Here is a 62,308-nt window from a genome sequence, read left to right as displayed (position 1 = left end):
TGGAAGTCATGAATGGAAAGTCATAAGCAAACAAGATCATACTTGACACTGCAGAGGCACTGCCCTCAACTGTTCAAATAAAGCGGTTTCATTACAATAGTGTGCTGTGAAAATGCAGGAAATTCCTGTCAGTGCAGCCTCTATAATCCCCCCTCCGAAAAAAAAACTTTTACTGGAAAGTGAGCAGTTTCAGGAGAGATAAAAGGCTGTGGTATTTGTGCATCCATCTCGGTTTAACTTTCTGTCCCTGTCCTTCACGCTGGACACGTCACATACCTGCTGCTGCTTTCAACACAGCAACAGGTCAAACTTCAAATCAGCAGCCACAGAGCAAACACCACGAGCAAACAGCGAGAAAACAGAGATAGAGAGCGAGCATTCCTGCACAGGAATCCCTGGACTGTGACTCTCCTGAACACTGCAACAGTCACATGTTAGAAAAAACATTTAATACTTTCAAAATGTGACATTTTCAGGACGGTCGACAGACGTGATTGCTCCGCACGGTCAGATATAGAGAATTCTACCTGTGTGTGTTTATTTTTAACTTCACACTTACTGTCTTTGCTCTCCGACAGGCGTGCCACACCTAAACCACCAATTTCCATGGCAACTCTTTTCTACTTTTCGAGCGTTTCCTGACTTCACAAAGTGATGTCACCACCCGCAATTCACACTTGCCTGTTTTGATGCATGTAGAGGGGAAGCTGACCTTAGACACACAGCTCTTTTCCGTCTTCTTATTTCCTGAAAACCTGTGAAACTCTGAGCAGTGATATACAGTCAGTGGTCAAAGCAAAATAAAAAAGGAACAGCCTCAAAACTGTGGCCTGATCTCGAGTAGCACCCCTATGAATGGGTCAAGGGGGGCATGACCTGCCTGATACAATTGCTCAAACCCCTGGCAAAAATAATTGGTGGCTGATATTACTGTCTTTCAGAGGCTGTGGCTAACTTGCAGAACTAGACAATTTAATACATCCATTGGTGATGTTGATCACGTTGGCATAGCTTGTCTGAACGGAGGCTAAGTAGTGCTCCAGAGTTAGGCTAGAATTTTAGCGAGAGAACAACTGCCATGGCCATTTTCAAAGGGGTCCCTTGAACCCTCTTGGCTTGTTCCCACTAAATATTTTGTTCCTTACAATCAATATACATCCTTAAAGAGGCAACAGACAGCATCTTTTCCTAAATATATTACTATGAAAATAATGTGGGTTGCACAGGGTAGTGGCCACAGTAAAATCAGACTATCAGCGTTTACATAGGTTACTTAGTGGCTTTGCAATCTTTGCAATAAGCTTCTGCCATCAGGGGCGAAATTTTGCAGAAAAAATCTGCATCATGTATCGCGAAATTGGTCGGTCAGCCAATCAGGGACTGGAGCTGGTCCTTATGAGGAGTTGGGCATGAGATAGTTGAGTCACGAGCACAATGGCAGACGGACAAAGTTTGGAGACAAGTGAAAAACGGCCTAGAGAAAGCAAACAAGCTCCTCTGTGTGAGGAGGCAAAGAAGAGCAAAAAGGAGAGTGATAAAAGAAGAGGAAAAACAAGAGTAAACCTCAGTCAGGCGTTCAAGAGATGGAGGGAACTCCATGACCAAAGAGGCTTCAAAACCCATGTCCAGCTAGCTTTCTTTCTAATGGATCAGTAAGTAACACGGCTAAATGTTAGCTAGACCAGAGAGGACTGTACTGTACTGGCTGCTAGTTCATTCCTAGCTGGCCAGCATCGCAAATCGCCGCAACCAGGGAGCGGGTAGCAAGTGTTGGTCGGCTGACATCCTGGTTGCCATTCTACGGCAGCCCTCGGACAGTGAGACCCCCCTCCCTTCCTTCTGTTCTCTTCTCACGGAGGCAGCTATTGACAGACATCGCCCAGCTAAGTTACGCCCAGCTAAGTGAACACTGGACTTTGTTTCCCATTCAATTTGAGCTCCATTTGGTCGTTGCGACAGTGCGACACAACTCCACTGACGCTAGGTGGCGCTAAGCTAAAAAAACCCAAATCCTATCTGTTGCCTCTTTAAGTAAAAGCTGTGTATTTGTCTTTTTAAGGAAGACGACGAGTGGGGAGTGTGGGATCTGTGACACTCAGCTGTTGCTGCCATTCAGTGCAGCGCTACACGACCATCTCTGTGAGCTGCTCTCATCCTGCTCTGCCTGGTTAGCATGAGCTAACACAGCAGCAGTGGCTAGCATCCAACGCTGAGCCTTTAAACGATCTCAACAACCTATCACCAACATCGAAATGGCTCAGCTCTGTCATTCAACCCGTCAATAACCACTGGGTAACGTTGGTCATGTGATGCTAAGATGTGTGCGTGTGAGAGAAAGCAACATTTTGCCCGCAGCTGTACAATGAAATGAGGTTTCACCCATTTAAATCAGTCAAATTTGTTGTAAAGTTGCTGTGATTGGACAAGATTGCAAGCTCGTGCAGAACTCACCGAGATCGGCTAAATTTGCTTTAATTGTTGCGACTGCAACATCCTGGAGGTGCTGGATAATGAACTGCCGAACATGTACAGATACATAACACATCAAAACAGGATTGTTGTGAAACTCAGAACTTTGATTTCTAATTTTACAGCTAATATAACTAATTATCTGATGAGCAAAGACTAACACCAGTACATTTAAAGTATCTTATTATACGATTCCTTAACTCTCCATACTGACATTAGCCCCTTTTACACTGCCTCTTCAAGGTAGGAACTTCACGCTCTTATGCCACGACGCTGCTTTGTATAAAATGTACGATTACTGAATGAGGGGACAGTTGTCTCACCTTTGTGCCAGCATTGGAGGCAGTAACAGCGCCGGAACAACTTCTGTATAAACAGGACAGTGGTCGGAAAAGATCATGGGCGACACAGAGTGTTGAGTTTTGACATGTTACTGTATGTGTGTGACTTACTGCCGGGAGATTTAAACAGCAACTTGGTTTATTGATGATATAGAATGATACATCTCGTTGGTTCACTACAGACTTGATGTCCTATTTTGATATATTCTCATTGTAATACCTGTTATTATACTATATTATTATTATTATTATTATATTATACCTAAATACTGCATGACACAATCGAAAGCTTATTACAATCTAAACGAACACAAACCTTTTGTCTTATTTACGCATGGCGTTGTCAACAATCTCCTTTTGTCATGCGCACCTTATGGCACCACACCTGGCATAAATAACTTGAGCCTGTATTCTAACACATAAATGAAATAAATATAAACATAGCCTTCACTTAGTTGACTGCCATATGCCATTTAAAATACACAGAAATGAAACTTAAATAATAGCAGAACCTATATGATGTCGTATCAACACTGAGATTTTTTTGATCAAATATAAATATGTACTTAAGTGGCTTTTACAGATTGTTATTGCCATTGTTATTGTTTAGAAAGCTCTGCCGACGCTGTTCTGTTACAAGTCCCGCCTGTCACGCCTCTTTTTCTTCTGTGATGCTGGCATACTATCTAAACTCACACTCAGGAGCGGCATGATGCTGCTGCTGTTTAGTTCTGTGCAAAAATACAAAGGCAGCGTAAAGAAGGGACTTCCTTGTGGCCCTATGGCACTATCTCTATGTATAAAGGGCAATAGTTTTCAACTCTACAGCAAATTCCTGAAATTCAGTTATGCCTTTTTGTTTTGGTGCAACACCCAAAGATTTATATTGGCCCCATCTGGTCATCACAATAAAAACTTTCTGAGGATGTCACTGCTGATCTCAAGTCAGATGGTGACTCACAGGGCAAAATGCCAGGCTGGCGCAGACCTTTTCGTGAGGCTGTCACCCTAACCTCAGCAGTTACACAAGCATGAAGTAAGACACTGCTCTCATCAAGTTCTCAGTGACCCATATTCACTCTTCTCATGAACAAGTTCTCACCAGAATGTACGTTTTTTTATCATGACGACTATTTGAATGTGTCATTTCCTGAAACTTTTAACAGCACCCTTGTTGAAATACACAGATGTGGAGTTACCCATTACTAATATAGTACTAATGTAGTACTCAGTGTGCTTTACGTTTGATGACTTCCAATCTTCTATGGTTCAAGATTTAGACAATACCTCTCTAATTTGCCTCCTTTGTTTGAAGATGTCAGAAGCCACATGAGGAGTCGGCTCCTGGTCACCAGAGTGATACTTTAAGACCTGCAGCAAAGCGCGGTTTACCTGACAATCACTACTCTGAAACTAGAGCTCTCATCACTTATTCACAGCCGGTGACTCACACATGCACAGTGCAGAGAGCAAACAGGCCGAGGCTCACCTCGCTCTCGCAGTGCGTTTCCAACCGGTCCCTCTTTCAAACTTTCTAACGCCCCTTAAACTCTCACTTCCTCCTCGTACGTGCTCAACTTCTTTTCAGAAGTGAAATATTAGTTTTGCTTGTAACGGTCGCAGATTGAAAAGGCGTCACTTCCGTACTGATCTGGATATATTTTTTTATTATTTCATCAGCATAGCAAAATAAAAAGGGAACAAAAATAAAACAGCAGATTCTATGAACTATTAACAGAGAGTTGGTGTGTGTCTGCAGGACCTGATTAATGATGATGGGTGACATGAAATTAAAAAAAAAGGAGGGTTGCAGTCACTGAAGCACCTACACTGGAGATGGTGGTGGGGGGTTGGGGTTTTCGTAAACACTTGCTGGGGTCCAAAAGTCAGTGACAGAAAATGTTGCACAGCCAGCTAGTTGGTAACCGCCCCCCTTTGCTCCCAAAGTGCAAACTCAGCAGTTGAGAACACCTTCTGCCGTAGTTACTGCCTGGATTTCGGGGCACCTGTAACCCGGGTCCCTTCTAAGGCAGCTGAAACTACAAATACTCAACAGTAATGGAAGCTCTGGGAGAAATAAAAGCGGCAGTAATAAGACTGGTGGAAACAGATTCAGACCCTGAAACAACAAAAATATATATCCATATCACAGTGTGTGTGTGTGAATATCCAGCGTCCACATAGTGTCTTTCAAACAAGCCGCCACATGATGGATGTGATCGCTGCACAGGAAATCACATGCCCTCAATCATCCCAGTACAATCAATTATGACTTCTTTTTTTTTTCATCGAGGTCCTAACATAGTCGTAATACACATTCTTACAAATTACAGAGGCAGTTTGAGCCATGAAACTGATATGCTGATGTAGGCAATGGTGTCTGGACTCTCCCATCCTTTGGATATGTAGCTGATGAGAATACTGAAGGAGAGTCGAGCAGGAGTAGAAAGTACAAGTGTGTCCCAAAAGTCCCGTAAAAGAAATTATATAAAAAACAGAAAGGAAAAGCTCAAAAGTTATTGTATATTTAAACTGATTATACAGAATGTGAACCAAAGCAAAAAGAAAGCTAGCAAAAAAATAAATTGTCTTTTGTTTAAATGAAATCTGGGGTTATATTGAAAAAGAAAAATATAATTGCTACTCTCTTTGATATACACTCAGCAGAGAGGTCAGGGTATTAATTGCTTCAGATTGCATTTTTTTTTCTCAGCTACTTTCAGTCTGGGCTGGTGATGGGACAAACATTAAGATTTGTAGTTTGAGGTAAGCCAGGTCAGGCCCTCGTATAGTCCATCCCCTGATGTCGCACACGAAGGCTGAACGTACCAATTCCTATCTCTGATCCGGGTCAGGCCCAGCTTCTCCTGGATCTCGTGGGGCTTCATGGCATCCAGGATGTCTTGTTTATTGGCGAAGATCAGGATGATGGCGTCCCGCATCTCCCGGTCGTTGATGATCCGGTGGAGCTCCTGCTTGGCCTCGTCGATCCTGTCCCTGTCGGCACAGTCCACCACGAAAATGAGGCCCTGGGTGCCTGTGTAGTAATGTCTCCAGAGCGGCCGGATCTTGTCCTGCCCCCCTACGTCCCACACGTTGAACTTCACATTCTTATAGGTGACGGTCTCCACGTTAAAGCCCACGGTGGGGATGGTGGTGACGGACTGTCCCAGCTTCAGCTTGTACAGGATGGTGGTTTTCCCAGCTGCATCGAGTCCAAGCATCAGTATTCTCATCTCCTTGTTGCCAAAGATCTTTGACAGCACCTTCCCCATCTTGTTTGCATAAATACCTCGTGAGGAGAGAAACACAACTTCTCTTATGAGAGAAAATTAAAACAGTTGCTTTGACTACAACTGAGTTTTACAATGTCAGTGTGCGTGCTGGAAGCCCTCCACGTGATGGCAGCGGTGGGTCAATATTCAGAAAAAGGCGGTGACTTTCAAGTGTGTACAGTTGGATAACAGAGGACTACAATTAGCTGATGATCTGACCTGAGCGGGTGACTGTGAGCGTTCAATGGGAGCAGTGTGTGTGGAGCCCTCGCAGAATTGGGTGGGGATGTGTTTTCATGATCCACTGCCCTCCGATGTAAGAAGGAAAAATTACATCCCCTTGTTTCAAACTAGCCGATGAGCACAGACTTGAAAACCCACATTTCAAGTCTTTCCTCCCCTGTTAAAAAAATCCACTTCCTGTCAGTTGAGCTGGATCTGATTCACAGAGTTTCTTTTTGGTTATTGTTTTGGGTTTTTTACAAAAAGCCTTCTATAAATCAGGCCCTGTCCAAGCCCGGGGTTCCCACTTCCTCCTTGGCTGCCGGCTGTCCACACTTGCCCTCAGCCAGCTCCAGTCGATGGATTTCACAGCACCGTGTTTCTCGTGTCAAACACACCCCGATGTGTGTGAGCTCTCAGTCCGTGTGTGTGCGCACCGGGACATCCAGAGCAAGAGCGCTCAAAAGGTCATTGATTCATCCGACTTTCTTCTCTTCCCCCTGTGACACAAGAGCGGTCCAGAGAAGGGAGGGGTGTTAGTACAGAGGACAACTTTGGATCCGAAAAAATATTCTCCGTGCGCACAGAGGCGCGGAACAAAAGCAAAGAGGACAGAGAGCCGGGCACGTACCTGCGTCTGCGGCGATCATCCCCCGGTCCCCGGGCCGTTTCTCCCCTCTCTGGCCGCTCTCTGGCTCTCTTCCTCCCTCTCTCTCTCTCTCTCCAGCCGTTCAGTCACAGCGGTGGCGGTGCTGTGTTACCGGAAAAGGTGCGGACCCAGATCAGCCGCCACTTCCTCTACACTGCTCACACACACTGCTGCTGCGTTCAGGGGCTCCTCAGAAGCTCCGACATCTGAAGACGCCGAGAAACATCCGATCATGAAAGGGCTGAAGTGCTTTTAAGAACTTTATCCCACACTGCTATGCTCTGCTTTATTGTAACCTACCTATTTATTGTATTATTTCTATCATAATATTATTATAATAATAGTTTCGTACAACACAATGAGTATAACCTAATGATGATGATGATAAAAAATTAAATAACAATAGTAATAATTAGTAGTAGTGGTAGTATTTCTACTTTTGCAGATGATGTGGTTCTGTTGGCATCATCACACCTGATTGTTTCTGTCATAATATTATTATAATAATAGTTTCATACCACACAATTAACAAGTATGACCAAATAATGACGATATGATAACAATAAAAATTAAGTAATGATAAGTAATAATAATCATAATATTATTACAATAATAGCACTGTCGCCTCACAGCAAGAGGGTTCCTGGTTCGATCAGGGGGGAGCCCTTCTGTGTGGAGTTTGCATGTTCTCCCCGTGTCAGCGTGGGTTTCCTCCAGGTGCTCCAGCTTCCTCCCACAGTCCAAAGACATGCAGGTTAATTGGTGACTCTAAATTGTCCGTAGGTGTGAATGTGAGTGTGAATGGTTGTTTGTCTCTATGTGTCAGCCCTGTGATAGTCTGGTGACCTGTCCAGGGTGTCGGCTGGGATAGGCTCCAGCCCCCCCGCAACCCTCAAGAGGATAAGCGGTTACAAAATAGATGAATTATTATTATTAATATTAATATTAATATTTCTGTTTTTGCAGATGATGTGGTTCTGCTGGCTTCATCACACCGTGACCTCCAGCATTTACTGATGCGGTTTGCAGCCGAGATTGCAGCGGTTGGGATGAGAGTCAGCAGCTCCAAGTCTGAGGCCATTGTTCTCTGCTGGAAACAGTGGATTGCCCCCTCTTGGTTGGGAAAGAGTTACTGCCTCAAGTGAGGCAAGTATCAATCAATCAATCAATCAATCAATCAATCAATTTTATTTATAAAGCCCAATATCACAAATCACAAATCACAATTTGCCTCACAGGGCTTTACAGCATACGACATCCTTCTGTCCTTATGACCCTCACAGCTGATCAGGAAAAACTCCCCAAAAAAAACCCTTTAACGGGGAAAAAAAATGGTAGAAACCTCAGGAAGAGCAACTGAGGAGGGATCCCTCTTCCAGGACGAACGGAGAGAGAGAGAGAGAGAGAGAGAGAGATGCAGGACAGACGGTAACTGACAGTAGCTTACAACAACATTAATGAAAGTAATAATATCATAATTAATAATAATATATTAATATCTGGCAGTATACATGTGTGACAATAGTCATATGTGTATAATAACAGTAGAAGTATGACTAATGACTAATGATGGCAGCAGCAGCAGGAGGCATCTGGCAGGACCACGGCAGCAGCACAACCACACACGTCACGCTGTCCAGGCACCGCTGTGATATGAGTTATTCTGAGAGACAGTGGAGCACAAAGGCTCCGGAGAAGAAGCCGAGTTAGTGACATCCAGAATGGCCGAGTTAGCAAGATGCAGTAATAGAATACGAGAGAGAGAGAGAGAGAGAGAGAGAGAGGGAGCCCGGTGTATTATAGGGGGTCCTCCGGCAGACTAGGCCTAAGTCAGCCTAACTAGGGGCTGGTACAGGGCAAGCCTGAGCCAGCCCTAACTATAAGCTTTATCAAAGAGGAAAGTCTTAAGTCTAGTCTTAAATGTGGAGACGGTGTCTGCCTCCCGGACCGTAACAGGAAGATGATTCCACAGGAGAGGAGCCTGATAGCTGAAGGCTCTGGCTCCTGATCTACTTTTGGAGACTTTAGGGACCACGAGTAACCCTGCGTTCTCAGAGCACAGTGTTCTGGTGGGATAATATGGCACTATGAGCTCTCCAAGATATGACGGAGCTTGACCATTTAGAGCTTTATAAGTTAACAGTAGGATTTTAAATTCAATTCTGGATTTTACAGGGAGCCAGTGCAGCGAAGCTAAAACAGGAGAAATATGATCTCGTTTCTTAGTTCCTGTTAGTACACGTGCTGCTGCATTCTGAATTAGCTGGAGAGTTTTTAAGGACTTACTAGAGCTACCTGATAATAGAGAGTCACAGTAATCCAGCCTAGAGGTAACAAAAGCGTGGACCAATTTTTCTCGGGGTCTTGTTCATGAGTGAGGGTAGAATGAAGCATGAGATGGATTGGCAGTTTGGTGTGGCATCCGCGGTGATGCGGGTGCTAAGCCACACTGTTGTGGTGAAGAGGGAGCTGAGCTGAAAGGTACGCCCCAACCCTCACCTATGGTCATGAGCTCTGGGTAGTGACCGAAAGAATGAGATCGTGGATACAAGCAGCCAAAATGAGTTTCCTCTGTAGGGTGTCTGGGCTCAGCCTTAGAGATAGGGTGAGGAGCTCGGAGTAGAGCCGCTGCTCCTTCGTGTCAAAAAGGGGTCAGTTGAGGTGGTTCGGGCATCTGATCAGGATCCTCCTGAGTGCCTCCCGTTAGAGGTGTTCCAGGCACGTCCCACTGGTAGGAGGCCCCGGGGCAGAGCCAGAACATGCTGAAGGGATTATATATATATATCATCTGGCCTGGGAACACCTTGGGGTCTTCCAGGAGGAGCTGGAAAGCGTTGCTGGGGAGAGGGAAGTCTGGGGTGCTTTGCTTGGCCTGCTGCCCCTGCAACCTGGCCCTGGATAAGTGGATGAAAATAGATTGATGGACATTTATTTATAAAAAGTATGGGTATGTGAGAGTATAGGGATGTACAATAATATCGGCATGTCATCAGTATTGGCTGATATCGGCTTTAAAATGAACTATCAGAATCGGCCAACAAGCTTTAATAAATAGACATTACATGCATTGAAAGTGTTGTATTTCATGTCTCCATCTGCTGGTGGGCCGTCATGATAAGAGTATGCATGTATAATATGGTGTTAATTCCACTACAGAAGAGACTTGATGATCACTAAAATTAGGTGGATATATCAATATCGGTATTGGTTATTGGCCAAATGAGTTGTTATATATCAGCATATTGGGATATCGGCAAAAAATGTAATATAGTGCATCCCTATGAGAGTATACAGCTTATAGTGCTGCTGGTTCTTTCCACTATATACACTCTCACATAGGCCTACCCATACTTTTTATACTACTCTCTATACTGTCGTACAAAGTATTAATATTTATAGGCCACTACTGTCTATTCTGTACATGTCAGATCTCTGGTATCACACCTCCTGCTGTTTATTGTGCATGACATTTCTGCTATTCACATGTCTTGCACTTTATTTCCTGCATTCTGGTGAGTTTTTATGGACTAATTTGTGACTTTCCTGCATCAATTTATAGTGTACATGTCTAACATTATCAAAAACTTCACCTATCTATCATTGTTCATTCAATATAAACTCCATGCGTTACTCTACACTTGCAATGACAATAAAGTTAAATCTAATCTAATCCTATTGAATCATGTTAATGTATTAGCTCAGTGTATTTTGCATTCTTTCGTAATCGTGAATATTTAACTCCAAATTTCCAAGGGCTTTAATATTAAGTTAAAGCAGTGTTGTGCTGCCCCTACTGGTTAAAGTTTTATTTTTTTGTCCTTTATTTCTCATACTAAAGATCTACCTTACATTTTCAAGGGCCTTGTTGCACCCCTGATCACATCCTGTAGAGATGCCATGGCATACTGACACCCCCTGGAGTACACTTCTACATCACTGCAGCAAGTTTGTGAAGTTGAAGCACTGCACAAACAACATTGCTGTTGCCTTTAAGTTGCAGTTTGAAGATGTTAAATATTGTGCCACCTAAAAATGAAATGAGGTCTGACCCACAGAGCATCAGTAGGAATACTAACCCTGTGCATGACTACCACCAAAAAATAACAGCTGTTGAATCTTAATTATAAATTAATGTTTTTTTGTTTTACTTGACCTTATTAATTCAGTATCTAAATTCTAAACTCCAACTAAATTTATTATACCTTTATGCATTTTTAATGTTTAAATACCGCAATTTATCTAAAGTAAAACTTCATACTAACCACTGAGGGCATGGGGGAAAAAACATTCTTCACCACCAAAGTTATAAGATTTCCGACTGTCCCAAAAGGCACCATACGCCATTTCGCATGCGCGCTTCAAAGAGCCCAAACTGCAGACCGGCCCATTAGTCACTGTTGACGCCATTTGAGCTTTTATTATGTATTAAATCACCTCTTTTATGACGTCACACAGAAGAATTAGACACAGACCTGTGCATATGAAACAGATCTGAGGATTTAATGTGTGTACTGGTCTTCAGAGGGGGGTTACAGCCGGGTCTTTCCGACATGTCTGATCATTCATTCAAAACGGTTCCCGTATGATTAGTCTGTGACGTGGAGGTTGTGAGTGAAAAGGGCGGGGGGAACTACCGTGTGTGGAGCAGCCTGATACCTGACAGCTGCTGAATAAAACACACTTATGACACAATTAACATAACACAGCACTGTGATAACTGAAGGACTGAAGTATGTCATGTAGGGGTAGAACACTGTGAGGGCAGTAACTACAAAGTAAGATGACAAATTATAATCATTGCACAGTTTAACAACACTGATATTAAGCAGTAAAAAATAAAAGCAAGATATGATAATAAATACAAACATGTTTAATAACAGTGACTATTTAGACTATGACAGATTTTGGTGTTAATATAAATATTAACACCAATATTTAGATTTGGTGTTAATATTTTTTATGTTAATATTTATATTAACGCCAAATATAAATATTGGTGTTAATATTTATATATTTATACATTTATATTAACACCAAAATACGCTGGTTATGTATCCGTTGACATATATGCCAACATCTGCAATATGGGCCAGTGTATCATTTAACTGTAACATCAGCTTTTAAACAAAAAGTACAGCTTATCAATGTAAAAACTCACCACTATTAGGGACTATTATTTACTTATCAGAGGAGGAGGGTGACTAAGGTGTGACTTCTTTTCTCATTTTGATCCTCCCAGAAGCAACCAATATTTTTTTCCTTGAGCCTCCCTGAGTGACTGGTGGAAAACGCATGACCATCCCTCCACCATAAATGTAGTTATTAGATTTTTAAAACTTATCCTCTGATGTTTGAAAGTTTAAAATGGAAGATGAAATCCTGAAACTGAAAAAAGCCTCAGTTTTTCACTCTTGTTGTGCTGGTTAGTTTGTGCAGATGTTTTATTTTTGGCCAAATTTTAAATGAGAGGTAAAATGAGGTGATTTTGATTAAATATCGTGATTTTAAGCTCAGATTTGGTTAAACTGATATCTCTGACAGAAGCATTTGTCACAAATGATGTGTCCAGGGTCCGTCAGAACATGGAAGATCCAACAAGAATTTCTGTTTTTACAGTTATAGGTTATGATAAATGGTGGTGCAGGTTTGTAAGGCATGTTTACCTTAAAAATCTGCAATAAAATCAATACAAAATACAACCATTTAAATTCATATGCCCCTCCCCTAAGCCAAAATAAAAGACATAAGTCCCTCTCCAGTGCTTAATAAAAATATGACTTACCTCCCCCTTTTTGCACCCTCGCCCTACCCCTCACAAATAATGAACAGTCCCTTATAATGTAAGTGCAATATTTTAGTGGAATGCTGCAGTCCAGTTCGTGTTGTAACGACAGTAATATCAAAATGCTGAATAATTGGACCTCTCATATTCTTCAGTTGACCAAGTTTATGTCCATTTTTATTGTTTTCTAACCTTGTGACCTTGCACTTTTTATAAACTTGATCAAAACTGTGGCACTGTGGAAAAGTGCCTCCCTCCACACTCAGGGGCGGGCGGTGCACTGCGCATGCGCACACTCTTAACAGTTCTTCCTCGAAGTTAAGTATGGTGGACGAAGCGAAGCGCGCCTGGCCGCTGTAGGTTAGATAAAGTGACTTCGAAAGCCGCACACAAGTTCACAAGGTTGGCCGAAATTTCATGGAAGATACTGGTAAGTTCCCCAGACGTATCTTTATTCACGAAATTGGTGCAGTGTGACTAAAATTGACGCGACTCGACAGCCAGCTAACGCTAGCTAGTAGTGGTAACGTTAGCTAGGGAAATGACCAGCGTTAGCCGGCTAGCTAACATGGAGATGCTACTCCGCTGGTCCCGACTATTACCTGGAGACAGAGACAAATATGTAGCACGTTCTAGTTGCTCTAGTTAGCACAATGTGAACGAGATTGTAACGTAATCAGGCACTGATTGACAAACTTAAGTAATATCGTAACATTTGACCCTAGTAAGCCGAACATTGTGGTTAACTAGCTAACATTTAACGCTCATAATTGAGTTCACGTGTAGCATTAATAAACGAGCGTTAGCGTGAGGCTAACGTCCAACTCTGATCGCTCTAGTGCTGTGATACTTGTCAGGAAATAGATAGAGTCAAGGCCCAACTTCTGATTGAACTTTGACTAACGTATGCAAACAATCCCCCGGGTGCAACACGGCCGCAAACAGCAAACGAGGTTAAAGCTAAAGCAAACAAATCCATTTCGACGCAACACTTGAGTTCGTTAGCCTTCGCTGCTCAGTTAAGGTTGGTAGCTACACGTAGTGTTACTTATCTTAGAGGCCGGTCACGTGGGTAGGAGACATTATTTTTAGTCGCTAACGGTGGGGTTTATCTAAAGCTGGCGTCTGTTTTAACATTATAACGAGGAATGTACTGAAGCGCCAGCTGCTGCTGCTTCTACCAGGGAAAGCTAGCTAATGCGGTTAGCATAAGTTACATCAGCAGATACTCGTTTTCTATTTATCATGAAGTCATTTAGTCCATAAAATGTTGCAGATTTAATAAGACGGCGCCATTTACAACTTCTTTAAGCCCACAGTGAGATTTTAAACATCTTTTCTTGTCTCAACAGTCAGAAAACCTAAATATACTGGTATACACCACTGGGAGGGTTATTTTTAAAACTTTATCCAGTACAAATTACTGAATACAGCCCCAAAACATTATTTGTAACGTATTTTATTAGATTATTTAGGAACATATAATGACAGGGTGTCTACAGGTCCTTTTTCAAAAAAGTCTTAAAATGTTTCAATTTCAATGTTACGAAATCTTACAACACCTTAAACGTCATTAAAAAAATCTTAAATTTGATTTTGTGAGGTCTTAATTGCTACAAACGTTTTATCTAATGTCATTTATCAATCTTTACTGTCTTTTTGTGAAAATGAGTGAAGCCTTCTTATGTAAAAATCCACATTTCTAATGTTACAAATATTAAAAAAACTATAATACTGTATTTTACTTCATCTTTGTGCTCACCTGTTGGCAAAATGTAGATTGACTTAACTCACTTTTATAACCATTATTCCTACATAACACTTACCTCTGCTCAAGACCACATATACTGTTTGTCTGCAATGCTTAATAAATAAAACATGATTTATCAAAAAATCTGTCATGAATCTGGTCGAAACGTGTCTTGAACAGGTCTTACAGAGCATTACATTTACCTGTCTGATACCTGTAGACAGCCTGTCTACCTACTTTGGATTACTTTTGGAAGACTTCAGAATCGTCTCACTGAGCTCATTTGACTAGGTCTTATATGTCTATGCTGATAACACACAACAGTGTTCTGACTGTCATGTGGGAGGTGAACTGCACATCCTTATTTAAAAATCTGTTCATGGAAAATGCCTCATGAATTTTATACCATGTCCTAACAGCAAGCACATGTTGCTCTCTGTCCACACGGACTCTGTTAATACATTTAAACTCACCACGTAAGCAGGGTTGGATATTAACTTTTTTGTCCTCCTGCCACTTTGGTTGGTGGATTCTAAAATCTACCAACCACTCAACACATTGGCATTGTTTCTTTGGCTTGTGAGTGAGGCAAATCTGGCAGTCATTTGCACATTTTACCAGCGCTCGGCTTGTGGCTGGTGATAATTTCCAGTTCTGCACGTAGGCTACCTGTCAGCTGTGCACTTCACTGGAGGCGTGACCACTTAAAAGATGGGAGTGTTCTTTCTGTCTTTCTATGTTTGTACTTATTAGGCAGGGACACATCTTATATTGTGGTTTTTACTATATTTATTATGACAAATGCTTCTGTCATAAATATACAGTATAGCCGACAGCAAGTAGGTTGTTACTAGTGATGGTCATATACCAGAAACTCTCAGCTCCCTGGTGATCTGCCTCCAGCCAACTGCCACCTAATTTAGGTTTGTTGTGAAATGGGGAGGTGTTGTGCAGCAACTCTTCATTGTGTGTGACAGGAATTAATAGAAACAAGGCGTCTCACAAAAGTTCAGCTCAAACCAGCAGCACCTTTTTGCTTGAGGCCAGGTAGAACATGCAAACAGAAAAGAGCAAATAAAGCATTTCCTTTAGTAATCTGTTTTGTAAAGACAGGATCTGTTTGCAGATTAACAGTAATTTAAACTATAACAGAATACACTTACTCATATTTTGAATTTAAAATACGTAGCTCAGTCACTTGCATTTCACTACGCCCCAATCCTGCTTGTGTATTGCAAAAAATAATGAAAATCCTCACCCTTAGGAAGCTGAATATTTAGTGTTTTTGCTTGGAAAATGACGGTAACCAATAACTTTCAAAATATTTTCTGATAAGTTTTCTATTGTTTAATTGTTGCAGCTGTGGTGATAATCCAATGTGCTTTCCAACAGGCCTGCATCTCTCAGACAACACCATTACTGGAATGCTGGACACTGAGTCCCCTGCCATGGAGAGCAATGGGGATGCCTTTCTTCCTGACCTTCCTGTTCTAGGCCAAACAGCTGACTGGTCCCCGGACCAGGTGACTTCAGAGCCACTCACCAGTATCTTGCCTGAGGACTCAGATGCGTCCCAGGATGCTCCGGGGCAGCAGGAGCAGGAGGAGGAGCTGAACAACCAGATGAATTCCACAGAGCTGGGATCTGTGGAAAAGGCTGTGGAGCAGTTTCAGATTGCCAGTGCTCAGCTCTTCCAACAGGAGCAGCCTCCACCTCCACCACCACAGCCCGAAGAAGAGGCAGAACAGCCTGAAGAACACAAAACAGACTCTGACAGCCAGGAGATGAGCGTAGAGCCAGAGCCAGCAGCCACTATGCAGGATGGCAGTCAAGGTAATCAGATTGGTTATACTGGTGTTTAGTCGTTGTTATGTAACTGATATATATTAAGGCAAAATTAGTTTCCTTAGACGCAAATAATCACTACAAACACTTAAAGGAATCATGGTGTTCATGTGTTTCTTTTAATGACAGCAGTCAATGTAACAACTGAACAATTATTTAAGCTGTACATTGAACTAAACATCTTCACTTCTCATTTGCTGTGATTGCAAATAATAGTCTGCAAGCAAAAACATGATGTGCTTTTCAGACATGTGATCACATGACTATTGAATTTCCTCTTAAACCTGTTGAAATGTTAATAATGTTGATTTGACAGTGACATATATGTCTAAATAAACTTGCAAGGAGACCATTATAGGACTAATTCGTTGCTTGCTCCTCTGTGTAATGCCCATTCATGATTCCTTGTTAACCTCTCCAGATGGGACTGAGGCACCACAGGTGGTGGAGGATGGTATGGAGCTTGAAGAACCACCCAGAGACACAACAGAAGAAGCGACTCCTCCTCCAGAACCACCCAGCGAGTTCGAAAAACTCTACAAAGCTTGCGAGGAGAACCCAGAAGACTTCAATGGTTGGGTCTACCTGCTGCAGTATGTGGAGCAAGAGGTTAGAGACGTCATGATTATTCAGACATGCGCAGACATGTTCAGTTTGTATATTAGTCAAAGTAGACTAAAGGATTATTAAACTAAACGGGAAAAAATATTACAGTCTTTTCGCTGTTTCCTCTTTCTTGCAGAATGAACTTTCAGCCGTGAGAAAGTCATTTGACGTGTTCTTCCTGCGTTATCCCTACTGCTATGGCTACTGGAAGAAGTATGCTGACATTGAGAAAAAGCACGAGAATGTTCAGGTTGCAGAAGAGGTAATTATAAATATCCTTTGCTCTCTTGTCTCTAGTTTTCTACCTCTTGCCATATGTGATGTTCTTTGTAATTCAATATTTGGCTGGTCACCAGTATCCTATTATCATGTTGGTACACTGACTCAACATGCAGCTGTGCCTTAGTTTTGCTCCTTCAGAGGCTGCAAATAGCAGCAATGAAAGGCATTAAGCCACAAGAACAGAGAGAGCCACTTCAGTAGATTTGGTAAAATTACTTCAGCCACTGACGGGCTTGTTTGTTTTTGGTCTTTCTATCACAAGGTATACAGAAGAGGCTTGCAGGCCATCCCTCTCAGTGTGGATCTGTGGCTGCATTACCTGACCTACATCAAAGAGAACTCAGACCCAAGTGACCCAGAGACCGAGGGACGCATTCGAGCGTAAGTAGAAGACTTGCATTTTTTCCCTCCTCTTCGTGTTGATTTAAAATCCCTATTTTTTGTAAATGGTTGAATTTAAATGAATATTTGACAAGACAACATGTAGTTGCATGAGATTAATGATCTTTATATTTCCTACTTTTAGTGCCTATGAACATGCGGTGGCTGCAGCAGGCACAGACTTTCGCTCAGACCGCCTGTGGGAGGCCTTCGTCAACTGGGAGACAGAGCAGGGGAAACTGGGTAACGTCACTGCCATCTATGACCGCATCTTGGGCATCCCAACCCAGCTGTATTCCCAGCACTTCCAGAGGTAGGGGAAAAAACTTCATCACAGTCATGTTTCTGTCAGCTCGTCTTTTTGTGTAAAGTAATTGTAACATTGAGCAGAGTAGCGCTAAGCTCCACACAGCACAACCTGGGAGAAGCAGGACTGTACTGGTTCGTGTACTTGTGCCAAGCCGTCACAAAGTTCACATGAGAGTTCCGCTCATAAATATTTAGCTATACACTGTTAGCAACAGGTGCTGAGTCAGTCACACTATGGAGAGCTTAAATGAAACTCCAGAGCTGGAAGACGCGCCTCCGGGTTCCTGGTTGGCGTTGGAATTGTGTATAGGATGAGGACGATGTGCTGACGTTGCTCCGCTGGTCCACAGTATCTGTAATATTTGATGGCATCACCCAGATGTGCTGATCACCAGAATAAGGAAATAAGAAGCCAGAGCTCAACTCCTCATACCTGCAGCTTTACATTTAGATGTAAAAGCTGAATGTGGTAAAATAATTACTGAAGCAATTGGCATTTACAGTGGCATATAGCTGAGGTGGAACTCATTGTAACACACTTCCTAATGAACAGGTTTATTTTCTTTATTATTCTATTAGTTTGTATTTTCAGTGTCATAGCACAGGAGGTGCTTAATAGCCTGTTGTGACCTTTTGCTTTTGGGAAAGTGTTTGTTCAGTGAAGTGTGAATTGCACCAAACCATGACTCCTGCTCTGGGGTATTAACTGAACCGTCACCTCTGTGCGCCGTTACATCCCTATAGAGAGGCTTTCTTTCCTTATAAGCCATTTGACTAAAATAACACATACGTGTAACACAGTTTGAAACCTTTGTTTGAGTTGGATCTTGTTTTCCTGTTTTTAATATTTGCAGGTTTAAAGATCACGTACAGAGCAACCACCCCAGACACTTCCTGTCAGAAGAGGAGTTTGTCCAGCTGAGGCTGGAGCTCTCTAAAGCCAGCCTAACATCGATGATCGGCGAGGATGAAGAGACTCCTGTTCCTCAGGAGGAGTTACCACCTGGTACAGAAGATCTTGCAGACCCTGCTAAGGTATAATTCCAGATGCCTCCTGCAGGGTAGACACATTTACAGAAGCATTGCTTGCAGGGTTTAGCAGGAGCTTGCCTGTTCTCCATGATAAGATGGAAAGCTTTGTTCAGGTTTGAAGAGGTGTTTTTATGTCAGCAGCCAAGCCAATGAATGCCAGGGGGGATTCAAGTTGGCATCCTGTCAGGGACTCGCCCTAAAACTTAAAGGATCAACTGAGGCCCAGCACCTGCACCCAGAGGCCGATATGCAGGGTGCATACATACCTCCCCCCTCCACAGGCTTCTTGTCTCTGGCTCATGGTGATGTAATTTTTGGCTGCAGGACTAGCAGTATTTACATCAAGTGGAGAATGTGATATGGTGAAGTGTACATGGGGGTGTTGACCACGTGTTTTTCTCTGTGTCCATATGTAGAGGGTGACAGAGATTGAGAACATGCGCCACAAGGTCATCGAGGTTCGGCAGGAAGTGTTCAACCACAACGAACATGAAGTCAGCAAGCGTTGGACCTTTGAGGAGGGGGTACGTGACTTGTTTCCTACACATCAATGCTAACTATTAAGGGCTCAGCACTAACTAACTAACTAAAAGTGGTCGCCAGGCTGGCAACCAGGCATCAGCTTTTGGTTGCTTCAACTGATGATCTGGTTGAAGATATAAGGTGCCATTACTTTTCTGTTTTGCTGTAGACATAGCCTAGTATGACTGCTGTTTGTAATTGCATTTTTTGATTGCATTGTGTATTAACAAAGAGCGAGAGAGAGGAGCAAATGCATCAGTCAATCTATTTTATTCATAAAGCCCAATATCACAAATGACGGTTTGCCTCACAGGGCTTTACACCATACGACATCCCTCTGTCCTTATGACCCTCACAGCAGATAAGGAAAAACTCCCCAAAAAAACCTTTAACGGGAAAAAAAAATGGTAGAAAGTTCAGGAAGAGCAACTGAGGAGGGACCCCTCTTCCAGGACAGACAGACGTGTAATAGATGTCGTGCAGAACAGACCAACATGATAAATTAATAGTCGTAACATGAGCGTAAGAGAGAAAGACACTTAGCTCTGTAGGCCTATACACACAAAACCGATATCGAAGAAGAAGCATGACGAAAGCCGGCTGTTTTGTTGCTGATCTCTTTGCCAGAAAGTTGCACACCAGCGTACTGCAAAGACTCATTCAAAAAGGGAAACTGGAAGACCTGACGCTAGTTAACAACTCAATCCTACGTTGAAAGAACAGAGCATATTTACCGTCACCAGTGAACAGTAACACAAACCATCATTAAATGTTTCTGCTGAGGAGCTCAGTGGCTAAAGAAACATAATCTTACCTTATGTAAAAAGTTTGTTTTAGTCTCATTTCCTCGTGACTTTAGCTTTTTGTTTCCTCACCTCCGTGACTCTTCTTATGCACTGAGTTGAACTGCCAGTCAGAGTGATTTCTCTCACTTACGGGCTCCTCCGTCTCTGACGCCAAATCAACCAGCTAAATTGGCTGAAAAAAAAACAAAAAAAAACAGACACACTGCAAAGACGAGGGCAACAGATGCTCACTGATGGCCCAACAATGACGGTTTGCCAACTGTCAGCTTGGTGTGTCCGGACCTTATGTGTGATGTGATTAGAAAAGAGCAGAGGAGCAGAATAGCTTGTTGACTACAGCTTGTTCAAAAATGACATTTTTGTTATTACACAAGAGTAAAGCACAGAAAATGATACTTTTGGGCACCAGTACTGAACTCAGGGTACCTCACTGGCACCAATGTCAGTTCAAATGTGAGCAACACCCAACCCTCAAAACAATGTTTAAAAGCTTGATTACAATTATCAAACAAAAGTCCTTGTCAGTTGAATCAATTTGCACATTGTTTTGTGATGTTGACTGGTTAGTTGTTGGTTTCATCTCACAGTCAAACAGCTTAATTTGCTTTGACATTGTCCGTAAGATGGACACCGATGTGCTTGTGAGTTAACGCACCAACGCATGTGCAGCATCGCCTGGTTCCAAATCAGACTATAATAGCACTATTTAACATCACAAATACAATAAATGTTAAACCTTTATTTAGTTCAGGTGTGCATTTACTGTCCTTTTTATGTCAAACATTGGTTGCCAACCAAAGGCCAAGAAGTTTTTGCCAGTCTCTAAAAATGGTTGACAGTGGCGACCTGGCAACCATTACTTTCAAACCCTGTTGTCTGAAATATGTCTTTTTTATTCTTCGACGCTGTAAATCAAAGAATTATTCGTGTCTTTTCAGATTAAGAGACCGTACTTCCACGTCAAAGCCTTGGAGAAGACCCAGCTGAACAACTGGAAGGAGTACCTGGACTTTGAAATTGAAAATGGGACTCCGGAGCGCGTGGTTGTTCTCTTTGAACGATGCCTCATCGCTTGTGCACTCTACGAGGAGTTCTGGATGAAGGTAACGTGACCTTTAACCTCTCTGTCACTCCCGCTTCCTCCCTGCACTTCCCCACCAACGATGATATCACATGGACACAGTAAATCGTCCTGCACTCTCTTTGCGTGTAACGTTGATATGTGACTGTATCTGTTGTATTAGGGGATGGCCAGCTTGCCACACAAGATTTGACTGCAGCATTTGCCAACTACTACGTTGCATCTTCTTCGTCTCCCACTACCTTACAGAAACTTATCTAATTGGTTCCATGAAGGTGCTGATGGGTTTACACAGAAAATTTCTAAAAACGATCTTGTCAATGAAGAAATTCACTGTTTTCTGTCAACTGAAATTTTAGGTTTAAAATGTGTTGTCTCTTTTGCCTTTCTCCTCTGTTCTTTTTCTCTGTCCTCTCCTGCATTTCTTCCAACTCGCTCTCTCTTTTTCACTCTCAAGTATGCAAAGTATCTAGAGGGCTACAGCACTGATGGTGTGAGACATGTCTACAAGAAGGCGTGCACCATCCATTTGCCCAAGAAACCAGCCATCCACCTGCTGTGGGCAGCCTTCGAGGAGCAGCAAGGTGAGCGACACTCTGTCAAACTAACATGCAAATTCAACACAGTCAAATTACCAGAGAGATTCTGAGGTGAAGTTTCTCTGTGGGTATGACGGTCTAACTACATGTGTACATCGTGAAACAGACTTTTAAATAGTGACACATAATTCGACTTGTGTTTGGCTGTGCTGACAGTGGTCTTCTTTTCTTTGCCCAGGTAATGTAGAGGAGGCTCGTGGCATCCTGAAGTCCCTGGAAGAGTCTGTCCCAGGTCTGGCCATGGTGCGTCTTCGGAGGGTCAGTCTCGAGCGTCGCCATGGGAACTTGGAGGAAGCAGAGGCGCTGTTAAGGGAGGCTATGGAGTCTGCAAAGAATGCTACTGAGACGTCATTCTACGCTGTGAAGCTGGCCAGGCAGATGATGAAGGTGCAGAGGAGTCTGAGCAAGGCCAGGAAGGTGCTGCTGGACGCCATTGAAAAAGACCAGGTAAGAACCAGTTGGTGTCACAAAACCCTTATTAAATTGTAAAGTGTTGCCATGCCGCAGTGTTTTGAATTTAAAAAAAAGTGGTAAAAGGAATTCATTTAGATGCTTCTTTTCATTAGTTTACACACAGGTGACAAAGCTGTGATAGCCAGTGTCTACAGACCAACACACCCTACCAAGTTCATTCACTCACCTCTTCTCTGAGTTACTGCTGCACTATATAGACCGTCTCACCTTTGGAACCAAAGTAACCCTTCAGACATGGTACCTAGACCCTAGGTCAGTTTAGGGTTTCCACCCACCGCAAACAGTACTCTCTCATGTGAGTGGGGTTGTTGTCACTCACTGCTCCGTCCAGCACTCACTGTTTTTCCTCATCAGCAGTGACACACATGGAAGTCTGCACTTAATCGTCAACAGAACGGAGTTACAAAATTTTCAGAACAAAATAGAACAGGCTGCAGTGAGAGTCTCTCTCCATGGGATATTTAAAAATAGTGGGTTTGTGCATTTAGTCCTTCTCAGGCAAGCTCAGGGGTTTAGTGTTGCTATAGCCCACAGGAACGACACTCCACAACACTTTTCTCTGAGTGAGGATTGGAATATATGCTGTTCACATAACCTGGTCGAAATTTATATATATAAACACGTGAACATCCACTGATTACTAAACTTAAGTGACGGTCAAAGTTGTCACAGTGAAATTTAAGGTGCTGCTGATGGATTCACATCATCAGCTCATGCACTGAGTAACATTACAAGTTAACGTTCCACCTTAAAAGTTGCTGGCAGTCGGTCCAGCTGCTGTGAGAGGCAGCAAAACATCCTTTGATTTTATAGTTACAGTTTACTAATAAAATCATGAGTGCTATATTGTAGGCAACTGGACTTGCTTGCGTTTATTGAAGACGTTTGACTGATACGCAGTTGCAGGCTTTAAACCCTGTGTGGATGTGAACCCCTGCAGAGTGGTTTGGGTCACGTGAGCTCTTAGTTTCAGAGTCGTTATGGTCACAATGTGAGTCGTTGACCCGCCTGGCCATCACGTGAGTCGTCAGGGTCAGGTGGGTCCACGACTTCACACCTGGACCCACCTGACCCTGACGGGTGATAAGTGGTGTCGTAGGCCACGCTCTCTGTTTAACAATGGTCATTCCAGTTTGATGTAGATGGCTTCTTTTACACCTCTTTCAAACCCATCTTTCTTCCCTGGCCAAGATGTGCTCATTGCTGTCCTCAAAAGAGTGTCCCTTCTCCTGTAGATGTAAGTGGACAGCAGAGTCTTGACCTGAGGAGCTAGCTCTCCTGTGCTGTGCCGTGTGTTTGTGGAGTTGTTGTTAAGTTTCCCAAATGTATAAATCTGTATTCCTGGCTGCACTGAACTGCTCTCCACGGTATGAACAGTGGTTACGTATATGTACAAAACATACAAATGTCATATCTTGAGTTGTGTATCCCCAGATTTTAATGTGCCAGGGACACAGGGTGCTTACTAAACAACATCACTGATTGTATTTGGAGAGGCTTTACTTGAATAAAGTTAAACTGAGTAAATATGGAGTCACTCATTTGGGTTTCTGCTGCAATTCATTTTGCTTCTAATGCAAACAGAAACTGGATCAACATGCAATTAAAAGTAAATTGTGGGTGCCCACTAGCTCACCTGGAAGAGCAGGCGCCCCATGTACAAAGGTTATGTCTTTGCTGCGTGTCATCCTCCCTCTTCCCCTTTCACTCCAATAGCTGTCCTGTACAGAAGATGCAAAATGCCAAAAAATGATCTTAAATAAAGTGAATTGTACCACTCTAGCTATGGCTGCACTGCACTAGTTGTGAGAAACACATTGTTTCTGTGGCTTTACAGACGAGTCCGAAGCTCTACCTAAACCTGCTTGAGCTGGAATACAGTGGAGACGTGGCACAGAACGAGGCTGAGATCTTGGCCTGTTTCGACCGAGCCCTGAAGAGCCAGATGCCTCTTGAATCCCGCCTCCTCTTCTGCCAGCGCAAGGTCGAGTTCCTCGAGGACTTTGGCAGTGACATCAACGTGTGAGTGTTTTTGTTTCTTTTAGAAACCAACTTATGGCTATGGTTTGTAAATTTATTTCCTTTTCTCATGTTTCATTCTGAGTCATTTTCACTCTTTAACATCTTTTAGGCTTGTTGCTGCGTACGAGGAACAACAGAAGCTACAGAAAGAAAATGAACCCTCGAAGAGGAAGGCGGAGAACGGGTATGACAGGTGGATAAGGGAACAGGGCTGGGTCACACCAACACATCATTATTTTCATGTCTTTAAGTAACTCCAATCAAAGATAAGATTAGTAGCAGTTCTTTAGTTAGTTATTCATTGTGTCACAGTGAGAGGTGCTAAAGTCAGTTACGGAACAGCTTTTATTTGTTGTTGAACTACTTTCAAAGTGGTTTTACTAATGTGAAATTGTTGGTCTACAGCTCTCAGGAGCCTGATGCTAAGAGACAACGCGTGGACGATGGTTCCACAGTTGTTGCAGGCGCAGCGACAGACACGACGGCAAACAACTCCGCGTATAACTACAACTGGTACCAGGTGGGTTTCTCGTCTTAGCGGTTTTGAGTTCATGTGACACCAAGCGTGTAAGGCTACTAGTAAAAAAGTATTTGAATCAAAGGGGGCAAACAAAAGTAAACCAAACGTAAGTCAGTGTATTGCCTACAGTAGATGGCAGTCACTACTCTGCCCAGTTTGGAGAAGCAGGCAAGAGTCCATTACGGAAGCCAAGTAATGTACTGCTGTGGAAGGGGGCAGCAGCAAAATGTATATTAGCCACCTTATAAAAAGGCCTGGCATAAATTTCCAACAGGTAACCAAAGCTGCTCTATCCCCTTTTTAAAGCCACCAGACTCCATTGACAAAAACAGGAATTTTACCTTGCTGAACACAGGAGCTGCTGGTCTACGGCTGCCTCCATCAGTAGTTTTTTTTCTGTTATTGTGTGACTTTGGTGAATCTGAACTAACCCTTTAAAACCCCAAAGTCACACAGTAAGACAGACAAACTAACTGATCGAGACAGCGGTAGACCTGCAGCTTGTGTTCTGTGATGTAAAGTTACTGTTTTTGTCAATGGATTCTGGTGACTTTGAAGAGAACAAAGATAATGGCTGTCTGACAGCAAGGCAAAGCGGTGAGAATATTCTTAATATAGTGTATAATTAAACTGAATTATTTTTTTGTTTGGCTGAAATAGGTAGCTGCCCCCGTCCACAGCAGTACATTGCTTAGCTTCTGTGGCGGTACTCCTGCCTGCTTCTCCGAACTGTGGTTGTGCCGATGGCCCTCTGTTAAAAAAATCCAAACCATCCATTTGCAATCAGAATTTGTTTGAGGGCTCTGACACACCAAGCCGTCTGTCGTCTGTCAGTGTCGTGCCGTCAGTGAGTGCCTGACGCCTTAGTTTTGGCGGTGTGTCCCACACTGCTGGCACTAGTTGGCCATTTTCAGCCCTTGTTGGCTTCTTTACAGCCAATTCAGCATGTTGAATTGATGTTGGAGACGAAGGAGCCTGTCGGTGAATTGAATCACCCTGACTGGCAGAAACAGAGGTGAGGAAAACAAACACACAACTTAGTGTGGGCAAGAGATCAAAACAGATGTGTTATATTTGGTAAGATTTTTTTTTGTAGCCATTGAGCTCTGTAGCAGAAACAGTTTGTTTTTGTTATTGTTCAGTAGCTCCGGCTGAATACGATCTGTTCTTTCAATATCGGGTTTTGTTGGTAATGTGTTACCTAGCGTTTTGAATCTGATGAACACTGACCAGCGCCACCTGCTGATACGGAGTTATTTCCTCTCGCATGGGTGCAGAACATACGTGCTTGTTGGCCGTTAGCTGTAGTCTTTGCAGTGTGTTCATGTGCAGCTTTATGGGCCGAGAGACCGGCAACATGAGGTGACACAACGTCGGCCTTGGTCGCCACTAGTTCTTTAATGTTGGGTTAGTGTATCTGGCTCTTAAGTCATTTTCTCAACCTTTCCCCTCTTCTCCAAGCAGCAGTACGGCGGATGGGGACAAAACTCATGGGGTCAGTACAACCAGTATGCCGGGTATAACCAGTACTACCCCCCTCCCCCAACATGATGGACGAAATCCTGACGTGAAGATGGAGACTCAGAGGAAAGCATCCTTTCTGACCTGCTCACATCTCTGAACAGGGCGACTCAACATGGTGTCATGGAGATTTGAATCCGGCCACAGAAGCTGATTTTGTTTCCCCCTTGTTTCTGGTGTACTCATTAGTTCGACCTTGGAGCCACAGGTTGGAGTCTAACACACTCGGCCCTCCGTGACGTCATGTTGATCAGTCATGTTTAAAAAAGAAAATGCATTAATTACTACCTTAGTCATCTCCAAAACTGGCTGCTTTTTGGGGTTCTTTGATGCATGTTATTTGTGAAGGCAGATATATTTTTTCTCGTGTGATAAAAGCTTTTTAATTTCTAGACTGGATGACTTAGTTTGGTCTCTTTCTTTGTGTTTAAGATTTAAACTTGTAATGGAGGCATTCATTGATGTACCTCTGAGTCACGTGTTTCTCTCTCCCGAGCAGAACGATTTTTAATATTTCCTTATTATGGTTCCATAAAGAAAATGAAGAGTTCCTCCTTTTTTATTTTGACCTGATTTCATAATAAAGAGATTGATATCCTGGAGTGTCCCTCGTTAAGTTTATCTTGTCACTTCCTTGATGGGTTGAAGGATTGATTCAGACTTTGAGCTGTTTTGGAGGCATAACACAGTCCTACAATCAAGTGTGTTTTATAAGTACAGAAAGAGGCGTTACATTCTGTCACGTCACATTATCAGAACATAAATGTGGAGAATTGAACAGTGACTGAACAGAGCTCTTAAAAAAGATTTCAAGTTTGAGTTCATGCAATTATTTCAGAATTCTGAGGAAAGTTATTGTAAGAAAAGACTTGCTGGTCTTTCTAAGGTAATATTACAATTTTAAGGTAAGTTTTAATCAGAAAAATCTTGATTTTTCTATTAATGAGATAATATCAGAAACCTGGAGAAAAGAAAAAAAAAAATCAATTCCCCCCCAAAAGCCATTTCTTTCTAAATTAAGATTGTCTTGGAAAAGTTTTATTAAAAAAAAAAAAATCTGCTCTCACTTTTCGGAGTTAACAAAAATAAAATAAAAAGAACTTGTTCTTCTGAATTAACATTATTTGTTTCGAAATTCTAAAAAGGAGATAAAATGAAATGTGCTGTTTTTATTTAACAAAATTAGAAAAAATATCAATTTTAAGAAACGTTTTCATGGAATGCATTTTTTTTTGCTTTTCTGGATTATAATAATTTAGTATATATATATATATATATATATATATATATATATATATATTACATTTTAAGAATTATGAGACAAGTTTTCATGTAAAAATGCTGTAAAAATTCATGACACCATTAATTAATTAATGACATAATTTCCCTGACAATGACATAACTAAAAATATCAGATAAATATTTTTTCAACTTTTTTTGCTTAAATCTGTAAAGCAACCTCAGTCCTGATCAAAACTACTAAATATTAAAAATAAATCTATTTTTAGGATTAGGATTTTAACCTTTTAAATGCCAATTATAAGTGATGTCACTGATTTAGGGGGGAAAAAACAAAATGACTTATTTTGAATATAAAAAGTTATTGGAGACTGGATATTTTTTCCTTTTATAACAGTATTGGATGTGTCAAAGATTAGTAACAACCTTTACTTTGATGATTAGTTTTTGCGCAGCATCAGATTTTAATTTTTATTCACGCGCATTCTTAGTGGCTAAAAACCGCCACTAACAACCCTGCTGTAAAAATATATCAGATAAATATTTTTTCAACTTTTTTTGCTTAAATCTGTAAATCAACCTGGTACAGTCCTGATCAAAACTACTAGATATTTTAATTTTATCAGGATTTTAACCCTTTAAATCCCAATTTCATAAGTGATGTCACTGATTTGGGGGAAAAAACACACAAATGACTTATTTTCAATATAAAAAGTTATTGGAGACTGGATATTTTTACCTGTTATCACAGTCTTGGATATTTCAATGCATTGTGCTTGTGCATAGAAAGCTGGTTTCTGGCTTTTATATATGGAGTTCATCAGCATATTATAGTGTACCTGTATGTGTGTGTGTGGTCACTGTCTTACTTGCATCTCAGTGTATAACACAATCAATCCACCGTGGTTTAGTCAGAACAGTTTATTTTACTATGAACTCAGTCAAAAAAAGACGCAGAAAGAGAAACCTAGTGTTGTACATGTGTCAGACTTTCCAGCAGGACTTGCAGCATATCACCTGGTGCACTTTGCATGTGTGTCCTCCACAAGAGATGCAGCAGCCGATTGTTCTTTTCTTATGTCCTGTGCACAACGCGCATGTTCCCCTCTTCCCCCCTGAGCTGCTGGAGTCTGCTGCTGCCTGTGTCTCCGTGTCTGGAGGAGCAGCTGCAGACGCCTGGACCTTTTTCACCAGTGCGGCAGCGACTGGCGCACGAGGCAGGCGCGCTCTCCTCTGCATGGCTGCAGAGACCAGAGAGTTTCCGAGCTCTTCTAGGAAAAGCCTCCTCCGGAACGTCTTCCCCTTGTTCCAGGCGGGGTCCACGGCCGTGAAGATGACATATGCATTGTACCCTGAGACGTCCAGCATGTTGAAAAACAACGCCTGTGGCCACCGGTTGGTCTTCCTCTTGCAGCTGTAGGTGCCCACAACCTGCAATGAGAAAGGTACAGATCTCATCATGATAGGTTTAAAGACACAAAATGCATCTTCTAAATGTACCTCTTACAAGCACATGAACTCAGTAAAGATGAACAGGAGCAGGATGCTTGTAGTGACACACACCTTGTCTAGAGTGTCGACGCCTCCCTTGCAGCGGTTGTATTCCATGATGATCTCTGGCTTCTTCTTCGGTCCCTCTGTCACCGTTGCCTCCCGGTGCCTCGTGCTGATGAGGATCACATTCTTCCCCCGCTTTGGGACGTAGCTCACGGCCGTGGTGTTCTTCGTGAAGGCAAAGAGAGAGGAGAGCGCAGCTCGACCTCTGATCTGCAGCAGGTTGGGTGGCAGCTCCGGTTTATTCTTCCTGATGGTCCCGATCAAGGCGATCTTTCTCCGCAGGAGCTCCTGACCGAGTGCGTAGGAGGTAAAAAAGTTGTCACAGGTGACAGTGATGCCCTGGAGTCCTCTTGTCATCTCCGTGACGACGCGCTGGCCCTGCCCCACCTCTGGAACACCATCTGTTTTCCCCAGGTAGATCTCACACCTCCAGGCGTAGGATGTTTCGGCATCAGCAGCTACCCAGATTTTCATACCGTACTTGGCGGGTTTCTTTGGCATGTACTGCCGGAATCTGCACCGCCCTTTGAATGCCACCAGCTGCTCATCAACTGTGATATCATTACCTGGGTTGAAGAGGAGGGGGAGGCGATGCGTCCACATGTCCCACAGGTCTCTGATGGGGGCCAGCTTGTCCTTCTTCTGCCGTTCTGGCTTCTTCCGCTTGTTATCAAAGCACAGAGCTCTGCTGATCTCGTGGAATCTCTGCAGGGACATGGTGGCTCTGAAAACCGCACGGCCGCTGCGATCGTCCCACAGGCAGCGCGTGGACTCACCTTTGGATCTGTAGACTCCGGCCAGGATCAGCAGCCCGATGTAGGCGCGCAGATCTACGGCGTCCACGTCGGTCCAGCTCTTCAATGCGCGGCGCCCTTGCAGGTTGGTCATGTCGACGAGCAGCTCAATCATATCCTCAGTGAAAAACAAATCAAAGGTGGACTCGATGTTGCTGACCCTCACAATGGCGTAACACGTCGGCCCCGGAGTCACGCCTCTGGTAGGCAGAGTGAAGTGGGTCGTCTCCGTGTTGGTGGGAAACCACACTTCACCATTTTTCCCAGTCCACCCGGACTCAGGCTCTACTGGTTCCTCCTCGTCTTCAGTCAAAGAAGATGGAGACGACGATATGGGCGCAAAGGCATAATCAGGATCCGAATCCCCTGAGTTGGTGGTGTCCGATAGAGAGGAGGAGGAGGAGGAGGAATGTGATTTCTCCTGCTGCACGCTGGAAGACACAGGCTCCATGTTCACTTCCGTTGTTTCCACAGCTCCCACAGCGCCATATCTTCCATATCTTCCACAGCTTCGCTGCATACTAGGTTGGTTGTCCGACTAAAACAATGGAAAAGCGAATCAATAACTTAAATAACAGTAACGCCCCCTGAGGCATAGTGGGCGTGTCTACCGCTTCCGGATTAGCTTACGTAAATCCGCACATGCGCAGTCTCGGCCCTCAAACAGCCCTTTTCATGCCTAGCGCTGAACGACTAGCATCAAACGAGGTAAGGCCTGAGCAATTTAAGTAAAAAACACTAGATGTGTAAAACTCGGACACATTTTGCTACTCTAATATGTCGCCTAAGTCACCATTTATCTCATGTAATACGGACTTTGAACAATTACGCGTCATTTTACGTGTTTTTAAGCGACTTTATGAAACGCGTGTCCCATGCGGCTAGTGGAGCTAGCATAGCATTAGCTAGCTACCGAGAGAGACATGTCCGGGCAGAATCCCCACACGTTGCTTTACACTAATTCTCGTCAGTGTTAAGCTTTATAATAAGATAAATATTTCGACATTATATTTTCATGTTTAAGTTAATAAACTAGCGTAGATACTGGCACAACGTGGCGGCTTTCTGGGTACTGTTTGCTGTCACAAATAAATCCGACGGCACAAGTTGGTTTCCGCATCACAAACATTTATCATGACTAAAAGGAGATTGTCCCTTCGTGTTTTCTTCCAGCGTCAAGATGCAGCTCTTCTTGCGTGCCCAGAACACTCACACCCTTGAGGTGACCGGACAGGAGACTGTTGGACAGATCAAGGTAAAATATACACAAGCTGTTGAGATCTTTGAACTCAAAGAAGTTATAACGTGAATGCAGTGCTGCTTTCAATGACCCATATGACCCCCCTGCTTATGATTTCACTTCTGTGGGGCTTTGATTAAAACGTCATTCCTTTGGTGTGTCACTCAGGCCCATGTCCAGGATCTGGAGGGTCTCCTGGTTGAGGATCAGGTGCTGTTGCTTGCTGGATGCCCACTGGAGGATGAAGCCTCCCTGGCATCCTGTGGTGTCTCAGAGCACTGCACCCTGGAGGTAGCTGGCAGGCTGCTGGGAGGTCAGTGTGCAGGATCATTACACAACCCTATGTGTTTGGAGAAACACCATATTCAGGGGGCACAAATTATACTGAATATGCTCCCTAACCACTGACAAGTTAGCAATTGTTGAATGTGTAAGCAAATCATCTGCTGTTAAACAGCACTTTATTTTGATTGAGCACATGGTAATTTAGAGTATACTGCTGGCAGTATAAGACCAGCCATGATACCTTAACCAGCCCCACTGATGCACAATCCGTTAAATTAAAGATCATCACCATGGATGAATACACAAATAACTAAATGTTTTCATTAGACTATGGACTGGGAGTTTAAATCACTACTTCAATAATGATTTATTGAATTTTTGGACAATGATACGCTAATTTCTGATATCATCAGATTTGCCAGGATACAGTTTTGATTCAGTTCAGGGGCCTGTGATTGATATGATTATATGCCTATTTCACACAGTCTGTTACAGAAGAAGCTGGCACCCATTTCTTTTTTACTTTTGGCAATAGAGATAAAAACAACACATAGTTGTACATGCTGGTACAGAGTTAAGTAAAGAAATATTTTCATTTTAACCCAAATCATCTTTTCCCTAAAATTTCAGGGCTGTCTGGTTTAAAGCCCTGAAGGACAACTTCTCCCAACAGCCATAATACATGAATTAAGAATAACTGTCAGTTCACAGACAAAATATTTTTTTGCTAATCACCCTTTATTAGCTCAAGCAAGCCTAGCAACTAGCGGAGTTTTACTCTTCCCATATCTTAACAAGTCACGGGTACTATATATAGTTTTTCTTACTGACTGTAGGTTTTAGTTGCTGCAGCTGCCGACAGAACAGTGGAAGCCTGCATGCATGTTTTGTTTAACCTGACATTGTTGAAACAGAGCAGCTAATGTTGCTGTGAAGCAGTGATACTCACCTTACTGCCCATGGGCCAAATCTGGCTGGCCCCTCAACCATTTTATAATTCACAATGAAAATAAATTGATTCACACTGGTTTTATTTATGTATTTATTTGTATTTTTAACATGTATACAATGCCTAAGTGCAAACATTAAAGTGCAGAGGGAGGATCTCCCAGTTGCTGAAAAGGGGGCCGGGGCGAAGTCCAGAATGTGGATAAGTGGCCCCTGTGCAAAGCAAATTGAGTATGCCTGCTACAGAGAGAAGTTAGGGAAGTGAGATGCCCGACCAGGCGGGTACTTTTTGTGTCTCATCCCTGCATTGTTTATATAGGAACTGCGTTGTCTGTTGACCTGTGTGTTCCCCGAAATCCAAAATATTTCCCCGATGTTGACCTGTTCCTGAGTAAATATCCTCAATATTGTCACGGTCTCTGTCTCGGCTGCTTGCTGTTAGCTGACTGACACAGAATTTCACTTTTCATAAATTATATTTGATTGTTGATCAGTGGATTATTACACCACTAATATTTAAGATTATGATCATGGATGAATATACACATGGCTAAATGTGTTCAGTACACCCCAGATTTAACGTTTGAAACTTTTTAGTACACAAGTGTCTTAACAATTGGAGGAGCTGGTTTGTCTGAAACATCCCAGTTAACGCTTCCTTTTTTCTTTTGTCCCTCCTCAGGTAAAGTTCACGGCTCTCTGGCCCGTGCCGGAAAAGTGAGGGGACAGACGCCCAAGGTAAGAAGGTTTCCTGCTTTTTCTGACACCTCGTGTTCTCGTATAATTTTGTTTCACATCTGCGGACCTCAAACACACGTATAGCACTTGGAATGTAATTTGTGTGTGCACGTTTGCATACATGTGATGAGCTGGTCATTAAGAACCATACATGATTTTAGACAAATGACCAACGCTTGCTCCTGTCTCATCGTGCAGGTCGACAAGCAGGAGAAGAAGAAAAAGAAGACTGGCCGTGCCAAGCGTCGCATCCAGTACAACAGGCGCTTTGTGAACGTGGTGCCCACCTTCGGAAAGAAGAAGGGACCCAACGCCAACTCCTAAGTGCTCCAATGCCCAACAGGAGAATCACGACCCATCAGCTTTTACCAGGTTAAATGTTATCCTGCTGTACAGAATAAAAATTTGGCTTGGAACAAAAGAGCACTCTGGGTGTGGTGTGTCCTGCAATGCTATTCATGTGCCTGTGAATCTGACTACAATACATAGCTGTAGCGTTCGTACCAGAACAAGTACAAATCATTTACTTGATGTAAATTAGATGAAACCTAAAAGTTTTCCTCCACTGATGGCATGCATATCAGTAATTAAACTTGACAACTGAGATCCAACTTCTGTCACCATAAATAAACAATCATTTAGTCTCTGAAATGGGTTTATTTATCATTTACATTGTACATGCAAAAGAACAAAACATAATGCAAAGAATAAGGTTTCAGGGTATGTACATTATTGACAAGCCATCACATTTTGGCCCAAACTGAAAATGCTGTAATAACTTATCATTGTTTATTGTAACGTGTTGATAAATGAGATAATGTAGGAACAAAGGTGAAATCCAAATGCCATTTTAACTTGATTCTTTACAGCAAGGCCATTGAGTATTTTTTTTTTCCCCTCCACCCCTGAAATGCAGTGCATGCTGAGCAGCGGTTACCCGTTAATCCACCGCCACCAGCTCAACCTCGAAGATCAGCTTTGCGTTGGGAGGAATTCTGGGAGAGCTGGAGTTAAGAAACAGAACTCAGCTGATACAAAATGAAAATGTTTTCATGAGATCAAATTACAGCTGCAGTACAGGAAAAACGTGTACCAACACACCCAAAAGAGACTCGCCCTGCTAATAGCTGCAACCACTGAATGCATTACTGAACACCTTATCACCTGTGTTGGCAGGTAAACAAGAAAAACCCTTCGACTAAACTGAACATCACATTACTTTATAAATCAATATATCAGCACACATCGAAGCACAAAACTAGCCAGTGAAAAGGATACTTGGAGTCAGGGAGACCCTTCTTCCCGTAGGCCCACTCTGGTTCAATCTCCAGTCGAGCTGTTTCACCCTTACTCATCGTCAGGATGGCCTCGTCCCACTGAAATAAAAATAGTACTGATGATGACGTGCAGTGGAGGAAGAGTGTCATATTAAAGGACTGACACGTTTAGATGCTGAGCAAAAAACACGAGAAGCACTCACTCCTCTGATGACTCTGCCCAAGCCGGCTTTGAAGGACAGTGGTTTGGATTGCTTCTTCTTTCTCGCCGCTGCACAGAGAGAGAACAGTGTGACACTTTGAGCACCACAAGCTGAGTGTCATCTCGTTCCATTATATTGGAGATTTGGTAACTCAAACCAGAAGAGTCTAAACTGATAAATAGCACTACAGGTGAGAGGAAAAATGTTTGATTTTGGGGTGAACTGTCCCTTTAAATCTGCAGGCAGACTCTTTACAGGATGCTGATTTCATCTGTATCTATAACCTCGATAAACAAGTGCTATTATTGTTTAAACAGTTGACTTGGGTGATGAAAATAAACTCTGAAAGTGTCTAAACAGGTCAGGTTATCAAGAGCATTGTGTTAAATTTTAGGGTGCAGGTCAGACGTACTTGTGGGAATATTGGTGTCGAAGACGGTCCCATCCTCCAGGGAGCCAGTGTACCAGCAGCTCACAGTGTCACCTTTCTTTGGGAAGTTGGTTTTGTCGCCTTTCTTCAGCACTGACTTGAAGTACTTTGGTGGACCCTGAGGGGAAAAAACACAGCAGTGCTTAAAGGGGAACACGCCCAAATTAATTAAGACTCCTAATATGTTATTTCCACAGCCTTGGAAAGTCCAACCAATATTTGAGAACATGAGCTATTCCCTCTCAAAGCCAGAGAGTATGTTCTTCTTTATATACCCAAATTAACTCCCATATACTCCGAATAGTCCCCTGGGTGCTCTCAGTGTCATCTACAACATCTTTCCCAATTCACTGTCCATGGAGCAGCTCCAGCTTTTATACTCTATGACATCACAAATTGAGTTTGAGCTCTAGTTTTTGATTTGGGGGGAATTGTTCATGTTTACTAATATTTTTGAACTGTCTTAGACCATAGGAACATGTATGAATTTTGGAGAAGGCCCCTTTAATAGGAGTTTGTACATATAAAAAGACAAATCAACAACATCCCCTAAATCCAGGCCCCTGGACCAGTACCTCATCCACAGCCTCTGTCGGGACTTCTTTGGGCTTTTCTTCAATTTTCACAGCTTTAACCTGCTCGGTCACCTCTTCAATTGGCTCTGTGCCTTTAAACCTCTGCACAAGACACACAAAGCATTAAATACACATTGTTAAATGAGCTTGTGAGCCAACCCAGACAGTGTGTGTCAGCCCCACAGATGCAGTGTCACCATGTCTCATCATCATCACTTACTTTGCTCTCAAACAGCTGATTGTAGGCAGTGATCAGTTGCTCTTTCTTTGCTGTTTTGGCGACGTTTTTGATGTTTCCCAGCAGCTTGTGCTCATTGAGGAACTGAAAGGGAAATGTGAATTAGAAAGAGAATACATGATGACAACTTTAACTACCATCTGATAAGTGTGACTCATAAATGAGGCGCATTTAAACAAACTGACATTAACCAGTAAATGCAGCTGCTTCTCTTCCTGGTCATATTTAATAACAAGCAGTGGCTTCTATCTAAACAATGCAGCACCCTCTTGTACGAGTGTGACTGTGTATCTGTTGTATATTGCACCTTGCTACATGCTAACACACACAGCCTCACAGATGTAGCTCCGCAGCTAACCATGCAGCATGCTGCAGCTCACACTCAGCGTTTACACTTTAACATTCACATATTCAGCCTGAAATCACAGAGACATTAAAGCGAGAAACGTACCGAGTGGGCTGCATTGTCCTGAATGAACTTTATAATGTCTTTTTTGGGCAAATCGTCACTTTTGAGCTGCTCATCGCTCCACTCCCGTGTTGGTTCATCCGCCATTTTGAGAGGCGAATTGGTTAAGCGTGACCCTCCTGGCGTATCGTATCCTAAAAACTGCTAAGACTTTTTGTTTCATTATTAATAATTCTGATTCAACCAATGATTGAATTCAAGACACAGTTGGACATTGTAAAAAAAAAGGTGAAGTCAAGTGAGCTTACAGTTATAATTGAAAATATTTTAATCATTATATGAGCGAGTTACATTACATCTCTCTAATGTGTTTGCTGCCACCTAGTGGACAAACACACAAGCAAATGTTTCAGTGGGAAACATTACTGTGAACTACAAAATACACTCTACAAAAGAAACTAACTGTCATACATGATAAAACTTTACAGTTGTTTAAACCACCAGTCATGGGAGATAAAACATGTTTCAAATGTTCAGCATGAGCTTGTTTCCTGTCACATCCACACTCTTCCATGCATCTGATATATTTTGTCATCTGTTCTATGTACTGTAGTGGGATCTTTGTCAGAGTCACAATGCCTTTTATTATTATTGTGTCATTATAAACACAACGAAATTAGGAGTGCTACTCCTGTAAGGTGCTGGCAGTTAAAACCACATCCTTCATAGTTGACAAAAAAATGTCATATAGCTACAGTACGTTCAAATGCCTGAGATTTTGCAAATGTAAACTTTTTTTTTTTAATGTTTTAGTAATAATAGGACCATGTTTTTGTAAACACTGCAGTGAAATCAACCTCTGCTCACATTAAACACTTTCTAATCAGTATGAATTCTGTTTATACAACTGTGCATCCACACCCCCCTTCCTGATTTTTGTCAACATGACTTTTTTCATGATTTTGGACGACATACTATACTATGACTTTTTTTCATAATTTATGACGATATACTATACTATGACTTTTTTTCATGATTTTGGACGACATGCTATACGATGACTTTTTTTGATGATTTTGGACGACATACTATACTATGACTTTTTTGATGATTTTAGACAACATGCTATACTATGACTTTTTTGATGATTTTGGACGACATGCTATACTATGACTTTTTTGATGATTTTGGACGACATGCTATACTATGACTTTTTTGATGATTTTGGACGACATGCTATACTATGACTTTTTTTGATGATTTTGGACAACATGCTATACTATGACTTTTTTCATGATTTTGGACGACATGCTATACGATGACTTTTTTTGATGATTTTGGACAACATGCTATACTATGACTTTTTTCATGATTTTGGACGACATGCTATACGATGACTTTTTTTGATGATTTTGGACAACATGCTATACTATGACTTTTTTCATGATTTTGGACGACATGCTATACGATGACTTTTTTTGATGATTTTGGACAACATGCTATACTATGACTTTTTTCATGATTTTGGACGACATGCTATACGATGACTTTTTTTGATGATTTTGGACAACATGCTATACTATGACTTTTTTCATGATTTTAGACAACATGCTATACTATGACTTTTTTGATGATTTTGGACGACATGCTATACTATGACTTTTTTGATGATTTTGGACGACATGCTATACTATGACTTTTTTTGATGATTTTGGACAACATGCTATACTATGACTTTTTTTCATGATTTTTGACAACATACTATACTATGACTTTTTTTGATGATTTTGGACGACATGCTATACGATGACTTTTTTTTGATGATTTTGGACGACATGCTATACGATGACTTTTTTTGATGATTTTGGACGACATGCTATACGATGACTCTTTCATGATTTTGGACGACATACTATACTATGACTTTTTTTGATGATTTTGGACGACATGCTATACTATGACTTTTTATCATGATTTTGGACGACATGCTATACAATGACTTTTTTTGATGATTTTGGACGACATGCTATACTATGACTTTTTATCATGATTTTGGACGACATGCTATACAATGACTTTTTTCCATGGTTTTTGACGACATGCTATACGATGACTCTTTCATGATTTTGGACGACATACTATACTATGACTTTTTTCATGATTTTGGACGACATACTATACTATGACTCTTTAATGATTTTGGACGACATACTATACTATGACTTTTTCATGCTTTTGGACGACATACTATACTATGACTTTTTTCATGATTTTGGACGACATACTATACTATGACTTTTTTTCATGATTTTGGACAACATGCTATACTATGACTTTTTTTCATGATTTTGGACGACATGCTTATACGATGACTTTTTTTCATGATTTTGGACGACATGCTATACTATGACTTTTTTTCATGATTTTGGACGACATGCTATACTATGAATTTTTTTGATGATTTTGGACGACATGCTATACTATGACTTTTTATCATGATTTTGGACGACATGCTATACAATGACTTTTTTTCATGGTTTTTGACGACATGCTATACGATGACTCTTTCATGATTTTGGACGACATACTATACTATGACTTTTTTCATGATTTTGGACGACATACTATACTATGACTCTTTAATGATTTTGGACGACATACTATACTATGACTTTTTCATGCTTTTGGACGACATACTATACTATGACTTTTTTCATGATTTTGGACGACATACTATACTATGACTTTTTTTCATGATTTTGGACAACATGCTATACTATGACTTTTTTTCATGATTTTGGACGACATGCTTATACGATGACTTTTTTTCATGATTTTGGACGACATGCTATACTATGACTTTTTTTCATGATTTTGGACGACATGCTATACTATGAATTTTTTTGATGATTTTGGACGACATGCTATACTATGACTTTTTTCATGATTTTGGACGACATACTATACTATGACTTTTTTCATGATTTTGGACGACATACTATACTATGACTTTTTCATGCTTTTGGACGACATACTATACTATGACTTTTTTTCATGATTTTGGACGACATACTATACCATGACTTTTTTTGATGATTTTGGACGACATGCTATACGATGACTCTTTCATGATTTTGGACAACATGCTATACGATGACTCTTTCATGATTTTGGACGACATGCTATACGATGACTTTTTTTGATGATTTTGGACGACATGCTATACGATGACTCTTTCATGATTTTGGACGACATACTATACGATGACTTTTTTTGATGATTTTGGACGACATGCTATACGATGACTCTTTCATGATTTTGGATGACATACTATACGATGACTTTTTTTCATGATTTTGGACGACATGCTATACGATGACTTTTTTCATGCTTTTGGACGACATACTATACTATGACTTTTTTCATGCTTTAGGACGACATACTATACTATGACTCTTTCATGATTTTGGACAACATACTATACTATGACTCTTTCATGATTTTGGACGACATACTATACTATGACTTTTTTTCACGCTTTTGGACGACATACTATACTATGACTCTTTCATGATTTTGGACGACATGCTATACTATGAATTTTTTTCATGATTTTGGATGACATGCTATACTATGACTTTTTTTCATGATTTTGGACGACATACTATACTATGACTTTTTTTCATGATTTTGGACGACATGGTATACTATGACTTTTTTCCATTATTTTGGACGACATGGTATACTATGACTTTTTTTCATGATTTTGGACGACATACGATACTATGACTTTTTTCATGATTTTGGACGACATACTATACTATGACTTTTTTCATGATTTTGGACAACATGCTATACTATGACTCTTTCATGATTTTGGACGACATGCTATACTATGACTTTTTCATGATTTTGGATGACATGCTATACTATGACTTTTTTTCATGATTTTGGACGACATGGTATACTATGACTTTTTTTCATTATTTTGGACGACATGCTATACTATGACTTTTTTTCATGATTTATGATGACATACTATACTATGACTTTTTTTCACGATTTTGGACAACATACTATTATGACTTTTTTTCATTATTTTAGACGACATGCTATACTATGACTTTTTTCCATGACTTTGGACGACATACTATACTATGATTTTTTTTCATGATTTTGGACAACATACTATTATGACTTTTTTTCATGATTTATGACGACAAGCTATACTATGACTTTTTTTCATGATTTATGACGACATACTATACTATGACTTTCATGATTTTGGACGACATACTATTATGACTTTTTTTCATTATTTTAGACGACATACTATACTATGACTTTTTTTCATAATTTATGACGACATACTATACTATGACTTTTTTTCATGATTTTGGACGACATACTATACTATGACTTTTTTTCATGATTTTGGACGACATACCATTATGACTTTTTTTCATTATTTTGGACGACATACTATACTATGACTTTTTTTCATAATTTATGATGACATACTATACTATGACTTTCTTTCATGATTTTGGACGACATACTATTATGACTTTTTTTCATTATTTTTGACGACATGCTATACTATGACTTTTTTTCATAATTTATGACGACATACTATACTATGACTTTTTTTCATGATTTATGACGACATACTATACTATGATGTTTTTTCATGATTTTTGACGACATACTATACTATGACTTTTTTTCACGATTTTGGACGACATGCTATACTATGACTTTCTTTCATGATTTTCAAAGACATACTATACTATGACTTTTTTTCAAAGTTTTGGAAGACATACTATACTATGACTTTTTTTCATGGTTTTTGACGACTGTTATAACCCAGGTCATTGTTTTCTGCTACTATTGTCCTTGTGTTGATCTACAGTGATCTGTCAGATGTTCTCTCTCCTCCTGTCGTGATTGGTTATTGCAAAGCAGGTGATGAGGTGCTGATTGGGCCATCCGAAGAAGACTGCTTACACCGCATGGGCCATTGCGAGACAGAGGGTTTTTAAACCACCAGCAGACAGAAGCTCTTCCCTCCCTTTCACCTTTCCACCACCACCAAAGCCATTACTTAGACTGTGTTTGTGTGTTGTGCCTAAGTCACTGCAACCAAAATAAACTCCTGATTCAAGTAAATAAGTGTGTATATTTTGATAACTTTGTTAATTAGCAAAGATATTTGTTTTATGTTGTGTAGGTGAGTGGAGTTATGTTTAGCAGCTTAATGTTTAGGATTATTAGTCGTTTTTTCTTGTATCACTTTTGTCGAGCACTGTTATAGAGCACAAAAGCAGTATTGGCTGGAGTGAGAAGCTCTTTTTTGTTTGTCATTGCCTTGTTCTTTTCTGCTGCTTTGAAAGGTAGGAATTTGGGTTAGAAAAGTGTCTTTTATTTTACATTTCTTTATATTTAGGTAAGTTTAGGGTCCATAAGTATGTTTTTGTTTGTTGTCTTGGGCACTGCTCACATCTGAAGACAAAATAAACAGCTTTCTTTGTTGTTTAAAGCACTGTGTAACTGGTCTTTCTTGTGTGTGTGTGGGAAGAGTGGGGGACATAACATGACACATTATAGTATGAAGTTTTTCATAGTTTTTGACAACATAGTGTACTATGACTTTTTTTATGTCACCAAAAACCATGAAAAATGACATAGTGTACTATGTCGTCCAAAACAATGAAAGAAAGTGATAAAATATTATGTTGTCAAAAACCAATGAAAAGAAGTCATAGCATGTCATCAGAAACATGAAAAAAAAGTCATAGAATAGTATGTCGTCAAAAACCATGAAAAAAAGTCATAGTATCGTATGTCGTCCAGAACCATGAAAAAAAGTCATAGTATAGTATGTCGCCACAAATCATGAAAAAAAGTTATGTATAGTTTGTTGTCCAAAACCAGGAAAAAAAGTCATAGTATAGTATGTCGTCCAAAATCATGAAAAAAAGTCATAGTATAGTATGTCGTCCAAAATCATGAAAAAAAGTCATAGTATAGTATGTCGTCCAAAGTCATGAAAAAAGTCATAGTATAGCATGTCGTCCAAAACCATGAAAAAAGTCATAGTATAGTATGTCGTCAAAAATCATGAAAAAAAGTCATAGTATAGTATGTCGTCCAAAGTCATGAAAAAAGCCATAGTATAGTATGTCGTCCAAAACCATGAAAAAAAGTCATAGTATAGCATGTCGTCATAAATCGTGAAAAAAAAGTCATAGCATGTCGTCCAAAATCATGGAAAAAAGTCATAGTATAGCATGTCGTCCAAAATCATGAAAAAAAGTCATAGTATAGCATGTCGTCCAAAACCATGAAAAAAAGTCATAGTATAGCATGTCGTCATAAATCGTGAAAAAAAAAGTCATAGTATAGCATGTCGTCCAAAACCATGAAAAAAAAGTCATATTATAGCATGTCGTCATAAATCATGAAAAAAAGTCATAGTATAGCATGTTGTCCAAAATCATGGAAAAAAGTCATATTATAGCATGTCGTCATAAATCGTGAAAAAAAGTCATAGTATAGCATGTCGTCCAAAACCATGAAAAAAAGTCATAGTATAGCATGTCGTCATAAATCGTGAAAAAAAAGTCATAGTATAGCATGATGTCCAAAACCATGAAAAAAAAGTCATATTAAAGCATGTCGTCCAAAATCATGGAAAAAAGTCATAGTATAGCATGTCGTCCAAAATCATGAAAAAAAGTCATAGTATAGCATGTCGTCCAAAACCATGAAAAAAAGTCATAGTATAGCATGTCGTCATAAATTGTGAAAAAAAAGCCATAGTATAGCATGTCGTCCAAAACCATGAAAAAAAAGTCATATTATAGCATGTCGTCCAAAATCATGAATAAAAGTCACAGTATAGCATGTCGTCCAAAATCATAAAAAAAGTCATAGTATAGCATGTCGTCCAAAATCATGGAAAAAAGTCATAGTATAGCATGTCATCCAAAATCGTAAATAAAAGTCATAGTATAGCATGTCATCCAAAATCATGAAAAGAGTCATAGTATAGTATGTCGTCCAAAACCATAAAAAAAAGCCACAGTATAGTATGTCGTCCAAAATCATGAAAAAAAGTCATAGTATAGTATGTCTTCCAAAATCAGGAAATAAAAGTCACAGTATGTCGTCAGAAATCATGAAAAGATGTCATAGTATAGCATGTCATCCAAAATCGTGAATAAAAGTCATAGTATAGTATGTTGTCAAAAAAACATGAAAAAAGTCATAGTATAGCATGTCGTCCAAAATCATGGAAAAAAGTCATAGTATAGCATGTCGTCCAAAATCATGAAAAAAAGTCATAGTATAGCATGTCGTCCAAAACCATGAAAAAAAGTCATAGTATAGCATGTCGTCATAAATCGTGAAAAAAAAGCCATAGTATAGCATGTCGTCCAAAACCATGAAAAAAAAGAGTCATATTATAGCATGTCGTCCAAAAAAAATGAAAAAAGTCATAGTATAGCATGTCGTCAAAAAAACATGAAAAAAGTCATAGTATAGCATGTCGTCCAAAATCATGGAAAAAAGTCATAGTATAGCATGTCATCCAAAATCGTAAATAAAAGTCATAGTATAGCATGTCATCCAAAATCATGAAAAGAGTCATAGTATAGCATGTCGTCAAAAAAACATGAAAAAAGTCATAGTATAGTATGTCGTCATAAATCATGAAAAAAAGTCATAGTATAGTATGTCGTCAGAAATCATGAAAAGAAGTCATAGTATAGCATGTCATCCAAAATCGTGAATAAAAGTCATAGTATAGCATGTCGTCAAAAAATCATGAAAAAAGTCATAGTATAGTATGTCGTCATAAATCATGAAAAAAAGTCATAGTATAGTATGTCGTCATAAATCATGAAAAAAAGTCATAGTATAGCATGTCGTCAGAAATCATGAAAAGAAGTCATAGTATAGCATGTCATCCAAAATCATGAAAAAAAGTCATAGTATAGTATGTCGTCAGAAATCATGAAAAGAAGTCATAGTATAGCATGTCGTCCAAAATCGTGAATAAAAGTCATAGTATAGTATGTTGTCAAAAAAACATGAAAAAAGTCATAGTATAGCATGTCGTCCAAAATCATGAATAAAAGTCATAGTATAGCATGTCGTCCAAAATCGTGAATAAAAGTCATAGTATAGTATGTTGTCAAAAAAACATGAAAAAAGTCACAGTATAGCATGTTGTCCAAAATCATGGAAAAAAGTCATAGTATAGCATGTCGTCCAAAATCGTGAATAAAGTCATAGTATAGCATGTCATCCAAAATCGTGAATAAAAGTCATAGTATAGCATGTCGTCCAAAATCGTGAATAAAAGTCATAGTATAGCATGTCATCCAAAATCATGGAAAAAGTCATAGTATAGCATGTCGTCCAAAATCGTGAATAAAAGTCATAGTATAGCATGTCATCCAAAATCGTGAATAAAAGTCATAGTATAGCATGTCGTCCAAAATCGTGAATAAAAGTCATAGTATAATATGTTGTCAAAAAATCATGAAAAAAGTCATAGTATAGCATGTCGTCCAAAATCGTGAATAAAAGTCATAGTATAGTATGTTGTCAAAAAAACATGAAAAAAGTCATAGTATAGCATGTCGTCCAAAATCATGAATAAAAGTCATAGTATAGCATGTCGTCCAAAATCGTGAATAAAAGTCATAGTATAGTATGTTGTCAAAAAAAACATGAAAAAAGTCACAGTATAGCATGTTGTCCAAAATCATGGAAAAAAGTCATAGTATAGCATGTCGTCCAAAATCGTGAATAAAGTCATAGTATAGCATGTCATCCAAAATCGTGAATAAAAGTCATAGTATAGCATGTCGTCCAAAATCGTGAATAAAAGTCATAGTATAGCATGTCATCCAAAATCGTGAATAAAAGTCATAGTATAGCATGTCGTCCAAAATCGTGAATAAAAGTCATAGTATAATATGTTGTCAAAAAAACATGAAAAAAGTCATAGTATAGCATGTCGTCCAAAATCGTGAATAAAAGTCATAGTATAGTATGTTGTCAAAAAAACATGAAAAAAGTCATAGTATAGCATGTCGTCCAAAATCGTGAATAAAAGTCATAGTATAGCATGTCGTCAAAAAAACATGAAAAAAGTCATAGTATAGCATGTTGTCAAAAAAACATGAAAAAACAGTCATAGTATAGTATGTCGTCCAAAATCATGAAAAAAAGTCATAGTATAGCATGTCATCCAAAATCGTGGATAAAAGTCATAGTATAGCATGTTGTCAAAAAATCATGAAAAAAGTCATAGTATAGTATGTCATCCAAAATCGTGAAAAAAAGTCATAATATAGCATGTCGTCCAAAATCATGAAAAAAGTCATAGTATATAGTATGTCGTCCAAAATCGTGAAAAAAAAGTCATAGTATAGCATGTTATCCAAAATCATGAAAAAAGTCATAGTATAGTATGCTTTCAAAAAATCATGAAAAAAGTCATAGTATAGCATGTCGTCCGAAATCATGAAAAAAAGTCATAGTATAGCATGTTATCCAAAATCATGAAAAAAGTCATAGTATAGTATGCTTTCAAAAAATCATGAAAAAAGTCATAGTATAGCATGTCGTCCAAAATCATGAAAAAAGTCATAGTATAGTATGCTTTCAAAAAATCATGAAAAAAGTCATAGTATAGCATGTCGTCCAAAATCATGAAAAAAGTCATAGTATAGTATGTCATCCAAAATCGTGAAAAAAAGTCATAGTATAGTATGTTGTCAAAAAATCATGAAAAAAGTCATAGTATAGTATGTTGTCAAAAAATCATGAAAAAAGTCATAGTATAGCATATCATCCAAAATCGTGAATAAAAGTCATAGTATAGCATGTCGTCCAAAATCGTGAAAAAAAGTTATAGTATAGCATGTTGTCAAAAAATCATGAAAAAAGTCATAGTATAGTATGTTGTCAAAAAATCATGAAAAAAGTCATAGTATAGCATGTCATCCAAAATCGTGAATAAAAGTCATAGTATAGCATGTTGTCAAAAAATCATGAAAAAAGTCATAGTATAGTATGTCATCCAAAATCATCAAAAAAAGTCATAGTATAGTATGTTGTCAAAAAATCATGAAAAAAGTCATAGTATAGCATGTTATCCAAAATTGTGAAAAAAAAGTCATAGTATAGTATGCTTTCAAAAAATCATGAAAAAAGTCATAGTATAGCATGTCGTCCAAAATCGTGAAAAAAAGTCATAGCATGTCGTCCAAAATCATGAAAAAAGTCATAGTATAGTATGCTTTCAAAAAATCATGAAAAAAGTCATAGTATAGCATGTCGTCCAAAATCATGAAAAAAGTCATAGTATAGTATGTCATCCAAAATCGTGAAAAAAAGTAATAGTATAGTATGTTGTCAAAAAATCATGAAAAAAGTCATAGTATAGTATGTTGTCAAAAAATCATGAAAAAAGTCATAGTATAGCATGTCATCCAAAATTGTGAATAAAAGTCATAGTATAGCATGTCGTCCAAAATCGTGAAAAAAAGTTATAGTATAGCATGTCGTCAAAAAATCATGAAAAAAGTCATAGTATAGTATAATTATCCAAAATCGTGAAAAAAAGTCATAGTATAGTATGCTTTCAAAAAATCATAAAAAAAGTCATAGTATAGCATGTCGTCCAAAATCATGAAAAAAGTCATAGTATATAGTATGTCGTCCAAAATCGTGAAAAAAAGTCATAGTATAGCATGTTATCCAAAATCATGAAAAAAGTCATAGTATAGTATGCTTTCAAAAAATCATGAAAAAAGTCATAGTATAGCATGTCGTCCGAAATCATGAAAAAAAGTCATAGTATAGCATGTTATCCAAAATCATGAAAAAAGTCATAGTATAGTATGCTTTCAAAAAATCATGAAAAAAGTCATAGTATAGTATGTTGTCAAAAAATCATGAAAAAAGTCATAGTATAGCATGTCATCCAAAATCGTGAATAAAAGTCATAGTATAGCATGTCGTCCAAAATCGTGAAAAAAAGTTATAGTATAGCATGTTGTCAAAAAATCATGAAAAAAGTCATAGTATAGTATGTTGTCAAAAAATCATGAAAAAAGTCATAGTATAGCATGTCGTCCAAAATCGTGAATAAAAGTCATAGTATAGCATGTTGTCAAAAAATCATGAAAAAAGTCATAGTATAGTATGTCATCCAAAATCCTGAAAAAAAGTCATAGTATAGTATGTTTTCAAAAAATCATGAAAAAAGTCATAGTATAGCATGTTGTTCAAAATCGTGAAAAAAAGTCATAGTATAGTATGTTGTCAAAAAATCATGAAAAAAGTCATAGTATAGCATGTTATCCAAAATTGTGAAAAAAGTCATAGTATAGTATGCTTTCAAAAAATCATGAAAAAAGTCATAGTATAGCATGTCGTCCAAAATCGTGAAAAAAAGTCATAGTATAGCATGTCGTCCAAAATCATGAAAAAAGTCATAGTATAGTATGTCGTCCAAAATCGTCAAAAAAAGTCATAGTATAGTATGTTGTCAAAAAATCATGAAAAAAAAGTCATAGTATAGCATGTCATCCAAAATCATGAATAAAAGTCATAGTATAGTGTGTTGTCAAAAAATCATGAAAAAAGTCATAGTATAGTATGTCGTCATAAATCATGAAAAAAGTCATAGTATAGCATGTCGTCCAAAATCGTGAAAAAAAGTCATAGTATAGTATGTTGTCATAAATCATGAAAAAAGTCATAGTATAGCATGTCGTCCAAAATCGTGAAAAAAAGTCATAGTATAGTATGTCGTCTAAAATTGTGAAAAAAAGTCATAGTATAGTATGTCGTCCAAAATCATGAAAAAAGTCATAGTATAGCATGTCGTCCAAAATCGTGGAAAAAAGTCATAGTATAGCATGTCGTCATAAATCGTGAAAAAAAGTCATAGTATAGTATGTTGTCAAAAAATCATGAAAAAAGTCATTGTATAGCATGTCGTCCAAAATCGTGAAAAAAAGTCATAGTATAGTATGTCGTCCAAAATCGTGAAAAAAAGTCATAGTATAGTATGTCGTCCAAAATCATGAAAAAAGTCATAGTATAGCATGTCGTCCAAAATCGTGGAAAAAAGTCATAGTATAGCATGTCGTCCAAAATCGTGAAAAAAAGTCATAGTATAGCATGTCGTCATAAATCATGAAAAAAGTCATAGTATAGCATGTTGTCAAAAAAACATGAAAAAAGTCATGACATGTTTTGTTTACTTTTTTATGACTTAGTATATTATGACGTTTTGAATTAGTTTTTATGTCATACTATATCCTGACTTTTTAATGATTTTTAAAAACTTTTGTGTGATATCCTTTAGTATAAGTTGTTTTTTTTTGATGATATACTCCAAGTTATTATAATGACATGAGATACTTTTATATTTATATTACATTTAAATTTTTAAGACAACAGAGAAATGAGAATTGAGATACAACGCTTTCTGGGTGTTCACAGATTTTCCCCCATTCTGGCAATTCAAGTAGAGATGGGCTGGGTCATCAAACTGACAGAGGATAGAGTAAACAAGTAGGTGTTTTAGTGGAGTAATTCAAACACTTACCCAACAGTAAAATAACTTTTCTCCATTTCTTAAGGAGACTGATATGCTGAATATCTACAGGAATAATTTGAACTTTGAGGTCGATCGATTCAAAGATTTTCAGGAGGAAAAAAAGAAAGCTAATCTTCCATGACATGGCTCGACAAAAACCTGAAAAGTCTTGGTGTTAAGTTAAGGAAAAAAAGGAATGGCTGTTTAATTTTGATGTGTTAAAGTTTGCTGACGTCTCAAAAGCCTGAAAAAGAAGGCAAGATTGATTATTAAATTCATATTTATTCTCCACAGTGCTATATAGTTACCATGGCAAGAGCTTCATGCATCAGAGCCGTCACTTTGTTGTTTTGTAGCCTCCTGCTGCCTCTCTCAGAGTTATCATCTCAGTCTCATCTTTGTTGCATCAGCCAGCCTTTCAGCTGGCGCCGCACTGTTCGACTAGAAGCCTTCTTACTCTATTCATCAATAACCTTGAAAAGCAGTAAGATGATGATTTGCCACCACTCTACCTAGCTGTGTCTCAGGGTCATGCAGAGTTTTTACCCTTGGCAGTTACAGGGCAACAGCAGTGACACTGGGTGTGAAGAAGCTTGTGAGGAAGAGGAGGTGGATAATTATCTCTTTAGAGGAACTCTGTCAGGTCTCATTTCACCTCTTTTGAAAGATAGTCACAACAGCACGACTGTGGAGGTGAGTTGGATTCAGGAAAACTAAAATAATTTTCAACTCTGTACTTAATAAAACAAGAAAAAATAAAATAAAATGGGCCTTCACTGCCTTTTGATATTGAGTTATTATGACATCTTACATATCCTCCAGAGACCTCAGCTTCTGTTTGGTATGCATTTTTAATTTCTCCGAGCTATTTGGGATCAGTAGGACTTGATAAGTATGAAAAACTCTTTAAAGAGTAAATAATTTTGGCAAAACAACGATGTCCTCATATGGGGACAATGGGTTTATCTTAATAGTCACAGGTGTGTAATAAAGTATCAGACTGTTCACCTGAATATTGTTGTGCAAAAACTAAATTACAAATGATGCAACAAATCTAAAAGTCCTGTGGTTTGTTCATTTAGAAACTCTGCATGAATTTCCCTCAATCCATACTCCAAGCTAGGAATGTGCTTTTGTCTGAAGGAACAGTCTGTCTGTTTTTAATTGGTCCCAACGTCCTTAAATAAGATGATTGTAAAAGGTTGTTATTGTTGCTATATCAAACTACAAACATTATTAATCATAAATAAATATGTTTCAGCTATAAAATCTGACACGCAGAGTTCTACACCGACACTGTACCCTACACCATAGCCATAAATGTAACTACATGCCACGGTTCAGACCTCAAGCTGAAACCATTTCCCTCAGTGGAAACAAAGCTTTTATTTACTTTAATTTCACAGATAAGAAACAATAAATTGTGAAGACAATAAAGCCTCCACAAAAACAACATTTTAAGTCTTGTGTGTCATTTATCCTGGCTTCATATGAGCAGAGGAAATCTCTGCTAGCTGCTAGGCTAATTTATACAATGTAAAATGCCATAGGCTTGTGCTAATAACATTAGCATGTTGTATTTGTGGGGAAAATGTGTCCAGATAAAGACAAGTGTTTGTCTGTGAATGCTGCGAGTTATAGTGAAGCTGATTTGTGTTTGAAACTGTCTCTATTAAGCCATGTTTAATGTGTGTTTAATGTGTGTTTTGAATCAACTACATGATTTGGAGGTGTAACTGCAGAGATGGCCGCCATCTTTTTTTGTTTTGTAAATGGATTAGTGTATTGTGCTCTTCCTACCACTAGATGGCACAAAAAAGTGCCCATGATCGAGGACAACAGGTTTAAGTCACATAGAATGAAGTAGAAGGTGCAACACACCCAGAATGTGATCTCAGGAGGATATACCTCATATTTATGTGTTTACAACCATGAGTTTCTAGTTATCACTTGGGCACTTAAAACCTCTCTGTCTCTTTTCTCCCTCTCTCCTTCTTTGATTCTTATGCAGCCAGAATTATATGTGCTTTTGCGTTTTGGAGTGATGAGCGTGCCTCTCTGTGTTTTTTTATGAATGTCTGGATGAAACTTACACCACAGGAAGTTGCGGGAGAAGAAGAAGAGGCGACCGAGGATCAGTCTGGAGCATTGTGTTGTGATGAAGTATTTCTCGGGAATGCAAAGCTGAGGAGCTTAAATGAGCTCGCATATCAAGCCAGGGAGGAATCTAATTTGCTCCAGCTCCTGAGAGCTCTTCACATCCTCAGGTTACACAAACAAGTGATACACATTCTCAAAGACGGGCCTCTCAGCACAGAGATGGCAAACAATGTAATCCTCAAATAATGTTTGTAAAATTATGTCCTCAGTTACCCTTCAAGCAACATGCACTGTCTGTGAAATATTTGTGAGCAGCCTTAATTTGGGAGCTTTGGGGTCAATCCTGCAGACAATGTACAGTATATAAATGAAGTTATACAAGTACGATACATTAAGAAAAAAAGTAACCTTAATTTCTATCCCTATAACGGAGGGAAGATTATCTCCTCGTAACTTATTTTGGCCTTTAGCTATCACTCCTGTTAGTGTACAGTGAAAGCACCTACAGCATGTTGAGCGGAAATAACTCAGGTCGAGGCATCAGATGCCGCGCCATTCTTCTTGTGATAGTCTCCTCGTTCTTATGGACCAGCTCATGGCAGAGCATTGCTTCTCTAGCTTGAGCAAGTCCAGTCTCACTCTGAAGTTGTCGAAATCCAGCACTTGGGCAGTGACTTGCGGCATCGGAAACCATAGAAAAGAACGTGTCATTTAGTTGGCATGATACGTGGCCGGTCGCTGTAGTAATTTAACACCACCCAGTGGTGTCAGGGTGAAACATGGTGGGACAAGGACGAAAGTTAAGGCGGTGAAAGTCCGAGTGAGGCGGGCACCAACTTTCACCAGGGTGAGCAGTTTTTGCGTCCCATAGGATTTTAAAGCCAAACCCTGTTCTTTTTTCCTAAACCTAACCACTTGCTTTTGTTGCCTAACCATGTGTTTTTGTTGTTGAAGAAAAAAAAAACAACGTCAATTCGAGGTGTTGTACCGATGTAGTGCGTTTATTTTGTCTTGTTAAAACAAGACAAAGGGTAAATGTTAACACAGATAAGGAACAGAAGTCATAGGGTGCCTTGACACTGTCATGAAATCTTTACCTGCAGAACAAGCACCTGCAATGTGTCAAAATAAACTCAAAAGAAACAAATTAAAACCCCAACATTCCCAGCTAACTAAAAGAGGGGTTGGGGAAGGCCCCCAGGAAGTGCTGCTATGATGCCAATTTTCATAGTGGCCATCAGTGGAATTACAGTTCCGAGTCTGTCATCTGATGCCATGGGGCCCAAAAATACTTTTTTTCCATAGAGTTAAATTGTGGAAGAGACGTCCGTTAATCAGGGGATTGTTTTGAGTGTCACAACCCCTGTGAAATAGCGGGATTTAATCAGTGTGGCCCGATAACATTTGGAAAGTCTAAAGGCTAAAGTATACTTGCTGCACGAAATGCGTGCATGTGCAGTTTTTGTGCACGTTTGGCTGCCACGCGTATTTTGCGGTCGTTTGGCGTGTAGACTGCACACTTTGCTGCAAGGTAGCATGACAAGTATGCGAGGTGCAATATTGACATGAGCACTAGAGGCGCTCGTGCGAAGTATACCTAGAGACTGTGAACGTGAGGTTGGAGGTGGACTGGTGAAAAGGATATAATGGAATGAAGGATGTAGGAGCAAGGTAGACCCAGAAGATGGCGGTAACGCAACGTAACGGATGCCAACCGCCGTAAAACTCCAAAGAAGAAGAATTCCCTGTGCTTTTCCTCATCGATTGCTCGCATGGGTAAAACAAGGGAAACAAACTCCCCATGTGATTGGTTAAGGGGCCGTACATACCATCTCTGATGGCGGCGAAGACGACGCCTTTTCCTCTGCCGAGATCTTAACAGCAATAAAATTATGATCTCCTCTTCATCCAGAGTGTCCATGTTTGTGTTTATCCGGAAATATACTGTCAGCGCCTTCTTCGCTTTTCACGACCTCTGTGTCTGAGTGCTGTGGTCTGCCCCTAGCAGAGACCACCAGTATCAGGCGTTTTGGCTGCATCGATGAACATCCGTGCTTCAGCAAGTATACACACAGGTGCAGCACACCGTGTACGCGTATGTTTGGCCACGCAGCAAGTATACTTCTCGCATAAAAGAGCCGTGCGCTTAAATCTTTTTATCCCCATTTAAGTTAGCGGGGGGCTAAACTGGAAGTTAGCTGCACAGCTGGCGCCTGGTTACTGTGCCACACGGTCTGAAGTAGTGTCGATCATCCAGGTAATTTTATGAGCGGCAGCTTTTTTGGAGCCACTGTGCAACTTGTATAGGAATGAACAGGGTCCTGTCTCAGATGCTGTATCAAACTGAACATGTTCTAAGTAATGGAGGGTGTGTATCAGATTTGAGATAAGGACTGCTGGGTAATATGTATGTTGATGTTTTCCAGTGTCAAGTCTGTATTTGTGTCAAGAAAAGACATGCATGATAGCATGCACTAGGGCCTGTCCTAACTTCCTTACTCCACTGTCCACAGAATGGGTTAAACATACATATTCTGACATGTCATAGCAAAGCACAGGTGTTATCAATACCTCTAATGATCACTGGTGAGCAGCTGGAACACATCGTTAATGTTGTTGTGACACCTGTGCTTTACTTGCTGTGATACGTAAACAATGTCTGATGAAAAAAGGCGCTCCAGCACCTCCAACAGCAAACAAGACACTGTATCGTCGTAAGGTTGATCCCACTACTGTCACATTTGAATCCTAATGTTGGCAGTTTTTTAATTCCTGCGGTTATTAATAGTTTGACTTTTCTCTGCAGTTAAGCTGACATTTACCTCCCATGATTGCAGCCAAACGTCTCACAGCGTTCCAGAAAAGATCCAAATCTCTGTATTTATGGAGCTCTGAATTGGCAAGCTGTCGCATCCTAATGGAACCCTTAATGAGCTGATTATCAAAAGCAGGTGCACGTTTGTCATCCGATTTATCCCACATACGATAAAAATCCATGTATTACCTATCAATCTGTCTCTTTTAGCACACTGAACATAACTAACATGCTGAAAATCTCATGCTGCCAAATGGAAATTTTGTTGTCACATCATTGTCATGGTAATGATTCTGTAACAAGCACATGGGGAAATTCAGTTTGTGCTGGTTTTATCGGCACATGTCAAATAAAGATGAACGTGAGCTGTCCGAAAATCTGAGCAGATAAATATCTTCTCTTACAGAATGAAGATATGATCAGCTAAGATTATAACATCTTTAAAATGAAGGTTGATCTTCTGAACCTCCTCTGATGCTTAAATGCTGAACTGCACACATTCATAACTCCGCCCTTAGTATATGACATCATATGTACATTTTGGTCACAGATTTTCAGATACAATTCATACCTTAAAACCCCATATTAATACAAATAGATCATGCTGATGATTCTATCAAATAATAAAATCTCCTGCAGATGAATCACTGCAGTCACTACAGCTCTGGCTGCAGTTACAGCGTGTGACCTCAGGGGGGCAGTATGTCCACATGTTAATATGAATGAAGCAGGTTCTGTTTCACGTTGACAAAAGATTGATATTTTCAATATATGATGTTTACAATAAGGCTTGACAGGAGGGAAAATGGCCATGATTCACCCTGCTGAAGAGCACAACAATAATAAATACCACAAACAGTGTAAATAAATAACAGGTGCATGGTGAGGGGAGAAAAACGGTTTGCAATGCTGCCACACGGCCAATAATTCACTGTCTGGGTGGATGGTGTTACGTTAGTGTTTATGGTTAAAATGCCTGGTGTGTATCTGTTTTTATGGATGTGCAAAAAGACAAAATAAATAGAAGGAATCATTTTGTGTGTGAGAGAATCAGTGAAAGATAATATAATTATACCCGATAACTGCAACATTGGGAGTGACTTTTTGTGTCTCTTTGTAGATTTCGACAGTACACATACTGTAGCTAAATCTAACATGAATTAAATCCAACCCACACGCCATATAAATGTTGGCACTGTACATTTCAGCAAACCGTAGTTACATCTGTATGTTATTATGTGGCAGACACAGTGAAATGTGATGTTTCTTTCTGTTTCTGTGGTTGAAGTGTTGTTATGTTCAGATACAAAAACTACTTACTTATGGTTAAGAACAGATCATGCTTTGGCTTAAAATACCTGATTTTCTGGCACGATACTGACTGAAAAATGGCACGATATATTGGTATGAAACAATCACTTTGCGGGGCACTATCCCTGCTTGAAAAGCCGCGGTATCTTGGTAAAAAACAACCACTTTTTGTGACACTATCCCAGCTGGAAACTGTGATGTCTGTGACAACTAGTACGCCAGGAAATGCAGTGATGTCTTGATAAAAAAACACAGCTTTTCATGACATTATCCAGGCAGCAAACACAGTGATATCTTGGTAAAAAACAAAAACTTTCCAGACACTATCCAGTCTGGAAACACTGCGATAAACAACCACTGTTTGCGGCACTATCCTGGCAGGAAACACAGCAATCTCTTGGTAAAAAAAAACACTGCTCTTTGTGATGCTATCCCGGCTGGAACCTGTGATGTCTCAGTAAAAAAAACAATTACTTTTTGTGGCACTACTCCGGCAGGAATCACTGTGATGTCTTGGTAAAAAATACTGCTTTTTATGTAACTACCTCTGCAGGAACCTGAAATGTCTCCACTGTATGTGGCAGTGGATGGAACCTGAGAGATCCTGGTAAAAAACAAACACTTTTCGAGACACTATCCTGGCTGGAAATGCTGCGATAAACAACACTGTTTGTGGTACTATTCTGGCAGGAACCTGTGATGTCTTAGTAAAAAAACAACCACGTTTTGTGGCACTACTGTGGCAGGAAAACACAGCAATGTCTTAGTAAAAAAACAACCGCTTTTCATGACACTAACACAGCTGGGAACTGTGATGTCTTAGTAAAATAATATCACTTTTTGTGGCACTATCTCTGCTGGAATCACTGCAATGTGTCGGTAAAAAAACTGTTTTATTTTTGTCCTTATCCTTCCAGGAAATGATGTCAAAAAAACAATCCCTTTTGTGGCACTATCTCAGGTGGAAACCTAGCGACCGTTTGCTTAACAACACTCGTGCTTGGTTGCTAAAAAGCAATGACTCGCTTGAAACATCGCCTGCAGCTCGGCAGCCATCTCAACTAGTTGACACGCCATCCACCATCTTCTCCACCTGCTGATGACAAACTCAGCTCATATTCTATGTCACTTTAGAAATTCTGATATGACACATATGACATGTTTAAATGTATTTGCCGTTTGCAGAAATGTACAATGCCATCATTGTATCCTGGCCACTGGGCTGATTAAAGCAATATGTTTTTGTGCTGTTGTTTATAAGTGATATCAGTATAAGTACAGGAGGAAATATCGAGCATTATTCCATCACTATTTTTTTATTCAACAATACTTTTCAATTCTATTCATTTACAAGCCTCGAGTTTCCTTCTCTTAAATCTATTTGCAACAAACAGCCTGAGGGTGAATTTGATTAATTTTACAAGTTTAAAGGAAAGAGAGCGACTTGGAGAGAGAGAGAGAGAGAGAGCGAGAGAGAGAGAGAGAGAGAGAGAGAAAGAAGTCAGACGGTGGGTCATTTGTGTTATCAACAATGTAATCACTTACAAAACTGTGTTCAGGGAACAAAAGAAAGAAATCACATTTCTCTTTCAATGCCAGTCGTGAGAAGACGAGGCCTTGAAGACATCATCCAGCCCTACAGTGAAACAGCCAGGGTGCAGCCCCTTTCCTGAAGCATTTTCCCACATTGCCACTCCCCCCTTGTACACACACCAGTGGAATTAAAGGCTTTCATAATAGAAATCATCCCTCAGTGGCTCTGGTCCACTGTGGATTATGTGTTTTTTGCTAAGAGCCTAATAAGCTCCCTCTCTGAGCCATATGGCCAGCTGGGTTCACCTGCCTGTACCCCGGGCTGTGAGAACACGCCTTTAACTTCATATGGAATATGATTCATAGCTCACACTTGATGTGATGTTGGCAAAGCACCTCCAGGGTGCTCTGTCAGAGCAGATGATAGGTCAGCACTGGAAAACTCCACCAACATCTGGCAGCGAGAAAGTTGAAACTGTTACCTTGCTCTGTAAAACTTCACCTATAACTGCGTCCCGTGGGAGGGGAGCAAAGGTCGGATTAAAGTGCGGTATAGCAGGTGGGCTGGTCAAAAGGGAGCGTGGAATTTCACACAATGGTGCTAGCTGGTATCATCATGCAGCGAGGAGCTCTCCATCCAACAAGCTGCACCAGCCTTTGGAACATTTCCAATCCAGAGCTTAGCCTGCAGATCTGTAGTCTCAGTACTAGCCCACGCCTGCCCTGTCAGATCTAATCTCTTGGCTGCATGCCGTGAAATGGGGCTTATTAAGAGTTTAACTGAGATCAGCCCAACCCCGATCTGAGGCGTGCAGAGGAAAAGGGAAATCACTCACCTGAAAAATCTCAAAATCACAAGAACTGGGTGGCATAAGGGGCTGGTATCAGTCACCGGGGGCTTTGCTGTACACCACTACGTGCTCTCTCCCTTCTGTCTCCGGGACGCATCATCTGTTAACTGCTAATTAGAAACCAAAGAGAAAAGATGGATTTGAAGTTTCAATTGGAACTGGTCCCAGTATGATATCTCACAGGGCTTAAAGGGACAGGCTTCTGAGCCACATGCTCCCAAAACTCTTGTCTCCTCGCATTACTCTCACACTGTCTGTTTGCATTTAGACAATGAGGCTCATGGCTGCATCCTCAGTGCACATTATACATTTAAACCACTGCATTATAACTTAATAGCTCAGTCTAAGATGTCCACAGCTCATCATTTACTTGTTCTCATACCCTAAAAAACAATCTTAAAGAAATACTGTTTGTTATAACTGCGGCTGTGAAAGGTTCTCATTTTATATCCTATTATTTCACTTGGTGTCCACTTTATGTACAGCCTGACTCTAAAACTGTTGTATACAATTTTCACAATGGAGCAATTACACTGCAGGCCAACTGAAAGAAAAGTAATGTCTGAATGATGTTTTTATCCGTGCTGGTAGCTCCAGGGATGGCAATGCCTGTCTATCAGTCTGTCCACCACTGTGGTCCAGACTGGAATATCTCAGCAACTATTGGATGGATTACTGTGTAATATTGTGCAGACATTCATGCTGCGCCTTCACCTTGGGCCACCTAAAGGTTCAACAGGAGAAAAACTTTCCTGACTTCAATCGATGTTGGAGTTTAACTAGTCAATTCATGTTGCACATACTTGCCATGGTGAGTGATAGATGGAGCCATGCTGGGGAAGGGGTGGGGGTTGGACAGAAACTTCACTGGGGTCACTGGGGTTGCTAAACTTAGGGCACATATATATTGTACTGAGCTGTGGTTTCTTGCTAACAAGACGGCAGCAGAAATGAAATCTGAACCAGGAACTGATCTTTGTTTAACAGTAGCACACCTTCTCACTGGACTTCCTGATAGCTACAGGGGCAGGAGGTCACTAACCTCATGGTGCAGTATGTCACAATATTAACCATAACCCGTAACAACCATTGTGAAATGCATGAATCTTAATCACTGTGTAATGGGTAACACGAGTGATTTAAAACACATTTAAACACCGTTCCCTTCGGCTTATGGCCTTAAACACATGCTCACGGCATATGGGGATCAGTGCTAGCTTCTAGTTTAGTTTGCATGATGCGTTTAGGCCTACAGCTATAATTAACAGTAATGATGCTAATGCTAATTTTTGCTGGCAAAAAACAGGCTTAAAACCATTAAAACAAAATGTTCTTTTAGTGCAGTCAAAACCTTTAGTGACCAAAACTTTCATGAACTGAAAACACACTAAAACAGCGATAGCTACAGCTACGCCTGTACTGTGTCAATCTGAGGTCATGGCTAGTTATGTTACCTAACCAACGCTATAACAGTGACCTGTCAGCTGACGGCACCCACCTGTCACTCAAAGTGTCCACATCGTTAATTACACATAACTTTTAGCCTTAATAAAATTTAAAGAGGTAATATAAAATAAAAATTTACCCCCGGTACAGTTACCATGAAGGAGGCAATAGCTATAGCCCCTAATAGGACCAACGTCACAGTAGCTATGTTTCCATCCAAAAGTGATTCGAATCATTGGGAAATGCACATTAAAAGAAATACGAATCAAAATACGAAGACTTTGGTGGAAACTACGAACTTGCATGAGTTTTCCGCAGAACCGGAAACAAAGCAAGTCTCGTATTCTTCTTCTTCTACATTTTCTGGCGGTTGGCAACCAGCTTGTAAATGCATTACCGCCTTCCCGACCTGGAGTGTGGATATCACCATGGAGAGAGGTGCGCTACGTCAGACTTAATTCGAACATAACTGTTTCCATCCCACGTTTTGCGAATCAACATTTTTTTGAATCAACCAAAACCCGGCTAATCGAGCACATTTTAGTTTGTGTGAATCAGGGGATTTTAATTTGAATTTTGGCATTTCCATCATAATTTTCCGATGCGATACTTCTAGATGCGCATCTAAACAGGCTGATGGAAACATGGCTAATGACGTCATTTCATTAGCTGGAGGCAAAACCTGCCTCTCCCCCACAGGGCTGTAGGCTCCATAGGAGTGTTAAAATGTGTTTGTCTTGTTGTGTTATTGGGAGCCAGAATAGAAGGAGTAACGGCTCAAAACCAGCCGCCACTGCCCGTCAACAAAAACAAAGACAACTTTGGTTAAATGTGATAAGACCAAAGGACTGGACGGAGGCCATCATCAAAAATGGTCACATGTGCAGCGCACACTTCATATAGGTTAGGGAAAAAGTATTTCCTGTTGTAGGGATGAATAAGGTTATGTGTATTAAGGGTTATCATGTCCACCTCATCAGAAACTGGGGAGGGATTAAGAGGAATATTGGATTTCTCTGCAACGCTAACTTTTTAGCACATTAGCTAACGTTAGCTTCCATAGCAAAACAAACAAGTGTGGTCCTCCTTTGTAAGATTGGCTTCCTGTGACATCATCCATCCACTGAGTGAGAGCATACGGGTCGGCCAGTCTGGTCCCGTTGGTCAGTGTTTACTTATTCAAGTAACACTGGCGGTCCCGGAGAGTGAGTGACCTGACATGGTGCGTTGGTAAATTCAGTCTGACGCTCTACACTAAAATGAGAGCCCTGTTGGTGGAAGAAACGCAGCGTTATATTTCTATATAAATTAAAATTAACTGAATTACGTTAATCACACATTCACTCCACTCGGCACTCTGCTGCTCCGTCTCCTCAGACAGAGTGCTGAGAGGGCGGTGCTTTGGATAACTGAATGGTACATTTATGTTTTGCCTCCAGCTAAGCCCCGCCCACCAAAAAACATCATACTGTTTACTAACAGTAAAAGGGTCTAAAGAGACCAAAACTGTGTTGTGTACCAGGCTGTAGACATGTTTAGTTCTGCTGTACAGTTGGTTATTTTAACATGGGGGTCTATGTGGACTCAGCCCCAGCCCTTTTTCAGCCCTAGAGGTTGCTGCTTGAACTTGACAAATTCATAGTAAGTAAACTAAATTAAAAGGAGACTGGATTGTGCAGGTGTACGTGAAACACTGGTGCGTCAACTTTAACAACAAAAATGAAGATATACTGTACACATCCCATTCACACATGGTCACACGTTCATAAATACATTAAACACACACCTGCCTGTCCACCCTGAAGACGTGTTGTCTCAGCCGTCCATCCAGCCTGAGATCAAGGCCCCATCTCACCTACACATACACATCATCCACTCTCCCAGCCTCGACCCCAGGGATCCATCACCAAACACAGCTTTGATTTATGTTTACCAACCTTGAGGTACACACGTATGCCCCAGTGTTAAACGCTGTAAACTCATGCAATTCTCGACGTGACACCTCAGGCTAGAGATGGCCGATGCACGGTGATAGTGAAGGTAATACTGATCGCAGAAGGGTTTTCAGTCAGAGGCAGAACTAATTGACAATGAAAGGCATATGTCAAGACTGCATGCTTTGGATTATGAGCTTTCTTCTCAGCTTAATTTGATTTGAATGTCACACAGCATGATGGAAAGCTAGTATTTTTAATTTTATGAAACAGAGAATGAGGAGCGGTTGGACACATTTATTACTTTGAATCACAACACTGTTTTTTAATATTTCTGATTTGTTTCCTTTGGAAATACGCCGGTTTTCAGAGCTTTATATTTGTTTTTTAACTGCACAGCTTTTGTGGCTGAATATATTTCATGGTGATACAGACTGACTTAAACATGTAAGCAATAACCAGTTTCATCCAGTGGTGCGTATACAAAAGGGATTCACTGCCTGTATCAGCCTCCATAAAATCCACGGCAGGATATACCCAGCGTAGCCTGGCACTAACCTCCTGTTGCACTCGTAAAGCAGTCAAACCTTCAGATAACATTCAAAGGAAAATATTTTCTCTCCATTATAAAACAGGATGGCACACCTTACCTTATCAGGATGCCAGGTAAAACACAAAGCAATTTTGCTCTACTTACACTAAGCTGAATGTGTTTTCAAACTTGGGATGTAGCAACTTCTTTTCCCCCATTTGTTCAAAGATTGGATTGCATTTCAGAGCAATCCCTTTCTTTTACAAGAACACAAACACGCACCGTGCGCGAGGCGTTTTTGTGTAATTGAAAATAGGTTTGCGTTCAGTGGATGGAATTCCATCTTCCTGCCTTCAGTTCCATCACCGGGATGGAGCAGGTTTCACCGTGGCTGCCATGTAAAATACATCATGACTGCGGAGAGACGAAGACTTATTGATAACAGAACATGTTTCTTATACTTAGTATTTATGAAACACCTCCTGAAGGTTATTTCTAAGGCAGGATCTCTCTTCTTAGGGGTGAAGCAGAACAGGAAAGATGGGCACTCGTGACAGATAGTGTCATGGAAGTCATGAACCCATTATGTTGTTTGCATGAGCAGCTTCCACATGCATGCGTTTAATACACTGGGGGAGAGAGGGCATTGAAGAAGTGTTAAAGGGACAGTTCAGATTTTTTTTAAGTGATGTTCTATGGGGTACTTATCCATAGAGAAGCAGGCTGGAGTCCAA

General features: G+C 40.1%; 4 protein-coding genes across 7 annotated transcripts; 2 read left to right on the top strand and 2 right to left on the bottom strand.

The window, feature by feature from the left end:
* Positions 1-4,457: 4,457 nt before the first annotated feature.
* On the bottom strand, positions 4,458-7,077 carry arf6a (ADP-ribosylation factor 6a). Its single transcript, XM_033649184.2, has 2 exons — positions 6,939-7,077; positions 4,458-6,807 (listed from the first exon to the last, which is right to left on the bottom strand). The coding sequence occupies exon 2, from the start codon at positions 6,083-6,085 to the stop codon at positions 5,558-5,560; it is 528 nt and encodes a 175-aa protein (XP_033505075.1). The 5' UTR covers positions 6,086-6,807; positions 6,939-7,077; the 3' UTR covers positions 4,458-5,557.
* Positions 7,078-13,034: 5,957 nt separating this feature from the next.
* On the top strand, positions 13,035-27,086 carry prpf39 (PRP39 pre-mRNA processing factor 39 homolog (yeast)). Of its 4 annotated transcripts, none has more exons than XM_033648842.2 (15): positions 13,035-13,168; positions 15,881-16,321; positions 16,755-16,942; positions 17,076-17,201; positions 17,484-17,602; positions 17,748-17,915; positions 18,766-18,946; positions 19,360-19,467; positions 21,210-21,374; positions 21,810-21,936; positions 22,130-22,398; positions 24,263-24,447; positions 24,557-24,631; positions 24,853-24,967; positions 26,432-27,086. In XM_033648842.2, the coding sequence occupies exons 1-15, from the start codon at positions 13,156-13,158 to the stop codon at positions 26,516-26,518; spliced, it is 2,367 nt and encodes a 788-aa protein (XP_033504733.2). In that variant the 5' UTR covers positions 13,035-13,155; the 3' UTR covers positions 26,519-27,086. The 4 variants fall into 4 exon arrangements, with proteins under 4 accessions (XP_033504733.2, XP_033504732.2, XP_033504731.2 ...); XM_033648841.2 differs by having other exon boundaries at positions 26,429-27,086; XM_033648840.2 differs by having other exon boundaries at positions 24,557-24,640.
* A 3,571-nt stretch (positions 27,087-30,657) lies between these two features.
* faua (FAU ubiquitin like and ribosomal protein S30 fusion a) lies at positions 30,658-33,710 on the top strand. The gene is made up of 5 exons (XM_033648869.2): positions 30,658-30,786; positions 31,252-31,333; positions 31,487-31,631; positions 33,234-33,289; positions 33,488-33,710. Exons 2-5 carry the CDS (start codon positions 31,259-31,261, stop codon positions 33,611-33,613), a joined length of 402 nt encoding a protein of 133 aa, XP_033504760.1. The 5' UTR covers positions 30,658-30,786; positions 31,252-31,258; the 3' UTR covers positions 33,614-33,710.
* A 216-nt stretch (positions 33,711-33,926) lies between these two features.
* fkbp3 (FKBP prolyl isomerase 3) lies at positions 33,927-36,615 on the bottom strand. The gene is made up of 7 exons (XM_033648867.2): positions 36,464-36,615; positions 35,995-36,096; positions 35,775-35,876; positions 35,182-35,317; positions 34,770-34,837; positions 34,568-34,665; positions 33,927-34,284 (listed from the first exon to the last, which is right to left on the bottom strand). Exons 1-7 carry the CDS (start codon positions 36,566-36,568, stop codon positions 34,230-34,232), a joined length of 666 nt encoding a protein of 221 aa, XP_033504758.2. The 5' UTR covers positions 36,569-36,615; the 3' UTR covers positions 33,927-34,229.
* Between the last annotated feature and the right edge of the window lie 25,693 nt (positions 36,616-62,308).

Source organism: Epinephelus lanceolatus, chromosome 13 (genome assembly GCF_041903045.1).
Source record: "Epinephelus lanceolatus isolate andai-2023 chromosome 13, ASM4190304v1, whole genome shotgun sequence".
NCBI lineage: Eukaryota > Metazoa > Chordata > Actinopteri > Perciformes > Serranidae > Epinephelus > Epinephelus lanceolatus.
Note: the sequence above shows the minus strand (reverse complement) of the source record. Positions and strands in the feature narration are given on the sequence as shown.

Coding starts and splice junctions, on each gene's coding strand:
- arf6a (XM_033649184.2), bottom strand. CDS start 6,085: ATGGGGAAGGTGCTGTCAAAGATCTTTGGCAACAAGGAGATGAGAATA.
- prpf39 (XM_033648839.2), top strand. Junction 16,322..16,754: donor TATGCAGGATGGCAGTCAAG/GTAATCAGATTG, acceptor TAACCTCTCCAG/ATGGGACTGAGGCACCACAG. Junction 17,202..17,483: donor ATGTTCAGGTTGCAGAAGAG/GTAATTATAAAT, acceptor TTCTATCACAAG/GTATACAGAAGAGGCTTGCA.
- faua (XM_033648869.2), top strand. CDS start 31,259: ATGCAGCTCTTCTTGCGTGCCCAGAACACTCACACCCTTGAGGTGACC. Junction 31,334..31,486: donor AGACTGTTGGACAGATCAAG/GTAAAATATACA, acceptor TGTGTCACTCAG/GCCCATGTCCAGGATCTGGA. Junction 33,290..33,487: donor TGAGGGGACAGACGCCCAAG/GTAAGAAGGTTT, acceptor CTCATCGTGCAG/GTCGACAAGCAGGAGAAGAA.
- fkbp3 (XM_033648867.2), bottom strand. CDS start 36,568: ATGGCGGATGAACCAACACGGGAGTGGAGCGATGAGCAGCTCAAAAGT. Junction 34,838..35,181: donor CGACACCAATATTCCCACAA/GTACGTCTGACC, acceptor CTCTCTGTGCAG/CGGCGAGAAAGAAGAAGCAA. Junction 34,666..34,769: donor TGGGCAGAGTCATCAGAGGA/GTGAGTGCTTCT, acceptor TTTTTATTTCAG/TGGGACGAGGCCATCCTGAC.